The sequence below is a fragment of the Grammomys surdaster genome, unplaced genomic scaffold, assembly GCF_004785775.1.
Source record: "Grammomys surdaster isolate TR1022 unplaced genomic scaffold, NIH_TR_1.0 126153, whole genome shotgun sequence".
Lineage (NCBI taxonomy): Eukaryota > Metazoa > Chordata > Mammalia > Rodentia > Muridae > Grammomys > Grammomys surdaster.
Genome location: NW_021620961.1, coordinates 9,028,735 through 9,100,823, shown reverse-complemented (window position 1 = coordinate 9,100,823; position 72,089 = coordinate 9,028,735). Strand labels below are relative to the sequence as shown.

Genomic DNA, 72,089 nt, shown 5'->3' with positions numbered 1-72,089 from the left:
CTTCTGCTTTCAGAGCTTACAGTGATGAGGAATTTAATGGATCCTCCCTTGGCACAAAGTCAATTTAATGAAGCTCAAGAATACATGGAAATATATATATATTAGAATAGAAATGGTAAGTATTATGATTTTATCATCAGGAAGTAAAATGTGGTTTTCAATCTTTAAGAGTTTAATAAATTCAAATCTACCTTACACAGAGATTAGCTATCTCTGTGACAACAGTCTTAGCAGCAAAGAGCATAATGTGGTGAATATTTACTTCTTGTTCAATGGCTCTGGTGTAGATAAGTTAATAAAGCCAAAGTTTACTTTCCTCTTCTAGTTTCAAGACTGAGAACTGTCAAGAGGGGCTGGTAATTAGACACCAATTGATGTTCAATTTGCATTTAATTACTGCCATAAAGACCATGACCAAAAACAACTTCAAGAGGAAAGGGTTTAATGGTAACATTCAACTCATGGCCCATCCTGAAGGGAAATGAGGGCAGGAAACTGAAACAGGCCATAGAGGAATGCAGCTTTCTGCCTTTCTGGCTTGGCTTCCAAGCTCACATTTAGCTGCCTCTCTTATACCCCCAAGAAACCACCTCCAGTAGGCTAGTCAATCATCAAATATGAATGTACCCCACTGCCCATAAGCCAATTTTATCAGTTGAGATGCCTTCTTCCCAGATGACCCAAGTTTTTGTCAAGTTGAAAAAATAATATAAAATGAACATGGCCAGTGCATTTGTGAGGCATGTGCAATAGCCATTGGATAGCAGAATGAAACTATCAATCCAATTTCTCTATCCTTTTTTTCCAGTATTGATCTAAATTCTAGAACCTAAAGACAGATTATTGAACAAGACATTTATAACAGGTAGGATGCATCAACACATACTAACAAACAAGACAGACATAGGTAGCATTATTGTCTTTGATTTTCAGTTTATACAAAGTTTTGTTCTAGACCCACAATCACAAGGCTTCTTCAGTTATGCCAGGTCTACAATGCAAATTTTGCTAGCTACAAGTCCACAGGGTTATGATGTTACCTTGTCTCAATCTGGGACCACAAAGTCTTTCTTTACCTTGGGCCAGAATACTTACATCAAGTCAATCATTTCTCCTTCACAACCTGGTTAAGGAAGACATTTTTATCCTAAGGCCTTGATTTTCATAGCTGCTATCTTTTCAAATCCCTAGCTGAAAGATAACTGCTGTTCTTAACATCATTGCATCCCTAGGGCTTACTAAGAAATAAAGACAAGTGTCAACCATCAGTTTCTATGTTATCTTAGTTTGTGCACTATGGTTTTATTTTCTTCTTCTTCTTCTACATAACTGAGAAAATTAAAGAAAAATACAGCTTCATACTGATTTCTAAAATGTCTTAACTTTGATGTAGGCCTTACAACTCAAATTCCTGGAAAAATATTGGGTTTATAATTTGAAACATAGAAGAAACCAAAACAGAAGGATGCAGGCAATGCATGGAAGGCAATACTGCAGTTAAGTAGAACTGAAATATTAAACCACTTACCAGAACGCAAAGTCAGAGACAGGAAAATAACTGGAAGAAGGCACTTACCTACCAGAAGAATGAAGTCATTTCAAAGTTGAAAGCTGTACGGAAATAGAACACAGGGCTAGAAGCAAAGGGGCTAACTAGCCCCGGGATTACACTTAGGAAAAATCTGTCAGGAATGACAGAGAGGAGTACCTCTTACCTATCTTCTGCCTTGCCGTCTGTGACAGTGCATAACTCTAATCACATGAAAGGCTCAGAGACAAGATGGCTGCTATGAAACTAGCCTGTACTACAATGTGAGATCCTGTTGGAAAAGAAAATAAAACAAAAACATGGGTGATTTGTCTGCCTTGAATTAAAAACAACCTGAGCAACATCAGCTTCCTGGTGAACCCAACTGCAAATTAGACAACGCAATAAACATGCAAACTGTGAGAAGGATCTGGGCCTTACCTGAGCTCTGCCAGCAATTACTACCTTGCAACAGGAACAACTGGAGGCCCCTGTTGCCACGGAATGGTGGGTACTAGCCTTGGAATTTCCAAATTCAGGAAGCACAGGTTCAAGCTGCTTCTGGACCTGAGGTTGATCTCTGTGCTGCTGCCTCTACTGAGCTAAGGACAATCACTGATGAGGAAGTGACGAGAAACTTCTGAGAGTTCCTAGCAAGTCTAAGAGATCATGACAAGGACAAGTTACTGTTCACACTCTAAAAACACATCTCAGGAACGCAGTGTTCTGTGATGCTTGAAAGGCTGAAAACTAGAACGGCAATTCTTAGGTTGCCCTGTAGTTTCTGCTTGATTCGATTCCGAGGTAGAAAAGAGATGCATTCACAGGAGTGTACATTCACCGGGTAACTTGATTCGCTCAGTGTACTGAGCATGACTTTCTCCCAAGACATTTCAAAACCACAAGCTAAAGAGAAGATTGAGACCTTCCATCGATGGTTTATCCAATGTATCAATCATTTAGATTATCAGGGATATAAAGATAAAACTTTGCAAGAGAGCAAAGTACTTGCTCAACAACCGTGGATTGTCATGTCAGCATTTTATTTTATATTAACTACCTGGAAATTTCAAACACAAAACAAATAGGGAGCAACAGAAACCTGCTCAAGGTCCTTGGTTGTGAAAAAATTTCTGTTAAAAGGCTGCCCTCTTGTGACAATGTGTTATATTTTACTAGTAAAGATCTGTGATTCCTTCACAATCCGACTCGTAATACCTTAACACATAAAACCATAGGATAATTTAGAATTAAAGAATAAAATTCCTGGGGTCTTTTTGTGATACTTTTTCTTGATCAGCGTCTCATTTTCAGTAGATATTTTGAGAAACTTAATATTTAAATCTTGTTATTTAGGTAGTTTGATGTTTAGATATACAAATTGTACTGACTGGTTTTGTGTGTCAATTTGACACAAGCTGGAGTTATCACAGAGAAAGGAACATGCTTGAGGATAGGTCTTCATGAGATCCAGCTGTAAGGCATTTTCTCAATAAGTGATCAAGCGGGAAGGGCCCATTGTGGATAGTGCCATTCCTGGACTGGTGGTCCTGCCTTCTATAAGAAAGCAAGCTGAGAAAGCCATGGGAAGTAAGCCAGTAACATCCCTTCATGGCCTCTGCATCAGCTCCTGCTTCCTGACCTTCTTGAGTTCTTCTCCTGACTTTCTTTGGTGATGAACAACAATGTGAAAGTGTAATCTGAATAAACCCTTTCTTCTCTGGGGTGGTGGGCTATGAGAGGCACCTGGGTACTTGATCGAGCACAGGCCTCAAACCCTGTATACCTTAAAGGGACAGTAAGAGTTTGGCCTTGCTCCTGGACCCTGGTTCCTTTCACTTAGTGTCAGCAATCCACATCCCCTTCCAAAGAAAGGATTGTGGCCTTAGGTCACATAGCACAGGTAGAGGGTGTGACTACAGGCCACAGAGCCTCAAGATATATCCATATTAATGAGATACCTAAAGGCCAGAAGACATAGCCAATTAAACATTCCTTCCCAGACCCTCCTACTCACAAAAGATATTTAACCTCAGCCCCACCCTGAGGAAATGGGGTACAGCTTCATCTACTTTCTGCCATGACAATAAACCTTTAAAACTATGTACTTTCTCTTGTCTTTGGGGCCTGCCATGGAGAACCATAGAGGGGGCCTCAACCAAATGAGTCACTGCCCAATCTCCCGCAGAGGACCTTTCTACTTTCCAGCCATGGAGGCCTGCCAACTCAAGCAAGCTAGCCGAGCCAGCCATGACCCAGCCAAGCAAGTCACTATGACCAAGATTCTCATCTACTCTGCAGGGCGACACCAGAACTTTTTCCCCATGCCTCCTCTGCATCTTAGTGCTTCTTTGGTCTCCCAGCAGCTCCACAACTCATCCCAACAGGACCCAGACCCACCCACGAGCTACAGCCCCACAACTGGTGGAGGATGTTCGAGGCCTATGCTCGACCAAGTGGCTGCTTCTCCCAGCCCACCACCCCACAACCATGAACAAAGCGTTACGACACAGGCATATGTATCACATCTAAAGGCATGAATGAGAACCATGGGAAGTGACCAGAAGAAGGTTAACATCAGAGACTCTATTAAAATAGGTGAAGCAGAAAAGGACAAAGGAGTGGTCAGTAGCAGGTAGACAGATGGTCAAGCTCCCAAAGTACTATCCATGCTCAGTGGGACTACAATCTGCTATTAGATGTGTCCTTAATGACTGAAATATCAGCCCTAGTTGCTACAAGTGTTGGCTTCTGACTTTGGCAATGAATCTCACACCTGAGGAATGTCCCATCACATAAATCAACAGCTCTACATGGACAACATATCTCCATATCAACAGGGACATCATATAGTCAATATGGAGAAAAGAAAGCCATAGTATCCACACCTCAATTTGAGATGCATTTTGTGAACTCATTCAAATTCCCATGGGGAAGCTGGATATAGTAAAACCCTCAGATTCTAGCTGTTAATATGCTAAGACTGTGGATGTGGCATGCAAGTTTAAATACAAAAGTTAAAAAATACAAAAATGCTAGACTCCAAAATGAGATCCTACATCAAAACTAAAAATAATAAATATATATTGAATGAGTAAGTGGATGAATGAGAAATTTCCATTGCTTGGAATTATGTCATTCTGGTGATTTCAGGCAATGTATCGCTCTGTGTGGTCCTAGAGCCTTTCCTCCAATACAAGTGTGGGGAATGTCTCACTATGAATCCTTAGAGCCTGATTCTGGAAAGCCTGGTGGTAACATGTCTGTACCTATGACACAATCCAGAAATGGGCAATGGAACACAAACAGAGGGAAACTTTTATACTGGGAAGAGTGGATATGGCTTGAAATAGAAATCCAGAAGATATAAAGGGGCTTCCCTGGTGATACATGAGAGATGCACTAATATACATTTAAAGATAGCATATGGGACAGCTTAAAATTATTTAAATATTAACAGAATAGTAACATATTTTCTATTCAATCCTATGACATAGCAGTCATGGGTTTGGGACCCAGTTAATGGTACTAGAGATTAGTTTCATCTTGTGGAGCAGATCTTAAACACCACCAACAACAACAACAACAAAACAGTTGGATATTCCTATACTATCTATGCCACTATTGCACCAATGGACAAACTTTACCAAGCCAGTCATTGCTGCAGCTCACATTGTTCACATCTGGACAAGATAATGGAGCACTTCTCTCTCACAGTCACATAAACAGAACTAAATGGAGCCAAGATCAATGGCAATGGCCCATACTGTCTGAGAGTTTACAATACCCCGCCGACCAACAACTTTAATCCTGTACCTGGCACTGAGCGTTTTATTTAATAGCCTGTGGTATTTGGAAGAGACACTGTTCCCTATTATAAAATAACTTGATTTAACTCCTCTTTATATATGCACATGTAAATCTGGGTCTTCATGTGGGTCCCCCACAACAATTGGAATGGAGGCTATCTCTGTTTCTGTTGCCTGCCATTGAATCCCTTTCCCCTAGCTGGACTACCTGGTGGGGCAGAGAATGTGCAAATTCTTGCTGAGAGTTGATGTCCCAGGGTGAGCTGGTACCCAAGGAGGCTTCCCTCCTCTGAGGAGAAGAGAGGTCTGTAATGGGTGTAAGGATTTGTGCGGGTGGTGGTGGGAGGAGAGGAGGGCATGCTAGGACCAGGATGTAAAGTAAATAAATAAATTAATAAACAAGCAAAGATATAAAAATACTATCTACAGTAGTAGAATTTCAAATAGAAGTTTCAAAGGTTGTTATTGCTGAGTATCCCTCCACACACTCTTCTACCCAGATTTTTCATTCTTTAGTCCATTTAACCCCTGCTATACCATAATTCCTCTTTCCTCCTTCATACCAACCATATTATATCCAAATTCCCTTGAAATCTACCCTATGGCTATTAACTAGTTTTCTTACATTTTTGGACACTCCAGTTTAAGCACACATACCCAATATTTTAAATCTAGCATCCAAATACAATAAATAATATGTGGTATTTGTCTTTGTCCCCTTGTTTAGGTCTGGGATACCTCTCTTAAGATGATTATTTTATGATCCATCTATTTACCTATGAATTTCATAATTTCATTTTTATTTATTGCAGAATAATATTATATTGTGGGTATGTACCACATTTCATTGTCTACCCATCAATTCATAGACATTCTTATTGTTTCTATTTTCTGGCTATTCTAATAAAAGCAGCAATGAACATGAATGAGCAAGTTTACTATTGTAGTATATTTTGTCCCTTGGAAATGACTGAGAGTGATATAATTGGATCAGGCGGTAGAGCTATATTTTAGATTTTTAAAGAATCTCTACGCTGATTTCCATAGTTGCTGCTCAGTTTGAATGCTCACTAAAAGTAAAACAGTGCTTCTCTTTCTCCACATTTAAGCCAGCATTATTTGTATTCTTTTTGAATCCTGGTAATCCTGACTAGGAAAAGATATAATCTCAGTGTAATTTAAATTTGCACTTATTTGGTGCCTAAGGGTGACAACGTACTTAGAAAACAACTAGGGAAGCAATCCTGTACATTAAAGTCTTCAAAGGTAATTCTTGAATAAATCTAGTGAAGGAGGTAAAAGACAAGTGCAGTAAAAATGTCAAGAGGCTGAAGATAGAAATAGAAGGTGTTAGCAATAGAAAGATGTCTAAAGTTCATGAATTAGATGGATTGAAATTCTGAAAATAAACATCCTACCGAATTCAGTCTACATATTCAATACAATCCCCATCAGTATACCTTTGACATTCTTCATTGAAATTTAAATTACTGAGCTAAAGTAACAAAAGCAGCATGATACTCTCATAAATATAGACACAGTTATCAATGGAATGGTTTAAAGATGCAGACAATAGTTCCTGCAATCACCAAATTTCTGACAGAGTCCAGAAATAACTACCAGATAAAAAAGACAGAATCTTTTCCAAATTGTGCTGATCAAACTGGATAGCTACATGAAGAAAAGATAAATTAGAGCAGTATCTCTTATCCTGACCCAAACTCACCTTGTAATAACTATTAAAAATTCCTGGCCTGGGACTGCTTCCCTGTAATGGCCCATTCTGCTACTTTGTAACTGCCCGTTCTGCTGCTCAGGTCCACAGGTCAGGGTCTAGCAAGAGACAGAATGGGGATGGAGGGGCGAGAGATGCAAAAAATGGAGACAAGACAAAGTCTGATCAAGTCTCGTTTATTTAAAGGAAATCCTGGGTATTTATACCCTTTACCATGTGCCTTGCCCTCATGGACAAGCTCAGCTAAAGCCACTACGTCATGTGCCTAGCAGTACAGATACCACATGCACCTAACTAGCAGTGTGGAGACCATGAATGCCTAGCTGCTGGTGGCACTAAACAGCAAAACAAGATATGTAAGAAAAATAAGATGTTTATCAGAGTGTGCTCAGCTGTTGCATGCTGTTAAAAACAAGTCTCTTGTCAGGGTATATGGCTCGATATGACTGTAAAGATGATAGCTGCTTTCGGCTAAGAGTTGGCTCCCAACACTTCCCTGCCTTGATCATTGAGTTCCTGGATAAAACAAAACAAATAAACAAACAAAAAATAACAACAAAACCAACAGCCTTTATATTTACAATAATCCTTAATCAGCACAAGAGCTAGGCAACTGCCTAGCCTCCATGTTGTTAGAATCTATTTGCCTATCAGTAACTCCAAGTTAGTACTTACTGTTTCCTGTGAACTGCTCTTAGTTCCAATTGGGCAGCCCTCAGGGCTATGCTCTCCTCTCTCTTAATCCCTGACTACATCTCCCTTCTCTACTGCACCTTCCACTTTTATCCAACAGCAGCTTATTCTTCCTCTTTTTTCCTCATGGTCCTCTCTACCCAAATACCTTGAAACCTCAACCCCACCTATGTCTCTCTTCCGCCCAGATATTGGCTGTTGACATCTTTATATACCAATCACAATTAACTGAGGGTAGGGTCACTCAGCTAGCTTTTAAGTGCTGACTCTCTTTTCTCTGGGCCACCCAGTTTTGGGGGCCCAAATCAACATTAGAATACAAGCAGCCTCAGGACAACACATTGCATCACCCAGCAACTGGATTAAGAATGTCTTTCAAACAGGACCCCATTAAAATGAACACCATTTTTGTACTGAAGAGTTAGTCTCCAGATTTGGAAAAAAGAAAAAAAACCTGTAATATCTTCATAATAGTTACTGTATAGAATATATAAGGGAAGAGTTTGTTTTGTTTCTGAGATTTCTTTTTAGAATCTGGAATATTGTGATTAATTTTGTAAATGTCACTTTTATTTTCACAAATGAAGGGAAGAGACGAGAGCCATATCCAAGCTGTGGGAATACATGGCTTTGGCTGAGTCAAGAGTGTTTCTTTCTCTGATATAACTGTCCCTAGGCCTAGACCTGGAAGCTTCTAACCTCCTTGCTAGCTAGTCTTCCAAGCTGACTTATTAAATCTGGTTTCTCTCTACTTCTGAACAAATTGTTTTGCTTGGTGTCATGCTAACTTTGATGATATGTAAAATTTTCTGGCTAATTCTCATTCACTTGTTTGTTCTGTCTTCACCTGTATCTAGCTGGTTCTCTGTAACCTGTCCCTGTAATAAACACATACATCACACTATTTCCCTTCCCCCCCTCCCCTCTTAAGTAACCTTCATTTCCTATCTTTCCCATGCTCTTATGGCATGAGAGAACATATCCTATCCCTAACTCATTCTGTCAAATCTTTCTCTGATTTGTCACTTTATCTGCCTCCCAATTACACATCACTTTCAAACATGGTTATTCCCCTCTAATAACTAACCTTACCTTCCTTGTGACAGATTAAACGTGGGTACTAAAGGCATGTCTGTATTCCAGCCAGATCATATTACAATCCAGGGTGTTTCTACATTTTGGCTGGGTCATATAGACCTAGAGGTCTTTGGCTATGATCCCTTGCCAAAGCAGCCTTATTGCTAGATTTAACTTTTCTATATTTTTTATATAATAAAATAACTTCAAGGGCTGGAGAGATGGCTCAGCAGTTAAGAGCACTGACTGCTCTTCCAGAGGTCGTGAGTTCAAATCCCAGCAACCACATGGTGGCTCACAACCATCCGTAATGAGATTGGATGCCCTCTTCTGGTGTGTCTGAAGACAGCGACAGTGTACTCATAAATAAAATAAATAAATAAATCTTTAAAAAAAAATAACTTCAAAATCTATCTACTGGATTGTTTAATGAAAACAGATGTTGAGGCAAGATAACACCTATACACTCTACCATCTCAACCCTGATATAGCTTCTAAATAATTTTTCTTTAATGCTTTTCTTTATTGCATGTAAAAATTGAATATATACTTAATCGAACAAATATCAAGTGCTCCTTTTGGTGAAAGTTCTGGTAAGTAAATAACATTTTTACATATTTTTATATCCTTAACAAAACACTCTTGAAGCTAATGGCACGTTCTTCTGATAATGTGCAATGATTTTAGAAACTGTATAGCTGTGAACACTGTTTGCTTGCCAGCAATGTCTAATTTTCCTAAAGAGTTATTAATGGACGGCATTAAAATGCTCTCTAGTTTATCTGTTCAGATGTCAATGAATGTTTTAATACTCATATAGCTAGGAGAATATTTTTCAATTCATTTCTAATTAAACTTATTATATATTCTGTCCCGGTCAAAATCTTGTCATACCTAAGTCTTGTTTTGGAAAGAATTAAAACCTACAGAATATCAAATTATCTCTAAGAATGCTCTGATCTTCAAGCAGACATACCTGTAACAATTTGTTCCAGACAGTCTGATATTAATGATTGCTGCCCACACTCCCCGCCTCCCTACTTAAAAGAAACTTGAAAATGTTACTGCTTCTTTAATTTGACATAGGTCACTGAACAATTGAAATAATCCAGACATTCACTGAGATTCTAAAATAAAGATGTATATATTTCCAATTGCATTCTCAGGATGGAAGACAAGTATAAAGAGATTAATAAGGTCTATGCTATCACACAAATATGGAGCAGCATTTCTGGTTAACAGTGGAGACAGAGGCAAAGGTGGGAGGTGTGCCTGGGACAAATAAATTAACCATGGGAACAGCCAAGAAAAGTCCTAAGAGGAAAATGGTATGTGAGTGAGTCTGAGCTAAATACTATTTTCCTGTTGATAAGGATTAAGGAAAGAAACCTTGAAGTGTGTGCAATTTGGGACAATGAGTCTGGGTGAATGGTGGCTTAAATTTAATCTTCAAACACTTTCTGTAATCTTATGTCCCATTTAAACCACCTTTAGTTTGCATGCAAAAACAAACTTCCATGCCCCTAGGAGACAAAATTCTTCCCTGAGCCAAGAGCCTAGCATTCCAGAAATGTAAGCCGTGCTACAGAAATCCAAATTCCATTCACCAACACCATCTGTATTACCAGCTGTTCACCTTTCATTCTTTTCCATTTTTCATGTACCCTACAATAAATTTACAAGACAATAAAATATTAAAGAAAATTCTCTTTGTGTTTTGAAGTCCTACATCTCAAAACTACCCCTCAATATTTTTCATCCAAGTTATTTAATCCACCTGAGAAACAAGATTATATTTTTTGCTGAGGAGCTGTCTGGGAATGTTTAGCAATGTCTTCATCTGAAAAATCTAAAAACATACCCCAGAAGAAGAGCATGTGTTTCTGTGAGCTTGACAAGATGGTCGCATTCAGCAAATTCTGTGTCACTTGGCTCAATATTCCCCAGCCACATTACACATTTAGGGAGCCAAGATCCCTCTATTGATCTATGCTTCTGTGGAAGACTTGACTTCTCGATCACTTATTCATTCACAGATTTACAGAATGCTCACTAACTAACTACTCATTTCAGAGCAATCACATCATGACCCAAAAAGTCTTTCCAATATTTTTCTTCATTCAGTTTTTATTTCTTGATTCTTAATCCAGTCCCTGAGGATATTCAATGTGCATGCTTACAGAAAATTTGTAAAGGTACGTGAGATATTTCAAGTAAAGGTTTCAATACATAGATTGACTTAATAGTGCTCTAATATCATCTTAACTGTCAGCTGGATGAAGGATTATATGTTGAAGGTCCCAGCTGGTAGTGGTATTGTGAAGTTTTAGAAGTCTTTACTACTTGGAGCTTTTGATATATCAGCAAAAACTTCACAAAATCAGATGAATATTGCAAAGAGTAATGCATTCAGTTAGATAAAGAATTTTGGCAAGAAAATTAATCACTTGTCTGTTCCTGAGTCCAGTTTCCAAAACCTGTGTAAAAATGACAGAAATGGAGATGACAGGATGTCTCAGTCATTAAAAGTCTTGTTCTTACAGAGGAACTGAGTTGAGTTCCCAGTACTAATTTCTGAGAGGCTCAAAACTACCTATAACTCCAGCTCCCAGTGATCTGATGCCCTCTTCTTTACTCTGCAGGCAAGTACACTCACTTTTACACAGTCCTACACAGACACACATGCATACACAAAACTAAACTAAGTGAGTAAATACTCTTTTGAATAAAATGCCAGACATGGTTTTGTAAGTTAATAATGTCAATGCTGGGGAGGCAAAGATAGGACAATTATAAGGACATGCTGACTCACCTGCCTAGACTAACTGGGAAGACCCAGGCAATGAGAATTTCTACTTCAAAAGAGATGTACAGCCCTCATGACACTGACACTTGAGTTGGTTCTCTGGCTTCAACACACACAACTCTGTGTGTGCATGGACGTAGACATATGACCCAACATACATAGGCAAACACACATATGCATATAAAGTTTTAATTTTAAAATTAATTACATACAACTTCATGGAATGGTTTGAAAACAAGATACATGGGGTGGGTTACACTCCAGCCTTGCTGGTAAACTTACATGAATATTAAGTATACATACTGGAAACAGTAAGGGACAGATAGCCCTCACATACATAGAAGAACCTGTCTTCTTCATATGTCTTGCTTGACATACACAAGAAGACAGTCATCACTAAAACACTACCAAACAAAAAAAAACAGAAAAATAAAGAACATGAGCATTCACTATACTTGATATTTTGCTTTAGAAATTTATAAGACAAACTATAGAGGGGTTGAGACCTGTTGCATAGAAGTGCCTCAGTTAAACAGGTGGGCTGCAAAATGTCAAGGAAATGTAGAATGTATTTTTAATAATACTGTTAATTAATATAACTCCCTACATTACAAGTGCAGGTTGATGAAAGTACATTCACAAGATGACTGACATGAATCCAGACATCTCCCATTGAATTTGAGTTATATACTAATCTTCAGCATTTTTATGCTAGTTCTCCTTATCCATTATGTAACAAGTCTTGTTTCATGAGGTTTCATAAAATTTGATAGGTTATTAAGTTCCAAAAATAATAACGATCCGTGTGACTATTAGGTAGAATCATGTTTATTTTTGTCATCATGGGGACAGACACTATTCATAATTTTATTGAGTAAATTTCACAAACATTTCTTATACGACTGATGGAAAAAGTCAAATTAATCTACTCAAAAATCCTATCATCTTAGGATTTCATCTTAAGCAATGTAGGTCCATAAATTATTAATTTATTGAGCACAATAGCACAACACCCTTATTTGCAGTACATAACAAGTTCTTCATATTCACAAGGTTCACATGAACCCAACTTATTTCACTAAACAATATATTCTCAAAAAACATTTAAATGTATTTTCCATAATAGAGATGTACAGTAATATTGAATCTGCTCTACTGCAAATCACTAAACTTCCCATTTCCCTTAGGAACTGTGCTTTTAATATATTCATTTTATTAAGTTAAGTAGCAGATGTCAACATTCATTGCTAAAATTCAGCTAGGAAGCAGGTAAGGAGAAACAAACAGCTTTAGAATATAGTCAAAATGTGCTTTGTCATGTGCTTACTTTGTTTTTTAATTTTGATTCTCCAAAATGTATTAAAATAGATATACCTGAATTACAGACTGAATATAACGCATTCTAAAGCAGTGGCTTGTTACATTGATGCAATTGACAAATTTGTTAGTCCATAGTTTTAAACTGGATGAAAGAAGGCGTTCACCCCATCTGCGTGTTGCATGCATCTGGTTGAAATTCTATCTGTACTCTTTCTTTAAGTACAAAATTATACTTACATATTGGTGGTCTTTGAAAGAGAAAAAAAGGGGAAACAGTTATTAGTAAGGCACCAATTTTATTTCCTTTTAATGTATTAATGTAATATAAGAATAGTCTATTCTGTAACTAACTAGTTTTCCAAAAGAAGGGCATTATAACAATGCTGTACAACTGAATTCATTTGTCTCCTCTGTGTAGGGATATCATAGAGAACATACTTAAGAGAAGGAAAATTATTCCCATTTTCACTTCTATCTCTGCTACTCTACAAGATGTTCACATTATATAGAATAATTGTATAGGGCAATAAACAGTGCTATTGAAATTAGTAAGTAGTTATAATACTCTTTCCATCATGACTAACTCCAAGGAGAGAGAGAGTGACATATGAAACATATTTATCTACATGCATTACTTCAACCATTTTGCCATTCTTTAGAATGGAAATAACACCATGTATTATATTATACATTTTATGAGACTGCGTATACAGTATTTGAGATGACTAATATATCAAACAATTGTGGTTAATTAGGACTCTTGTCCAGATGCTTATTTTCCTGTTAATCTTTGAAGAAACTTGCAGACAGAAGCAAAAACCAAACATAAAAACCTGTAGGAGGAGCTAAGGTAGGAGGAATAAGGAGAGGAAGAGGAGGAATAGGGAGAGGAAGAGGAAGAATAGGGAGGGGAAGGGGAAAAGGAAGAGGAAGAGTTACTGAGAGCAGAGATGTAGGAACAATGGAGAGCCACACAGGTAAGGTGAGCAGTCATGGGTAATAACTTTTATTTAGATTAGTTAATTGGGAAACAACTCTCTTCTTGTGGGCATATTGTTATTGAGCAATATCAAACATATAAAGCCTTTGATTAATCTTTAAGCATTAAAGTCTCATTTTTCTACTGGGCCTGTGTGGATGGCAGGATGGTCTGGGCAATGTCTAGCCTTGCAGAGACAGCGTGGAAGATTTGTAGAGCCATCCCCCACACTGGTGTCTTGTGGGTGGCAGGGGTGGTGTTTCTGGCTGGCCGGTTCTAGCTGCACACACATGGCCTCCTGCCAAGAAACATGGAGGCTGAGCTAGGCAGAGCCGCCACAGCTTAGATAGTTGGTTTGAGTAGAAGCTGATTTTAAATCATTACCACAAGAAATTAAATTAAATAGCAAAAGTTTCATAAAAATCTATGAAAGGGAAAAAATTAACAAGTGATAGAAATAAACTAACCATCAATAGTAGCTATGTCAAAAGAAGTCAAGACAACCATACAGGTTATCTTACATTTATCAACCTCCTAGCTGGTGGAAATCCTATTGGGTGTTTTGTTGTTATTGCTTATTGTTTATTTGTTTGTCTTATTGCATAGCTCAGGTTGGTCTTGAGTTCACTTTAAACCTTCTGCTCTATCCTGTATATGTAGGAACCTCAGGCATAAATCATTACAGCTATCAATGTTATAAAACACTCAAAAGCAGATTTTGTTTAAAATCCTTGACTTTTATAAGAAATACATTTTATGTTTGCATATATAATATAAACATTGATCATCTTAAAAATTAACAGAGGATACTTCATGCATGAAGTAGTAAAAGACTGATTACAACGTTCATTTTCACATGGTGGCACTAGAATTATAGAATGACGCTATTCACATACTGGAAAAAGTTTCAGACATTGGCAGAAGCAGCTTCCATTATGTTATAGTGTGTGCTTCTGAGGACTGGATATGACTAGTAGTTAAAGGCACTTCTTGCTCTTGCAAAGGATTATGGGGGATTCATTTCCAGCAACCAAAAAGCAGCTATAGACAGTTCCAGGGGATTGGATTCCCTCTTCTGGAATATGGAGGCACTACATGCAAGGAGTGCAAGGTTGCTTACATAGGTAAAATACACATGCACATGAAATAAACACAATTTCTAAAATAAATTAAAGAAAAGTGGAGGGAAGATTTCTAGTCCCTCAAAAACTTATAGCAATTCTTATTCTATTCTGCTGTATTTATGCACGAATATGGCTTTCAATACTTGAATTTCCTGTGCCACATTTTTATACTCTTTTTTACATTAAAAATGTATCAAACCTACAAGTAAACAAGTTGCCTCAGCTGCTCAGTGCCTTTCCAGACTGCATGTCTAAGATGTATGAACAAAGCAAGGATATCTTCTTTCATTTTTTAAAATATAAAGAAGCTCACAAACTAATCACCATGGATTTAGATTATTGGCATGTATAATATGTTATATCAAATAACCCTCACTTCATAAGACATGTGAAAAATTATAAGACCAGTGTAAGCAGATGTGTATGCCTACAAACCTTAAATTTTGCCAGTACGTATGCAAGAGTTTAGTTTTCTTTCTCTTTACATCATGAAAAGCCATCTATTTTCACTGCCCTGACTTTCAGTGTTTTATCTTATACAATGAATATGTCCTGCTTTCTCATGAAAACACTATTTCAAAGAAAATGTTTACTTGTTACAAGTCCCAAGAGGAAAAATGTTTTTATATTTTTTATTTTAGCATACACATTAAATATTATAATTCTAATATTTTGCTTACTACATATTAATACAAGAGGAAAATATTTCATTGATATAACATACACTTTAATAATATTGGAAGTAATAAGATTCTAAGATAATATCTGAAATTAAATCCAATTTAGTTTTTACTGCAATCTATAAATAACAAAACAAATGATAAAAAATGCATTTTAAAAAAATCTTCCTGAGAGCTTTACATGATTTGTCAAATTTACTTTTCTAATACTCCTTTGCAAAACAACTTAGAGAAAAATTTTAAGCATCAATACAGAGACAGAAATATACCTTGTCTTAACTGCTAGAGAAGTGTAATTTCACAACATACAGGTCAATAGCTAGCTAAAGTGTGCTTTAAATATGTTTAAAGGGTAGAAGTAAATTAACCTAGGTTAAATACTTCTCCAAGTCTGCCTAGTATACCATGAAATCAGGCCTTCTAAAGAACATCTATCCAAAAATAATTTAATAGCTTCACAGAAATCAACCTAAAAGATATGTATAAAAATTCTCCAGTCATAAAATATATTTATAACCCTGCTAAAGTGCAGGCCACACCCAACAGAAGAACAAATTTGTACCTAGGCCAACAGAGAGGCTTCATCCCACAACTGATAGAAAATACAGAGATCCATAGCCAACTAGTAGGCAGTCATGGAAACATGAAAAGGAGAAAGAGGAAGAAGAACTATAGAAGGCAGAGAGGCTTGTAGCTCCAAGAGAGCACGAGCCCCCAGAATCAAATAAGCAGGACTCACGGGAGCTCACAGAGTCTCTAAAATGATAGCCAGGGAGCCTGCATGGGTCTGATTTGCATCATCTGCATATATGTTCTGGTTTTGTAGCATGCTGTTCTTTTGGGACTCCTAACAGTGGAGGGAAAGGACTGTCTCTTTCTATTTCATCTGCTCTTGGGATGCTCTACCTCCAACCGGGTTGTCTCATCTAGACTTGATATGAAAGTATTTGCCTAGTTTTATTGCAACCTGTTCTGTGTTCAGTTGACATCCCAGGGAGACCTGCTCTTTTCTGAAGAGAAATGGAAGAGGAGAGGATCTGAAGTACATGGGAGGTGAAAGGAAATAAGAATCCCCAAAGAATTTAGATAAATGATATAGAAACAAAAATAAATTCAAGATGTGGTTGAAACTTTAGATAGAATCTTACAAAAAAAGAAAAAGAACAAAATCTGCAGAGCCAGGACAATGGGATTCAAAGGCAAGAATTAATTTATCAAATTCCTTCATAGAAGAAAATATGATTTTTTTTACCTTTTATGCTTTAAAGTTATTATAGTACAATATTATATAATATTATAATATTATATAATTAATTTCTTACAGCAGGCCAAGATATGTGAACAAAATTATCAGGCATATTATAATCTAACTGTTCCAATTCAGAAAAAAATGATTATCCAAAGAAAATATACCAATAGACTTTTTAATACAATCAAGGCAACAGACACCATAGTGACTTGTAAAAGTACTGAAAGTAAAATTTGTTTCAGGGCAAAGAAAACATGAGGAATTTTTCAAAGATGTTATATTGTACTTCCTTAATAATGCAGCCACAATACAAAACACTGTTGTGAAAATCACTTTAGAAAGTAACTTAAATCAGGTGAGAACATGCCCCTATCAGCAAAAGCATCTAAAGAAGGAGCTGAGAATATCGATTTGGTAAAGTTCTTCCCATGCAAACAGAACAGAAGTTAGAAGCCCCATCACCCATGTAATCCAGGACTCGGGTGGGGCAAGGAGAGATTCCAATTCCTTAGAACTTGCTGTTATCTCCTATGAAACAGAATCCATTGGCTCAGATTCAGTGGAATGCTAGGTTCCAAAAAAATCAAAGTTGAGTAAAGAAAATTGCTGACTATAATCTCTAGCCATTACAATACACGTGCCTTCACATATGTACGTATGCCAGAACAAACACATGAATTCATACTTGAAGTTATATTTACACACACACACACACACACACACACAAATAGAAAACGAAAAGCCAGAGCAACAATTAACCTACACTACCATTAATCTCATTTAGCTAAATGTATAAATGCCCAAATGCAGGAGTACAAATGATCTCATCATTGCCATTTGAAAAATGCCAATTAACAACAAGCTATATTTTCATAGCTGTTGAAAAAACTAAAACCAAGCAGCCATCAAGTAGCAGTCACAAAATAAAACCAAAAAGAAACCTAGTTGTGGTGGTTTGAATGAGCTGTCTCCCATAAGCCTCAGGCATTTCAATACTTGGTCCTCAGTTGGTGGTAGTTCAGAAAGGATTAGGAGGTGTGGCTCTTGGGAGAAGGAGTGAGACTGGAATTGGCTTCCTATTTCAGAAGCATCCCTCCATCTGCAGGATGTTCTCTGCTTCCTGTTTGTGAATTAGGCTATCCATTCTCAGTGATATAGACAGCAGCCACATGTAAAATGCCACATTTACAATGACCTATAATCCTGTGTTTATAATATCTGGAAAAGTATGAGCCAGTCAGAGCAGGTAGGGGTTGGAAGTGGAGCTGAAAACCAAAGGTCAGTTATCACTAATAAACTCTAGTGAAGAAAATAGTCTAAATTTTTTTCTGGTTGTAACTGAAATCCTACACATACTAAAAGCCATACAAATACATACCACTAAGAAATATTTAGTATTAATCTTTAAAACAGGAGGGTAGTCAGTTTTCTGGAAATCATCCATGTTTCTTAGTTCCTCTAGTCTACCATCTTATTTACTAGGAGTTGCTGGGAGGAGATTCTGTGTGGTTTCTAACAAACTGTATCTGGAGATATAATTGCTTATCAAGGCTGTGCAAATTATGGTGGGTCATAAGGCGTCACATCCTTAGTAACTCACATAAGCCCCAGTTTGGCAGTCTGAATTCTCATAAGACTATGTATTTTCCGTATGGCCGTATCTAAAGAGAAAAGGCTACTGCATAGTTACATCGATTCTCTAGTTAATGAAACAAAATATACTTTCATCCAAATACCTGTTAGCATTGCTATCACTAGTCAGAAGATATTAAGAGCCTCACTAGATATATAGAGAGTGTACTTTAGATTTTTATTTTCAGAGTCAAAGGAATGGCATGTAAGTTTTATAAATCTAGTAAATTATCACAACTCACCCACAGTTTATGTTTTAGGGAACAAAATCTCATACCTATGTGTTTTATGCACTGCTGTTCATACTAAAGACTGTATCTTATTTTTTTCTTAAGCTATGAATGAGTACTATAAAGAATGTATCTGCATAAACATCAGCTGATAAAACAGTTATGCAAAAACAAAAATATTAATAATTATGTCTTGGTTGAAACATTACATATGAATCAAAATCAACAATTTATAAATTAAACTTCACGAAACTGACAAATTTCTGTAAGGCAAGGACACTATCAAAGGGACAAAATGGTAGTCTACAGAATGGGAAAAAAATGTTCTCAAATCCATATTTGACAGAGGACTGATATCCAAAATATATAAAGAACTCAGGAAACTAGATGGCAACAAACCAAATAACACAATTTTAAAAATGAGGTACTTTCTGTTTTGCACCACTCTTTTAAAATTTTTTATTAAGGGTATATATATTATCATAATGAAATTACAAAATGATTTACATTTAACTTTCTCCACACTCCTCTGTGAATATAAAACTCATCTAAATGTATGTTCTCAGCTTCAGGAAATACCTCAGTCAGTAACAAGATGAGGACCTGAATTGGATCTCTAGCACTCACATAAAAAGAATGGCACAATGGCGTTCTCATAAATTTAACAGATTACTGCAGCCCATTGTTATGAGGCCAGGGAGAGACCCTCATCTTCAATAAAATGTCAATGGTGCTTGAAGAATGATATCTAAAATATTAGCACACACACATGTACATTCCTGAATGCACTCATACACACATACAGATATCACTATATCACTACTTTTTTTTTTTTACTTTCTTCAACGACTTATCTTCTGTACTGCACTTTTATTTATAAAAGATAATTGGGAATTCAAATTATACACCAATTGATATATAGAAAAAAGATAGATAGATAGATAGATAGATAGATAGATAGATAGATAGATAGATAAAAGGTGGGTGAAAATAGAAATAGTACAACAAATTAAGAGATTACAACCAATTCACAAACTATTTCTGTGGTGATGTGAATATGAGGTGGGATATGTATGAGATATGCATGTATGCATGTATGTATGATGTGTGGTGCATCTACCTATGCCTGCACATGCGAAGGCCAGAACACAAAGTTGACATATTTCACTATCATTTTCTACCTTATTTCTTTGAAATAGGATACCTTACTAAAGTTGGAGGTTTCTGTATGGTCTAGGCTGGCTGGCAAGCAAGCCTTGGTGATTCCCCTTGTCTCTTCCTGCAGCACTGGCATTACAGTTCCAGACCAATGCCTGACCTTTTCAATGGTAGTAGGAATCCTACCCAGACTCTTGTGATTAACCCTAACACAAAAAGTCTGTTTTCTCTACTTCTCTTCCATTTCTCTGTCTTAATCTTCATTGAAGCTGCTGAGATTTACAGCTTGCTGATTCTTTTATTTTTTCGTAAACTCTAGTAACATTATTTTTGAGCTTACAAACAAAAATGAACAAAAGAAAATATTGACAAACCTTCAAGGGATATGTGGTGTAAATTCCCCACCCTTGTAATACCTTGTGAAATTATGTGTGTTTGTGTGTTTTCTCTCTTGCTTAGACAATGTGATTCAAAACAATCCTTAGTATCACTCAAGACAAAATAAATACATTGTATACCATTTTATAATATTTATAATATATTTTTAACATTCTAGGATTCGTTAATAATAAAATTAACCAACGCTTGAATCCATAAATTCTTACCCAAAACTTACAGAGAACTTTTAATATTAAGACAAAAATATTGTAATTAAAATTTCCATTTCCTACCTTTCTGGATGTGTGAGTGATTTTAACATGAGGCTCTGTATTCTGTACTTGCACGTGGAACAGTAAGGATTTGTAGATGGAAAATATGTCATGCAAATATGTGAAATGTTCACAATATCATTTACAAACTGAGCAAGAATCTTGACTTCTTGAAGATAAGCAAATGACTGGCTCTTCCTACATAGAAAAAAATTATATGTTCAACATGTAAATAAATTAAATATATTTTTAAACCAATATAATAATAATGAAGCAGAACACAAAGGAAAATTTTATAGGGAGGAGGTCAGACAAAACTGAGTAGAACAACAGTAAGAATCAATGCATTCCCATATAGACACGTGGAGTGTACACTTGTGTCTAAGACTGTTTTATCTGTACTTGACTTTATAGATCCTTCTTCAAACATCACAGTTCCTTCAATTGACAAAGAGTACAAGTGAAAAACAACCCTCTCTAACATTCTTTAGAATAATTTTCCTTAAAGAAATTGTCAACAAAACACTGAGATTTAAAATGAAAAGTAAGCCGGGAAGTGGTGGCACACATCTTTAATCTCAGCACATGGAAGGCAGAGGCAGGTGGATTTCAGAGTTCGAGCCCAGCCTGGTCTACAGAGTAAGTTCCAGGACAGCCAGGGCTATACAGAGAAACTGTCTCAGAAAAAACAAATGAAAAGTAAGATTTTGTAAGCATAATTTCATGACCACCCTCAAGGTATAAGGACGGTATCCATGCTTCAGGCATATGCTTGGACTTCATTTAGCCAGAAACTTCCTTTTTCAACTTTTATAAGAATGACCATTTTACAAGAATCTGACATGGGCCAAAAACAAGGAAATGGGGTGCTTGGCAGGAATATGACATTGGCCAAGGACAAGGAAGTAGGCTTCAGGGAGGAATCTGATGTTAGGCTAGAACAAAGAAGTAATTTCAGGCAAGAATCTAAATCTTAGGCTAGAATAAAAAAGTGATCTCAGACAGGAACCTAAATATTAGGCTAGAACAAAGAAGTAATTTCAGACAGGAATCTAAATTTTAGGGTAGAACCAGGAAGTAGGCTTCAGATGTGAAAATGACCTAGGGCTAGGACAGGGAAGATACTTTGGTCATCCTGATAAGCCCTTAAAAACAGTGATCAGGGGAGTGTTCATGTAATTGGGTTTAATGCCTTGCTTTTCCTTTGACTATTTGTGTTTATTGCCTTGCTTGTTCCTTGACTATTTGCATCTATTGTATTGCTAGAACTGACCTTAATGCATGCATGTAATCAAAATGGTATAAAAGCATAAAGGAGGAGGAGGGATGGGATAAGGTGTTCTAGGGAGGGGAAATGGGGAAAGGGGATGACATCTGTATTGTGAATAAATAAAATACTTAATAAAAAAATAAAAATGGGAAAAAAGAATGGCCATTTTAAATATAAAAAAAACCCAAAAACTAGAAACAGAAACAAAAAATACAAATTGCTTTCTAGAATTCACCCATCTATTAATCATGTGCTATAAAAAAAAGACTTGTAAATTCTGTTTATTACTCCTTCCCAATTTCTTCATCTCTGTGTACCAGAAATATGAGTCCATAAGATAATTCCCAGCATTATGATCTTGGCCAAATCCAAACAAAACAAAGTCCTCTGTACTGCCATCTCTCAGTGGATAAAATTAAGGATATAAAAGAGGTAGGCCAGAAGAACCACAGGATTTGGGTCAGAAGAAAGGAAAAAAGAAGAAAACAATGAGAAGGAGAAAGGGAAGGAAGGAGAAAAAAGAAAATATGGGGAAATCTTCACTGAAATATGTACCTGTTTTGCAGGACAAAGTGCTGAAGCAGAGGTAAGAGTCCGTTTAGAACAGAGGGTAGCACTTGGAACACAGTATTTCCTGCCAACCTTGACCATTCCTTGCTCTACTATCGCTTAAATTCTTCATATAAGTTAGGCTTTCCAAAGGATGACGCCATTCCCTCCAAACTACATCTCTCTGTTCTTGTTCTGACAGGGTTACTCAATTTTCCCTCCAGGATATAGCTTCATTAAACATATCGCAATGTGTTTGAAAGAGCGTATGCACATATCTCAGAGTTACTGCAACACACCCAGTTAGGAATGTCACTACAAATTCCCACCTTCCTCATGGGTTCCAAATGCCTGGACTTGTATTTCCTCAATATCAACGTGTTCTCTCCTCTCTCCTCTTCTCTCTTCTATTTCTCCTTCCCCCAACGCAGTTCCCAATTTGTCCTCCCCACCCACACACACCCTCTTTGTCCTCCTCCATCTCTCTATCCTCTTTTCCTCAATTGAGATCAGATTTTCTCAGTGTAAACAATTATTAAAACTGGAGGAATGATGGATATCGTAATTTTTGTTTCATTATTAATTTAAAGTCTATCTGGTGCACTAGTCTGAAATATTTAAAGACAGATCTAATATATTTTTTAAAAACCTCCAATGCTTAGCATGTTTTCTCTCAAAACATTTAGTGAATTATTAAATTGGATACATTCTGTAGATACTCAACTCAACTCAACAGGGTTTTTATTTCAACATTTTTGAGGGTTCACTGTTCAAATTTTGAAATTATTCTAGATCTAGATTGGTTTGCATTAATCAACTACACACTTCAGATGAATCATAAAACCACATCACACATAGATTTAGAAGCCTCCAAACCTCTAGAATATCTCTTGTTCTTTTTTTTATTCCAACAAATTTGTCTAATTCCTTTTGTCTATCACTGAAATGCCATCTCTGAAGACTCTCAAATTTCCTATAATCTCACTGTCACTCATCTGAGTGACTACTCAAATCTGAATATCTAATGCTCATGTCCCCTTAGACGCCTACTTAGAAGCCTACAGTGAGGTGTGGTGATACAGCCCAATGGATAAGAGGCTACCACACCTGACAACCTGAGTTTCATTCCTTGAGTACAGATGGTAGAAGCAGAGACTCAATACCCAAGAATTGTCCTTGGACTCTGACATATATGCAAGTACCATTTGTACTCTCCCTTCTAACACACACACACACATATAAACACACACACACACGCACACACGCACGCACCACACATTACATTTGATATGGAAAAAAATGATCATACCACAACAATATGTTTGAAAATTATGAGCCAGTATATTTGCAGTGGAGTCCTAATTTACAAAGATAAAAAAAAAAAGAAGGAAAGAAACAAAGAAAAAAACAAAAAAAAACACAAAGGAAAGAGAAAAGGAAAAGAAACAAAAGAAAAAAGAAAAAATGTAGTGTTCACAGATCACGTATAAGAGAATGAGGGGTGAGACTGACAGAAAGAGGAGGAATCCTTAAATAGTCATAGGTGATCCTACTTTTCTCTATATAATATTGCACATTTTGGACAAAGAACAAATGTTCCTATTTGGGTTCTTGAAGGGGACATGCGATGACTTTTAAGATTCTTTGATTCTTCTCTTACTTGGACAAAGTTTCAAATGCCAAATAACTCTAATAGAAAAACAATGGCCACACTTCAGTAAACATATTATAAAGAATCTGTTCCCATAGTTTTATCCCTTTATATCCTGAATCCACTATAAACAAAATACATCATTGTTTCACAGTGTTTAACTGTTTGCAAAATAACTCAGAACAAATTTCTTTACACATTGAAAAAAATTGAAGCAACTGTGTCGACAGTGTAGTCTGTGCGCTCTTAATGACTTTAAAAAGCAACTTCTCCCAGTTTGCTTATGAGATTGCCTTACTTTCAGGGGCACTGACTCCTTTGCTGTCTTCTCACAGCCTATTGTGTGGTAATCTATCCTGAAGCTCATTACATTCAATTATGCATTACTTCCACCAGTGTTTTGGTTCCTTCTGAACAATACCGCTATTTCAGGTTGAATGCCCTGAAGTACTTTAAAAATCTAAATATATTTAGTCATAAGTAATGTATTAGAATTAATTTAAAAGGTAACAGTATATTTCTAGTAAAAATAAATGATAAAATGTATATATGTATAAATATACAAAAACTTTATCCAATTTAAGAGATAAATATTAAGAAACTATTTACTGAATAATATTTTGTATTAGAACACATAACATATCAGAAGCTTGGGTGAAAGGAATTTAAAGTTCTCTTAATGAAATGTGGACCCTGACAGATGTAATGAGTTTGGATCAAAATTCTTCTATGATGTGTTTTGTATCTTCTTTAAGAGACTGAAAAAAGGTGAAAGAGAGGAGAAAAAATTATTTCACACTTCCATTTTCATGACACCGTTAATCTGTGATTCTTATGAATTTAAAAATATATTTATATAATACAATATGAAAATACTCATGTAATTTTTTCACTGCTCTGATGTTGACCCAGGATTTTGTTCCTGACAATGCTCACAGCATCCATGATGGAAGCTCTTAGTTTCATGTCACCTTGAAGATTTCCAGTACTTTGCCAATGTGTACTATTTTCTTGTGATCTTCACGAATATCAAAGTTTGACATATTTTTTTCTATGCTACAAAGTACATCTACTATGGTTATGTATAATATTTTATGCCATTGCAGATTTTTAAATTAAATGTTTGTAGAACTACAATATTAAGAAGGTTACCATTGTTCTACAATTAAACTTTCATCTAGTCGTGGATGCTTTTCTTTCTCTTAATTGACAACTGACTCAATCTGTAGGTTATACTATATTTAGACACAAGGTACAATATATTGGCCATAGAATATATCCTATTGGCCAGTTTTTGGTATTGTAGCTAAGATGTGACAACAGTAAAGTTTGGACGTAGCAACTGTATCTCCTGCAACTCAGAGGTCAGCAATAACAGGTCAAAGTTGAAGCCAGTTTATTGCCTGTTATTTGCCAAATAAAATTTAGTTTACTCAGTCACCAGACATAAAAACAGTTTCACTATTAAATGACTTTGTAATAGTTTAAACCAGCACATTGGAAACTACAATTTCAAAATATACATTCACCTTTATATCATTCTTTTGTTTAAGAGAAATTTTATTTCGTATTTTAAGAATCTAAGCAATAAATAGATCATCAGCAAATTTGAGCTGAGATTGTGCTTAAAGGTTATGTAACTTTAGAAATGTATATGTTGAATTATACATATGTAAAAAGTCAATTGGCATTGAAGAAAAGGTGTATTCAACATGTCTTTGGGAGTTTTGGGATTCAGGGATCTCTGAATGTTAAATTTGTGTCACATTATCATTAATTGATGGCACAAGATTTTTATTTATGACACCATGAAAATGATACTGTTCGAAAGCTCAAAAACGTAAGCAAGCAAGATGTTAAGAAGGAACACTAGAATTAAGAGTCAAAGACATGCCCACAAAATGGCTTTACCTATTCCTCTAACATTTGTGGCCATGAGCTGGAAACCATGTGCTATCTATCTGTTTCGTGTTTAATTTTGTCCTATAGCATGAGAAGGTAGAACATGATATATAAAATGTTACTAATATTTTAGCCTCTTCATTTAGAAATTTTATTACAAATTATCTACTAAGCCATTCACAAATATGCAAATTAGCAAATGGTTGATCTGTCAAAGAAATAAATAATAAATAGTACTTACTCATACAGCCTTGGGTATTCCAATACTCCAAGGTCATTTAATAAACTAAAGGAGATTGTGCCATTTCTCATAGTTTCACTCAAAGTGACTATACTGAGAGCAAAATAATAGGCTACAAAATAAAAACATATAATGTTATTCATACTATATATTTCAAACTTTGTTTTACTACACATGCAAATAGACACACAAGCACTCATGATATATGCATATTTTATATGCAAATAAAAATATTCAGATAAAAATAATTTTACCAATGGATAATTTATCCTCTTTCTCCCAGTTCACCCTCTGACTGTTCTACATCGCATACCCTCCTCCCCTCCCCTGCCTCCATGAGGATGTCCCCACCACCTTACTCCCACCCCCCCAGACCTTTCCACACCCTGTGGCCTCCTGTCTCTTGAGAGTTAAGTGCAACTTCTCTGAATGAACCCAGATCCAGCAGTCCTCTGCTATATATGTGTTGGGGGCCTCAAGAGGAACGCTCTTCCATTGCTGGTGGGATTGCAAACTGATACAACCACTCTGAAAATCAATCTGGAGGTTCCTCAAAAAATATGGAAATAAATCTACCTGAGGACCACTCTTGGGAATAGACCCCAAAGATTCCCCACCAGGCCACAAGGGAGCTGTTCCACTATGTTCATAGTGGCCTTGTTTGTGATAGCCAGGAGCTGGAAACAACCTAGATGTCCCATGACAGAAGAATGGATACAGAAAATGTGGTCATTTATATAGTTGGAATACTATTCAGCTATTAAGAATGAGGACATCTTGAGTTTTGAAGGCAAATGGATGGAACTAGAAAACATCATCCTAAGTGAGGTTACTCAGACTCAAAACATGCATGGTATGTACTCACTAATAAGTGGATATTAGTCCCCCCCCCCCAAAAAAAGGACAGAATATCCTAAACACAGTCCACAAAACTCATAATGGTTAACAAGCCAAAGGGCACAAATGAGAATGCCTCAATACCACTTGGGAAGGAGAAGAAAACAATCACAGGAGGGGGGAGGAGGGAGGGACCTAGATGGGAAAGCGGACAGGGAAGGGAAGAGGAAAACATGATCAGGTATTGGGTGGGGAAAATGGACTGAAGCCCTGAGGGCCAGAAGAAAGAATCAAAACAGGCACCCTCAACCTAGGGAGGTAGGAGGTTGGGGGGACCCTTCAGAATATACCAGAGACCTGGGAGGTGAGAGACTCTCAGGACTCAAAGGGAGGGACCCTAGATGAAATACCCTACAGTGGAGAAAGGGAGCCCACCTCCAGCAGAAAGGCAGGACATCAAGTGAGGGAGGGGGTTGCCATCTCACAGTCAAAGTTCTGACCCATAATTGTTCCTGTTTGAAAGAACAGTAGGGACAAAAAGTGAAAAACAGCCTTAGGAAAAGAAGGTTCAGTGACAGGCCCAAAGTGAGATCCAGCTCAAGGGGAGGCCCCAAGGCCTGACACTATTACTGAGGCTATGGATTGCTCACAAAAAGGGATCTATCATGACTGCCCTCCAAAAGACCCAACAATCAGCAGAAAGAGTCAGATGCAGATATTTACACCCAACCAATGGACAGAAGCTGCTGACCCCTGTGGTTGAATTAGGGAAAGGCTGAAAGAAGCTGAGGAGGAGAGTGATCCTGTAGAAGGACCAGCAGTCCCAATTAATCTGGATACCCAAGATCTCTCAGACACTGGACCCCCAACCAGGTAGCATACACAAAATACTATTCTTAATTCTTTGAGAATTTCAAAAACTTTATCCTGATTATATTTATCCTCATTCCCAAATTTCCATACACACCACCCCCAGTCTTACTTTCTAAACCAATGAACTTTGAGTTTTCCAAAACACCTCACCGAGTACAGATTATGTTTCCCAACTGTTCTTGGAAATGGGACCTGCCCTGAAGGGTGGTCAACATACTAGGACTCACATTTTTATAGAAAATTAAAAAAAAAATGAATCAGGTTTTTGAAGAACAAGAACCTGCCAGAAAATTTTGATAATTTGACTAAATCAATGCTAAATTATAACCTTTCTGAAAGCATAAAATCAAATAGAAACATTATATGAGCCAATTAAACAATGTTATGTTTTTAAGGAACATATTTAAGTATTTATTATAAGGTCTCCCAATTACCTGATAATAGATACAGGTAAATGTGCTTAACAACTTTAATTGTCGATGGCTTTGGATGCTGAGGAATGACAGTGAACTTAAATAACTGTATATAGTGTAAGTTCATTGGAGCTGTTTTACCTCAGCTAGATATGCTAATATATAATAAAAAAGCTGATATTGTACACATGCACATGCACACACACATGCATTTTTAAAACATAAGGCATAGTGCTTTGATGCATAAAAATAATTAATAAATAATTAAAAATATAAAAAAAATATTTGCCCAAATGATTCAGTACTGAAAAGTCATCAGTAGGATAAGTTTAACAATAAAGAATAAAGAAATAAAAAATTTAACAATGAAAAGAAGAGTGAAGTAAAGAAATATATGTATAAAGCTGAAAATAGGAAATAGAAGAGAATATTCAACATTAGGAAAAAGAAAAAAGGTGTAGAAGAGAAGGAGGAAGAAGGAAAGAGCATTGAACACATGGAGATGTGAATGCAAGAAGTACATACATGGACAGAAGTATATATGTGTGCAGAAGTACATATATGGGCAGAAGTACATATGTGTGCAGAAGTACATATATGGACAGAAGTACATATAAGTGCAGGAAGTACATGTGAGTGCAGGAAATACATGTGAGTGAAGGAACTAGATGTGAGTGCAGGAACTACATGTGTATGCAGAAGTATATATGAGTGCAGAAAGTACATGTGAGCACCAGAAGTACATGTGAGTGCAGGTAGTACATGTGACTACAGATGTACATACGTGTGCAGAAGTACATGAGTGCAGAAAGTACATGTGAGTGCAGGAAGTACCTGTCAGTGCAGGAAGTGCATATGACTGCAGGAAATACATATGAATCCAGTAAATATATGTGAGTGCAGGTAGTACATGTGAGTGAAGGAACTACATATGAGTGCAGGAACTACATGTAAGTGCAGGAACTACATGTGAGTGCAGGAACTACATGTATATGCAGAAGTACATATGAGTGCAGAAAGTACATGTGAGCACCAGAAGTACATGTGAGTACCGGAAATACATGTGAACGCCAGAAGTATGTGTGAGTACAGGAAGCATATCCAAGCAGTGCTTGAAGACAAATGAAACTAGTGTGGTTGATTCAAACAATGGATGTTGACTCCATTGTCTTTCTCCTCTTCTCTTTCATGATTGCCATTGTCTTGTTTCTTATACTTATTATAATACTTATCTAACCACTGTATTTAGAAGTAAGTAACGGGATTCTCCAATTTGCAGGTTTAAAAACAGTGAAAAAGTCATACCTAACAATTACTTATAACCATGCTTGCCATTATTCTCAGATAACATATGTTTGTCTATAATGGCTCATTTAAAAAAATAATGCAAACAACTTACTACAGAATGGATTTTGGCCACTAGTATCCAAAAATGCAATGGTCCTAAGAGGCCATTCGTCTGTTTTTTTCTTCAACTCTTCTTTCCATAGTTTAGCTTGATTACCTAAGATTTGAGAAAGAACACAGGAATTGAATTTCTATCAAAGAGCACACAAACTCTTCAAATCACTAAAGTTCTTAAACAGCATGCATGAACAAATATAGATTAAAAGGTGCCTTAAAAATATGCAAGATACTTTACATTAATTTTAAAAGTAACTCTTATATTCAAGATTCACAAAACCATTCTACTTATTAGAACTTGACATAATATGAATGACTAGGATTCACTTTTATCAGTTTTTACATCATATTATAAATTCGGAAGTTTATTCACAATTTTTTAGTAAATTCATTATAAATGGGTTACGTAAAATTTTAACACGCAATTTAGCTCTGAAAATAAAGCCCCAAATTATCATCTCTATACTATATATGTAGTATATATCACACAGACACACACACAGACACACACACAGACACACAGACACACACACAGACACACACACACACACACACATATATATATATATGTATATATATATGGTATGTGTACCATGATATACATAAATAATATAAATCTTATGTACTGAATATATTTCTTATATATACACATATCTACAAAGTATTAAATTAATAATATATTAAATATATCCAGATACCTCTTCTGACTACCTCAAAATTGTTATATTTAATATGGTCGCCATAGTACTTAACTGATATTTTAGAATTTTTTAACTTTACTTCAACCTTACATTCTTAAACAATCTCTATAGTTATTTTGAAGCACAGATAGAAAAAAATACTACTAGTAAAGCAATCCTCTGTAGATGTAAAGTAAATAAATAACCTAATTAGGTCACATGGACAGAAGAAATCTAATGAATGGAAATATGGATTGGCCAAATTCTGGATAGACCATGTTTTATGTAGAGATGCCCCCATGTGTGGTTAGCGAGGTTAAATAAAGCAGGGTGCCCTGGGTTCAGTCTTCCTAATTAACTCCTGCTACTCCTAGAGCACCTTTGACTTTGCAAGCATTTCTGGAATACTTTTCCATGGTACTAACCAGGTATGATGAGATCTGGAGTTCTCTTTGAAAAATTACTGAACAGTCTCTGGAATTGTTTTAAGTCATTTTTAAAAACTTTTTACTTGAACACCTTTTATTTACTTATTTATTCCTTCACAATTTCATCTATATAGATAATATGAATTTGGTGGTTTGGATGAAAAGGGGCCTCATAGAGTCATAGGGAGGGGAAATATTAGGAGCTGTGGCCTTGTTGGAGGGATTGTGTTCCTGGGAGAGGGATTTGAAGTTTCAGATGCTCACACCAGGCCCAGTGTCACTCTCTACTGCTTGCTGATCCAGATGGAGAACTCTCAGCTACTTCTCCAGCATCATGTCTGCCTGCATGTCGCCATGCTCTGCTCCATGACAATACGCTAGATCTCTAAACAGTAAGCAAGCCCCTACTTAAATGCTTTTTTTTTGGGGGGGGGGAGAGTTACTGTGGTCCTGGTGTCTCCTCACAGCAACCAAATTCCAACTAAGGCAACATATATACTGCACTTTATACCCCTCATTATCCTTGCCTCCTTCTTCATTCCATCTTTTTGTGGGTTATTTATTTTCTCTCTATTTTTTTATTGTCAGATTTTCATTTTCAAAAGCTGCCAACATAACTGCCCTTGATAAGTTTTACTGACATGGAAGGCATGAACTACACAGAATTCTTGACTACTTGCTGAGAACAAATATAAAGCTAGCTAGCTATGAGGTACACCTCTTCACTTGTACCTAAGACTTCCTACTAAAAGAAATAAAGATAAAAGCAAAGCTTCCAGTGAACATTCTGCCTCTAAACATAGGAAGAGAGGAGGGCAAATGCCTTAGACAAAAATTGATAGGGAATGTATACACTGGATCTACCATTACCTTGTTGATAAATTTTCCCCAAACCATAATATACTAGCAATTTTTTTTAATAAAAAGCACACTTTAGCATCCAGCCTAAAATACTACACTGATGGTATTACTCATCTTCAAAAGGTATTACTCATCTTCAAAATATTATATTTATTATAATAAATGCAACAACTTCTCTCACCAAGTCTTGGGCAGGAGTCTTTGTAAAGTTCCCCACAGTCCATACACAAACCATTCTTGTAATCATTGTAGGAACGACAAGGAAATGAAACAAAGTTGCAGTTGGTTTCAAAAGCTGCGAGGAACAAGTAAACTGCTCGCTGATGGTCACATTTAAAATAATTCATTCCTTAGGTGTGAAAAAAACATGCAAAAGTAAAGGTAAATACATTAAACCAAGGGCAAGTGAAATAAAGAAAAACTGACCGTTAATTATACCAAATTCTATTTCTTATGTATACAAAGCATTGAAAATGCAGTTATAGTTCAACCTATCAAAAAAGTCCCATCAAAATTTTAAATTGAGCATGACTTTTTTATGAAATCAATGAAACATCTTCATAAAGTAATCCAAAGAAAAGTAACTGTTTCAATTTAACAGGCTATACTAACACACTGCAACAATGTTTACTGTTATAATATTTCTCCCTTCTAATTGTATATGGCTAAAATATTGATGCAATGTCAAATATGTCTATGGAGGAAAGTGGAGTTAAAATTCACTTATGTCAAATTGTGGAGCAGAGACTGAAGGAAAGGCCTTCCAGAGACTGCCCCACCTGGGGATCCATCCCATATACAAAGGCCAAACCCAGACACTATTGCAGATGCCAAGAAGTGCATGGTGACAGGAGCATGATATAGCTGTCTCCTGAGAGGCTCTTCCAGTGTCTGATAAATACAGAGGCTGATAGTCATAATCAACCTTTGGACTGAGCACCAGGTCCCCAATGAAGGAGTCAGAGAAAGGACTGAAGGGGCTGTAGGGGTTTGCAACCCCATAGGAAGAACAACAATACCAACCAGACCCCAGAGGTCCCAGGGACTAAACCACCACCAAAGAGTACACATAGAGGGATCTATGGCTCCAGCTGCATATGTAGCAGAGGATGGCCTTGTTGGGCATCAATGGGAGGAGAGGTCTTTGGTCTTGTGAAGGCTTGATGCCCCAGTGTATGGGGAATGCCAGGGAGGGGAGGTAAGAGTGAATGGATGGGAGGGGGAGCACCCTCATAGAAGCAGAGGGGGAGAAGATGGGATAGGGGATTTGCAGAGGGGAAACCCGGAAAGGGGATAACTTTTGAAATGTTAATAAATGAAATATCCAATAAAAAATACTTATGTCACCTCCCTTTCCAAATTTTTTTATATTTTCTTTCTTTGGTTCACTCTTCTTTAGTCACAGTGGCATTTGCTCATGTGCTTAACAGCCATAATGCTTTAGGGAGCCCCATTCCACACTCAGAAAGCATGCATAATCCCATGCGTGGGACAGAGAAGTGACCAGAGTTGTCAAATCTGTGTATATGTGGAAATAATTGATCATAAGTGCAAACTCAACTTTTAGGATATTATAGGATACTTTAGCTATAGACATTTTTTATATGATTGAAAATTGTTCTTCATTGTTACAATAATGTACTAAAATTTTTGAAACCACACAAAACAGGTTTCATCCATGACCAGTTGTATATACTAGTAACCTTTGCATATTAAGTGGTATCAATTTAAATTATTTCTTTTTTTTTCATGTGAAAATTTATTTGGAACTTTAATGGGTAAACCGAAAAAAAAAATCACATGAAAGGATATCTTAAATTAGGTGTGATTGTTTTGTGATAAGTGGTTTGAAGATGCAATATCCTCAATACATAATGATTTTTTTTTAGATTTTTTTATTGGATGTTTTATTTACATTTCATATGTTGTCACTTACCCCATCCCCCGCTCACCTAGGAACCCCCTATCCCCTCACCCCTCCTCCTTCTTCTCTGCGGATGTAACCCCTACCTACCCCCTCACTCCCACCTCCCCACCCTCAAATTCCCACCCCCTGGCGCGTCCAGCCTTCATGAGTTCAAGGATCTCTTTTTCCACCTGTGCCCAGCAGGGCCCTACACTCTTATATATTCAGCTGAAGCCCTGGATCCCTCCCTAAGTGCTCCCAGGCTGGTGGTTTAGACCCTGGGAGCTGTGGTTGGTTGGTATTGTTGCTCTGCTCATGGGGCCAGAATCCCTTTCAGCTCCAATGGCCTTCACTCTAACTCCTCCATTGGGAACCCCATTATCAGTTCAATGGCTAGTTATGAGCATCTGCCTCTGAATATGTCAGACTCTTGAAGACCTCTGAGGAGACATCCATATCAGGCTCTTATCAGCATGCACTTCCTGACTTCCACATCAGCATCTACCTTTGGTGACTGCACATGGGATGGATACTCAGGTGGAATGGTCTTCAGACGGCCCCTCCTTCAGTTTCTGTCCCTCACTTTGTCTCCATATTTGCTCCCTTGAGTATTTTGTTGCTCCTTCTAAGAAGGACCGAATCACCCCCACTTGGTCTTCCTTCTTCATGAGCTTCATGTGGCCTGTGAGTTGCATCTTGAGCATTTCAAGGTTCTGGGCAAATATCCAATAATCAGTGAGTGAATACCATGTGTGTTCTTTTGTGATTGGCTTACTTTACTCATGATGATAATTTCTAGTTCCATCCATTTACCTAGGAAACTCTCAAATTCATTGTTTTTAATAGCTGAGTAATAATCCATTGTGTAAATATACCACATTTTTTGAATCCATTCCTCAGTTGAAGGACATCTGGGTTCTTTCCATCTCCTGGCTATTATCAATAAGGCTGCTATGAACATAGTTGAGCATATGTCCTTGTTATATGTTCAAGCATCTTCTGGGTATATGCCTAGGAGTGGTATAGCTGGATCCTCGGGTAATGCTATGTCCAATTTTCTGAGGAACTGCCAGATTGATTTCCAAAGTGGTTGCACCATCTTGCAGACCCACTAACAATGGAGGAGTGTTCCTCTTTCTCCACACCCTCGCCAGCATCTACTATCACCTGAGTTTTTAATCTTAACCATTCTGACTGGTGTGAGATGGAATCACAGGGTTGTTTTGATTTGCATTTCCCTGACAACTAAGGATACTGAACATTTCTTTAGGTGCTTCTCGGCCATTCGAGTTTCCTCCGTTGAAAATTCTTTAAGCTCTATACCCCATTTTTAATAGGGTTATTTGGTTCTCTGCAGTCTAATTTCTTGAGTTCTTTGTATATATTGGATATTATCAGATGTAGGATTGGTAAAGATCTTTTCCCAATTTGTTGGTTGTCGTTTTGTCCTATTGACAGTGTCCTTTGCCTTACAGAAACTTTGCAATTTTATGAAGTCCCATTTGTCAATTCTTGATCTTAGAGCATATGCCATTGGTATTCTGTTCAGGAACTTTTCCCCTGTGCCCAAGTACTTGATGCTCTTCCCCACATTCACTTCTATTAGTTTCAGTGTATCTGGCTTTATGTGGAGGTCCTTTATCCACTTAGACTTGAGCTTTGTACAAGGAGATAAGAATGGATCAATTTTCATTCTTCTATATGTTGTCCTCCATTTGAACCAGCACCATGTGTTGAAAATGCTGTCCTTTTTCCACTGGACAGTTTTAGCTCCTTTGTCAAAGATCAAGTGACCATAGGTGTGTGAGTTCATTTCTGGGTCTTCAACTCTATTCCATTGATCTTCCTGCCTGTCTCTGTACCAATACCAAGTAGTTTTTATCACTATTGCTCTGTAGTACAGCTTGAGGTCAGGGATAGTGATTCCTCCAGAAGTTCTTGTATTGTTGAGAATAGTTTTCGCAATCCTGAGTTTTTTGTTATTCCATATGAATTTGAGAATTTCCTTTTCTAACTCTGTGAAGAATTCAGTTGGGATTTTAATGGGAATTGCATTGAATCTGTAGATTGCTTTTGGCAAGATGGCCATTATTTTTATATTAATCCTGTCAATCCATGAGCATGGGAGATCTTTCCATTTTCTGAGATCTTCTTCGATTTCGTTCTTCAGGGACTTGAAGTTCTTGTCGTACAGGTCTTTCACTTGCTTGGTTAGATTCACACCAAGGTATTTTATATTATTTGCAATAATTGTGAAGGGTGTCATTTCCCTAATTTCTTTTTCGGTCTGTTTATCTATCATGTAGAGGAAGGCTATTGATTTTTTGAGTTCATTTTATAACCATCAACTTTGCAGAAGTTGTTTATCAGGTTTAGGAGTTCTCTGGTGGAAGTTTTGGGGTCACTTAAGTATACTATCATATCATCTGCAAATAATGATATTTTGACTTCTTCCTTTCCTATTTGTATTCCTTTGACTTCTTTTTGTTGTCTAATTGCTCTGGCTAGGACTTCCAGTACTATATTGAATAGGTAGGGGGAGAGTGGGCAGCCTTGTCTAGTCCCTGATTTTAGTGGGATTGCTTCAAGTTTCTCTCCATTTAGTTTGATGTTGGCTACTGGTTTGTTGTAAACTGCTTTTACTATGTGTAGGTAGGGGCCTTGAATTCCTGATCTTTCCAAGACTTTTACCATGAAGGGATGTTGAATTTTGTCAAATGCTTTCTCAGCATCTAGTGGTATGATCATGTGGTTTTTTTCTTTGAGTTTGTTTATATAGTGGATTACATTGATGGATTTCCGAATATTGAACCATCCCTGCATTCCTGGGATAAAACCTACTTGATCATGATGGATGATTGTTTTGGTGTGTTCTTGGATTCGGTTTGCTAGAATTTTATTGAGTATTTTTGCATCGATGTTCATAAGGGAGATTGGTCTGAACTTCTCTTTCTTTGTCAGGTCTTTGTGGGGTTTGAGTATGAGTGTAATTGTAGCTTCATAGAATGAATTGGGTAGTGTTCCTTCTGTTTCTATTTTGTAGAATAGTTTGAAGAGAATTGGTACTAGGTCTTCCTTGAAGGTCTGATAGAATTCAGCACTAAAACCATCTGGTCCTGGGCTTTTTTTAGTGGAGAGACTTTTAATGACTGTTGCTATTTCCTTAGGGGTTATGGGACTATTTAGATGGTTTATCTGCTCCTGATTTAACTTTGGTACCTGGTATCTGTCTAGGAAGTTGTCCATTTCATCCAGGTTTTCTAGTTTTGTTCAGTATAGGCCTTTGTAGTAGGATCTGATGATTTTTTGAATTTCTTCAGTTTCTGTTGTTATGTCTCCCTTTTCAGTTCTGATTTTATTAATTTGGATACTGTCTCTGTGCCCTCTGGTTAATCTGGCTAAGGGTTTATCTATCTTGTTGATTTTCTCAAAGAACCAGCTCCTGGCCTTGTTGATATTTTGTATTGTTCTTTCTGTTTCTATTTGGTTGATTTCAGCTCTGAGTTTGATTATTTCCTGCCTTCTACTCCTCTTGGGTGTATTTGCTTCTTTTTTTTTCTAGAGCTTTTAGTTGTGCAGTCAAGTTGTTAGTGTGTGCTCTCTCCGGTTTCTTTTTGTAGGCACTTTGAGCTATGAGTTTTCGTCTTAGCACTGCCTTCATGAAGTCCCACAAGTTTTGGTATGATGTGTCCTCATTTTCATTGAGTTTTAAAAAGTCTTTAATTTCTTTCTTTATTTCTTCCTTGAGCAAGTCATCATTGAGTTGAGATTTGTTCAGTTTCCATGTGCACGTGGGTTTTCCATTGGTTTTGTCATTATTAAAGACCAGTCTTAGTCCGTGGTGATCTGATAAGATGCAAGGGATTATTTCAATTTTTTTGTATCTGTAAAGGCCTGTTTTGTGACCAATTATATGGTCTATTTTGGAGAAGGTACCATGAGGTGCTGAGAAAAATGTATATTTTTTTGTTTTAGGATGAAATGTTCTATAGATGTCTGTTAAGTCCATTTGGTTCATAACTTCTGTTAATGTCAAAGTGTCTCGGTTTAGTTTCTGTTTCCATGATCTGTCCATTGCTGAGAGTGGGGTGTTGAAATCCCTCACTATTATTGTGTGAAGTGTAATGTGTGTTTTGAGCTTTAGTAAAGTTTCTTTTATGTATGTAGGTACCCTTGCATTTGGAGCATAGATGTTCAGAATTGAGAATTCACCTTGGTAGATTTTTCCTTTGATGAGTATAAAGTGTCCTTCCTTATCTTTTTTTATTAATTTTGGATGAAAGTCGATTTTATTTGATATTAGAATGGCTACTCCAGCTTGTTTCCTGGGACCATTGGCTTGGAAAATTGTTTTCCACCCTTTTATTCTGAGGTAGTGTCTGTCTTTGTCACTGAGGTGCGTTTCTTGTATGCAGCAAAATTCTGGGTCTTGTTTGTGTATCCAGTCTGATAGTCTGCGTCTTTTTATTGGGGAATTGAGACCATTGATGTTAAGAGATATTAAGGAAAAATGATTGTGGCTTCCTGTTATTTTTTTTACTAGAGGTAGAATTATGTTTGTGTAGTTACCTTCTTTTGGGGTTGTTGGAAGATTACTTCCTTGCTTTTTCTAGGTTGTAGTTTCCCTCCTTGTGTTGGTGTTTTCCATCAATTATCCTTTGAAGTGCTGGGTTTGTGGGAAGATATTGTGCAAATTTGGTTTTGTCATGGAATAGTTTGGTTTCACCATCTATAGTGATTGAGAGTATTGCTGGTTATAGTAATCTGGGCTGGCAATTGTGTTCTCTTAGGGTCTGTATGATATCAGTCCAGGCTCTTCTGGCTTTTATAGTCTCTGGTGAGAAGTCTGGTGTAATTCTTATAGGTCTGCCTTTATATGTTACTTGACCTTTTTCCCTTACTGCTTTTAGTATTTTTTCTTTGTTTTGTGCATCTGATGTTTTGATTATTATGTGACAGGAGGTATTTCTTTTCTGGTCTAGTCTATTTGGTGTTCTGTAGGCTTCTTGTATGTTTATGGGCATCTTGTTCTTTAGGTTAGGGAAGTTTTCCTCAATAATTTTGTTGAAGATATTTACTGGCCCTTTAAGTTGGGAGTCTTCATTCTCATCTATACCTATTATCCTTAGGTTTGGTCTTCTCATTGTGTCCTGGATTTCCTGGATGTTTTGAGTTAGGAGTATTTTGCATTTTGCATTTTCTTTAACAACTGTGTCCATATTTTCCACCATATCTTCTGCATTTGAGATTCTCTCTTCTGTCTCTTGTATTTGGTTGGTAATGTTTGCATCTATGACTCCTGATTTCTTTCTTAGGTTTTCTATCTCCATGGTTGTCTCCCTTTGAGCTTTCTTTATTGTTTCTATTTCCATTTTCAGATCCTGAATGTTTTTGTTTAATTCCTTCTTTGTGTTTTCTTGCATTTCTTTAAGGGATTTCTGTGATTCCTCTTTAAGGGCTTCTAACTGTTTACTTGTACTCTCCTGTATTTCTTTAAGGGAGTTACTTATGTCCTTCTTATAATCCCCTATCATCATCATGAGAAGTGATTTTAATTCTGAATCCTGCTTTTCAGGTGTGATGGGGTGTCCAGGGCTTGCTATATTGGGATAACTGGGTACTGATGATGCCAAGAAACTTTGGTTTCTGTTGCTTATGTTCTTGCGCTTGCCTTTCGCCATCTGGTTAACTCTAGTGTTATCTGTCCTCACTGTGTAAGACTGGAGTCTGCATTTCCAGTTATCTTGCTTGTGGCAGAGCTCCTCAGAGTCCAGATGTCTCTGTGGTCTTATGATCCTAATCTCATGGGCGGAAGAACTCCTGGGACTCAGGCCACCTCTTAGATCTGGAAATCCTTCTGCTCTGGGTGCAGTGGTTCCTCTAGGATGGCTCAGGATATGATGTCTCCCAAGTGCAAACCACCTTGGTATCTGCTGCTCTGAGTGCAGTGGCTCCTTGGCTGCTCTGAGTGCAGTGGCTCCTCTAGGATGGCTCAGGTTTCAGTATCTCCACATGAGCAGACCAACTCTGTGTCTGCCCCAGCCCAAAGGACCAGGCAGGGGTGGAAGGGAAGTGGAATTCTAGAGGGGCGGGGTTTGGGTAGCTGGTGTGTCCTGAATGTCCTCGGCTCCCAGATGTATCTCTGAGGCTTAGGGAGTGAGATGGAATTCTTACAGGCTGCTCTGAGTGCAGTGGCTCCTCTAGGATGGCTGAGGATTCAGTATCTCCACAGGAGCAAACCAACTCTGTGTCTGCCCCAGCCTTTAAATTATTTCTTGCCAATAACTTCCCTAAGTCAATATTGCCCATGGATTAACAAGCCAAAAGGTAATTTAACTTATCATATCATTTTGAATTCTCAAAAACTGTTATCAGAATATATTGTATAAAAAATATAGTTTCAATAAAATAAAAAAAGAATGAAAATACTTTTAATATACCTGAAAAAAGTGATGTAGGACAACCTGGCTGTTTTTTTCCTCCATTTGGATAAAAGTCAATGTGTCCTGATGGCTCTTGAATACCCAAACCTAGGAAGAAAACACTCATGAAATCACAGAGCTTTTAAAATGCTTTGAGCAATTCCATAACATCTGCTAAAATCCATTACACTCATTCTTCAGAAGTTTGAAATAAAGATAAATGTTGTTCTATCTTTGTTAGTTTCTTCTGTCTCTAGCAACCATTCCCTCCATCTCTTCTTCTCCCCACTCCCTCCTTCTTTCCCCATCACTTTTTCCCTTTTCAGACATATACACATATGAAATATATATCCATATATCCATACTCATATAAACAACAGCTCAAAATACCCTAGAACTCACTATGTAACTGAAGCCTGGCCCCAAACTCAGAATAATTCTCTTTATTCTACCTTCTAAGTTCTAAGATTATGTATATGAGTTACAATAAATGGATGCTCTTTTTAAAATTAGCAGTTTTCTGGTACCTCCTTTTCAAATAGATTCTCATAAAAATTATGTGTCAATAATTTTGTACATTTATTATTCACCTGTTTACTACAAGCCAATCCTAATATTTTGAGGTAGAAGGGGAGGAAATCTTTGTAGTGGAAATGTTGTGTGATAGAGAAAATATAAGAAAAACTGAAAGAATGATTTGTTAGATAGTAATCAATGTATGTAGTGGAGAAAAAAATCAAAATAAAAGACACCTGACAGCAAGGATAGTCCTTGAATACTTTTTAAAGTAGAAGTTAAGACTGGACACCTTCTTATGTAGCTTGGCTGAGAATTTCTCACTCTGCAGTTTGACAACTTAAATGGATGTGTGTAGACTTGGAGGCAGTGAGTCAATGGTATATGTGGGAACAGACTAGAGTCCACAAAGAAACTGGCTAAGATACAATGGGCAAGGATCTGCACAAGACAGGATACTACAAGTTTGCATACAGCTGTCAGGGTAGTCTGATGCTTTTCTCACTCTTTGGATGATGATGCCTTGGGCTTGCTGATGCTAGCTTTACTCAGTAGCAAAATCTACAAAGCTAACTGCCCTCACTGGTTAGAACTTGTGCTAAGGTGGCATGAACCATGTGACAATGATTTATGTGCTTATAGTTGCTTGTAGATTTCCAGGACTCTGGACAAGATTCAAATTCTGAATCTATTACCAATATTTCAATCTATAACCAAGGGGAGCATGAAAGGTATATCAAGGCACTTCTGGTCTGGGCCCGAACACAGAGCAGGTCTCAGGTAGCAGCTCTGTACTCAACTTCACAAAACCCAGAGGAAGAGGTCCTCCCACTAGCTTTAACTCGGGCAGCATCTCAGGTAAGGAAACAGCAACACTTGCCTCAAACAGGGGGTAACTGGGACCCACTGGGACCCAGGAATTCACTCCTGGCCCGGAGCTAGGGTTCCTTCTGATCTGGGCCCGAGCACTCAGCCGATCCCGGGAGTCAGCTCTGTACCCAATCTCATAGAACCCAGAGGAAGTGGGGCTCCGAAGAGCTCTAACCCAAGCAATAGAGCAGTATCTTAGGCAAGAAGGCAGCAACACTTGCCCCAAACAGGGGGTAACTGAGACCCACTGGAACCCAGGAATTCACTCCTGGCCCAGAGCATGGGTTCCTTCTGGTCTGGGCCCGAGCACTCAGCAGATCCTGGGAGTCAGCTCTGCATCCAATCTCAAAGAACCCAGAGGAAGCGGGGCTCCCAGGAGGTCTAACCTGAGCAGTATCCTAGGCAAGGAGGCTGCAACACCTGCCCCAAACAGGGAGTAACTGAGACCCACTGGGACCCAGGAATTCACTCCTGGCCTGGAGCACGGGTTCCTTCCAGTCTCCACCTGAGCACCGAGCAATCTTGAGCCTCAGCTCTAATCCCAGCAGCAAAACCCATCACAAGCAGTTCTCACACAACCTAGATAATAGGAAAGACAGGCTCCTGTTAGAGACAGCCCAGATAGCACAAAGGAGATCCAGATGTCGAAAGGCAAGCGCAAGAACACAAGCACCAGCAACCCAAGGCTCTTGCCATCATCAGAACCTAGTTCTCCCACATTAGAAAGTCCTGAACTCTGCATATCACCAGGAAAGCAAGAACCAGATCTAAAATCACTTCTAATGATGATGATAGAGGACTTTAAGAAGGACATAACACTCTCAAAAAATTTGAGAACACGGGTAAACAGGTAGAAGCCCTTAAAGAGGAAACACAAAAATCCCTTAAAGAATTACAAGAAAAAACAAACAAACAGGTGAAAGAATTGAACAAAACCATCCAGGACATAAAAATGGAACTAGAAAAAATAAAGAAATCACAAAGGGAGACTACCCTGGAGATAGAAAACCTAAGAAAGAAATCAGGAGTCATAGACACAAGCATCACCAACAGAATACAAGCTATAGAAGAATCTCAGGTGCAGAAGATACCATAGAAAATATTGACACAACTATCAAAGAAAACACAAAATGCAAAAAGTTATTAACACAAAACATCCAGGAAATCCAGGCCAGAATGAGAAGACCAAACCTAAGGATAATAGGTATAGAAGAGAGTGAAGATTCCCAACTTAAAGGGACAATAAATATCTTCAACAAAATTATACAAGAAAATTTTCCTAACCTAAGGAATGAGAATAACCATAATCCCATAATCATAGAAGAAGCCTACAGAACACCAAATAGACTAGATCAGAAAAGAAATACCTCCCGTCTCATAATAGTCAAAACACAAAACGCACAAAACAAAGAAAGAATTTTAAAAGCAGTAAGGGAAAAAGGCCAACTAACATATAAAGGCAAACCTATCAGAATTACGCCTGACTTCTCACCAGATACTATAAAGGCCAGAAGATCCTGAACAGATGTCATACAGACCCTAAGAGAACATAAATGCCAGCCCAGGTTACTATATCCAGCAAAACTCTCAATTACCATAGATGGAGAAAGCAAGATCTTCCACGACAAAACCAAATTTATACAGTATTTTTCCACAAACCCAGCTCTAGAAAGGATAATAGCAGGAAAGCTCCAATACAAAGAGGGCAACTACACCCTAGAAAGAGCAAAAAAAATAATCCTCTTCCAACAAACCCAAAAGAAGACAACCACACAAACAATGCCTCCACTAAAGCAAAAATGACAGGAAGCAACAACACCTTCTCCTTAGTATCTCTTAACATCAATGGACTCAATTTCCCCCCCCAAAAAAGGCATAGGCTAACGGACTGGATACACAAACAGGATCCAGCTTTTTGCTGCATACAGGACACCCACCTCCGCCACAAGACAGACACTACCTTAGAGTAAAAGGTTGGAAAACAATTTTTCAAGCAAATGGCCCTAAGAAACAAGCTGGGGTAGCCATTCTAATATCGAATAAAGTCGACTTTCAACTTAAAGCTATCAAAAAGGATAAGGAAGGTCATTTCATACGTGTCAATGGAAAAGTCATCCAACATGAACTCTCAATTCTGAATATCTAAGCGCCAAATGTAAGAGCACCCACCTTCATAAAAGAAATCTTACTAAAGCTCAAAGCACACATTGCACCTCACACAATAATAGTGGGAGACTTCGACACCCTACTCTCAGCAATGGATAGATCATGGAAACAGAAACTAAATAGAGATACAGTGAAGCTACCAGAAGTTATGAACCAAATGAACCTAACAGATATCCATAGAACTTTCCATCCTAAAGCAAAAAAATATACTTTTTCTCAGCACCTCATGGTACCTTCTCCAAATTAGACCAAATAATTAGGCACAAAACAGGCCTCAACAGATTCAAAAAAATTGAAATAATCCCTTGCATCCTATCAGATCACCATGGTCTAAGGCTGGTCTTCAAAAATGACAAAGACAATGGAAAGCCCACATTCACATGGAAACTGAACAACACCCTACTCGTTGATAATCTGGTCAGGGAAGAAATAAAGAAAGAAATTAAAGACTTTTTAGAATTTAATGAAAATGATGACACATCGTACCAAAACCTATGGGATGCAATGAAAGCAGTGCTAAGAGGAAAATTCATAGCTCTAAGTGCATACAAAAAGAAACTGGAGGGAGCTTACACTAGCAGCTTGACAATGCACCTGCAAGCCCTAGAACAAAAACAAGCTAATACACCCAAGAGGAGTAGAAGGCAGGAAATAATCAAACTCAGGGCTGAAGTCAACCAAATAGAAACAAAAAGAACTACACAAAGAATTAATAAAACAAGGAGCTGGTTCTTTGAGAAAACAACAAGATAGATAAACGGTTAGCCAGACTAATCAGAGGACAGAGAGACAGTATCCAAATTAATAAAATCAGAACTGAAAAGGATGACATAACAATAGAAACTGAGGAAATTCAAAAAATCATCAGATCCTACTACAAAAGCCTATACTCAACAAAACTGGAAAATCTGGATGAAATGGACAATTTTCTAGACAAATACAAGTTACCAATGTTAAATCAGGAGCAGATAAACCACCTAAACAGCCCCATAACCCAAAAAGAAATAGAAGCAGTCATTAAAAGTCTCCCCACTAAAAAAAGTCCGGGACCAGACAGTTTTAGTGCAGAATTCTATCAGACCTTTAAGGAAGACCTAATACCAATTCTCTTCAAAGTATTCCACAGAATAGAAACAGAAGGAACACTATCCAATGCGTTCTCTGAAGCCACAATTACGCTCATACCTAAACCACACAAAGACCCAACAAAGAAAGAGAACTTCAGACCAATCTCCCTTATGAACATTGATGCAAAAATACTCAATAAAATTCTAGTTAATCGAAGCCAAGAACACATCAAAACAATTACCCATCATGATCAAGTAGGCTTTATCCCAGGAATGCAGGGTTGGTTTAATATACGGAAATCCATCAACGTGATCCACTATATAAACAAACTCAAAGAAAAAAACCACATGATCATATCACTAGATGCTGAGAAAGCATTTGACAAAATTCAACACCCCTTCATGGTAAAAGTCTTGGAAGATAAGGAATTCAAGGTCCATACCTAAACATAGTAAAAGCAATATACAGCAAACCAGTAGCCAATATCAAACTAAATGTAAACTTGAAGCAATCCCACTAAAATCAGGGACTAGGTAAGGCTGCCCACTCTTCCCCTACCTATTCAATATAGTACTGGAAGTCCTAGCCAGAGCAATTAGGCAACACAAGGAGGTCAAAGGGATACAAATTGAAAAGGAAGTAGTCAAAATCTCACTATTTGCAGATGATATGATTGTATACTTAAGTGATCCCAAAGCTTCCACCAGAGAACTCCTAAACCTGATAAACAACTTTAGCAAAGTGGCTGGATATAAAATTAACTCAAGCAAATCAGTAGCCTTCCTCTACTCAAAAGATAAACTGGCTGAGAAAGAAATTATGGAAATGACACCCTTCACAATAGTCACAGATAATACAAAATACCTTGGTGTGAATCTAACCAAGCAAGTAAAAGACCTGTATGACAAGAACTTCAAGCCCCTGAAGAAAGAAATCGAAACAGACCTCAGAAGATCGAAAGATCTCCCATGTTCATGGATTGGAAGGATTAATATAGTAAAAATGGCTATCTTGCCAAAAGCAATCTACAGATTTAATGCAATCCCCATCAAAATTCCTACTCAATTCTTCACAGAGAGAGAAAGAGCAGTCTTAAAATTCATTTGGAATAACAAAAAACCCAGGATAGCAAAAACTACTCTCAGCAATAAAAGAACTTCTGGAGGAATCACCATCCCTGATTTCAAGCTGTACTACAAAACAATAGTGATAAAAACTGCATGGTGTTAGAACAGAGACAGGCAGGAGGATCAATGGAATAGAATAGAAGACTCAGAAATGAACCCTCATACCTGTGATCATTTGATCTTTGACAAAGGAGCTAAAACCATCCATTGGAAAAAAAGACAGCATTTTCAACAAATGGTGCTGGTCCAACTTGAGGTCAGCATGTAGAAGACTGCAAATTGATCCATTCTTATCTCCTTGTAGAAAAACTCAACTCCAAGTGGATCAAAGAGCTCCACATAATACCAGCTACACTGAAACTAATGGAAGAGAAACTGGGGAAAAGCCTCGAACACATAGGCGCTGGAGAAAAGCTCCTGAACAGAACACCAATGGCCTGTGCTCTAAGAACAAGAATTGACAAATGGGACCTCATAAAACTACAAAGCTTCTGTAAAGCAAAGGACACAGTCAATAGGACAAAGTGGCAACCAACAGATTGGGAAAAGATCTTCTCCAACCCTATATGTGATAAAGGGCTAATATCCAAAGTATACAAAGAACTGAAGAAATTAGACTCTAGACAATCAAAGAACCCTATTAAAAAATGGTGCACAGAGCTGAACAAAGAATTCTTAACTGAGGAAGCACGAATGATTGAGAAGCACCTAAAGAAGAGTTCAGCATCCCTAGTCATCAGGGAAATGCAAATGAAAACAACCCTGAGATTCCACCTCACACCAGTAGGAATAGCTAAGATCAAAAACACAGGTGACAGCAGATGTTGGCGAAGATGTGGAGAAAGAGGAACACTCCTCCACTGTTGGTGGGATTGTAAACTGGTACAACCACTATGGAAAGCAGTCTGGCGTTATCTCAGAAAACTGAACATAGTGTTACCTGAGGACCCAGCTATACCACTCCTGGGCATATACCCAAAAGATGTTTCAACATGCAACAGGAACACATGCTCTACTATGTTCATAGCAGCCTTATTTATAATAGCCAGAAGTTGGAAAGAACCCAGATGTCCTTCAACAGAAGAATGGATGCAGAAAATGTGGTACATTTATACAATGGAGTACTACTCAGCTATTAAAAACAATGAGTTCATGAAATTCTCAGGCAAATGGATGGAGCTGGAAAATATCATCCTGAGTGAGGTGACCCAGTCTCAAAAGAACATACATGGTATGCACTCACTGATAAGTGGATATTAGTCCAAAAGCTCACAATACCTAAGACATAACGCATAGATCACATGAAACTCAAGAAGAAGGAAGACCAAAGTGTGAGTGCTTTGGTCCTTTCTAGGAGTATCAAAAGTTTCAACCAGAGCTCCCAAAGTCTAAACCTCCAGCCTGAGAGCACAAAGGAAGGGACTCATGTCTCCACCTATATAGGTAACTGAGGGTAGCATTGTCAGACATCAGTGAAAGTGGAAGGCCATGGTCCCCGAAAGTTTGGATTCCCTAGTGTGGGGAATCCAAGAGCAGGGAGATGGGACTGGGAGGTTGTTTGGAGCACACCCTCAAAAAATAGGAGGAGCGGGTATGGGATAAGGGATTTTGGGGGAAATGGGAGAAGAGATAACATTGAAAGGTAAATATGTAAAATATCTAGTAAAAAAAAAACAGATAAAGGGTCTGAAAAAAAAGAGAGTTTACTTAATTCATATTATTTTCAAAAGTTTCTAGGAGATGCTAACTGGCTAAGATATTATTTTAAGCTCTCCACAAAAGAATTTAAGTCTCTGTTTAATATTCTCAAGAGAGATGTAAATCCTAATTCCTCTCAACAATTAGTTGACAAAATTGAAGTAATCTCACAAAAAGTAGAAGCTATTACTAATCGATATATTATATAGTCTGATTAGTTGTCGGCTGTGCCATAACAGTCCTTTGACAAAAAAGATTATTAATATAGATTTATATTTCTTTAAATAATCTCCGCATGACTCTCTTAGTGTGGAAGGAGCGACTGTTGGTGCTTCTGTCCTGATTTTACAAGAACCCTGAAAAATTGGCTTTAAAAACAAAAGAGGGGGAATGGTACCCCCCCAAAAGGAGTCCCGCTGAAATACTCTTCATCATGCCTTGTTCACTTTTAACGCTCTAAAACTGAAAGCTCACGACAAATCTGCTGCTGACTGCCTCTGGCATCACCGAGATCAATAAAAACTATGCCACAGAAAAGGGGAAGGACCCTCTTATCCTTAAAGGGAATGGCCCAGACCCAGTTCCCTTATGGGGCTGAGGATTGATATGCCTGTTTGATACCACAGAAGGCACAGCTAATTGGCTACCAAAAAGATTAATGAAATAAATAGATACCCCCACAAAGCCAGGCCCAACCATAAATAAAATGAATAACAATTTACATCCAGGGAAGAGAAATCTCCCTGAGAATTCCCTTCTTTTTTCTTTCCAGGTAAAAATGAATCACCCATGATGTCTGCTGTTAGAATTTGTAATCCTGCCTGGCAGTGGTGGCCCACGCCTTTAATCCCAGCACTTGGGAAGCAGAGGCAGGCGGATTACTGAGTTTGAGAGTTCGAGGCTAGCCTGGTCTACAGAGGGAGTACCACGACAGCCAGGGCTACACAGAGAAACCCTGTCTTGAAAAAACAAAACCAAAAAAAAAAAAGTTCTAATCCAGATGCTGGCCTCGAAACTACTCAGACGTTCGAAGGGCCAATGACAAGAACATCAAACAGCTAGAGACTGACATCACTAATATGGAGAAATCCCTTGTTTTGCTGTCTGAAGATACCTCCAAAAATCGCAAAGATCCTTATTGGACTTGATTTACTCCATTATAATAGAAAAGGCTGTATACAGCACTTGACTGTGTACTGTCCTTAAAGAGGAATATTTCCTTTACATAGACAAGACAGAAATGGTTAAAGAGAGCATGAAAAAAGTCAGAGAAGACCCTGAGAAAAGTCAGAGAGAGAAAGAGAAAGATGAGTACTGGTAAAAGAATTGGTTTTCAACTTCTCAATGGTTGTCAACCCTACCTCCTCTCATCTTGGGACCATTATTTGGGTTCTTTTTGCTTATTTCTTCTGGCCCCTGGGCCTTAAATAGGCTGACTAACTCTGTGAAACAACAGATAAATAATTTGGTAGCAAAACCTATTCAGATACATTATCATAAGTTAGCTATGGTGGACCACGAGACTCAAGATGAGGTTGTTACTTTATCCAGGGTGTTCCCAAAACCCATCTCCACCCAACCTAAAAGAGGGGACTTCTGCCCCTAGACCAAGCAGAGAGGGACCACCCAGAACCCCCCTCTGACAGGCGACCTGAATTCTTGCTTAGGCTGCAAGGCTAAGCATTGCAAGGGAATATCAATAAAAGTTAAAAATATCTCTCTGGGTTCCCTGAGGGACAAGCCTGACTGCATAGGGGTTGATGTCAAAAGTATCCCCTCTTCAGGAAAAAGACATCAGGATGGATATGGCCCTCATGCCTCACTGGACAACAACAGGGGGACTGGAGCCATTACAAGGTCCCCATCAAATACTGGAGGTCAGGCCTCTATCCCCGCCTTGGCAAGTTTAGAATTGCCACAGCCCTTCTATTCTTAGAGAAGGAAGGAGATGTCAGGGGCAGCCCTGCTTACACACTGAAGGCCTAAAATCAGCCATAGGCCTAAAATCAGCAATAGGCCTGTCATACGTGTATACTAACACCAAGTCTTGGGTCTCAGTGGAAAAACATTGAAACAGATGGCTATAAGCTAATGTAAACAGGCAGCTTTTGTGGAAATTTACCAGCCTGAGTAGTTATAGACCTTGTAAATAGGTAGCCTTGACAGACAATACCAACTTAGATAAGGACAAGTGAATCATAGGCAGAGTCATAGTGACCTATCCCCTGAACCCTCACCCAACCGATACCCTGTTCTGAAAGATATCTGTATTCCCCCTGAACACCCATGCTCCAGTGCCATCCCCTTCCCCACATCCTGCCTTTTTGTGTTTATAACCCCTGTGTTAATGAGTATAAATTACAATTTGAAAAAATAAATAAATAAATTATATATATTAAAAAAATGAAAGGTATATCAATCTCAGAATACTTGGGACTATACTTACATGTGAAATCTCATTGTCAGGTAAGATTGAAATACTTTAGCTGAAGATAAAGGAAATTCATGTTACTGAATTCTTGGGATTAATATTAGTGTCTAGGTATGAATCAAGATTCAGCAACTTGATTTAGGTAGAGCATACAACAGAACCCAGTAATATGTCACAATATCATAAAGAGTCATAAGATGCTGGGTATACATAGCATGAGGAGCAGATGAAAGAAGTTTCAATGTAAAAAGATGAAAGACAATTTAAATCATTTCATTACAAGTCTAAGACTCCATAGAAACAAGTGTGCCATCAATGAAGCAATGGGGAATCCCTCATTTAGCATTATAATCTACTCAGTTGAATGTAAGCAAACAATGCCACAATTTTAAATAAGACCCTAGAATAGTGGTTCTCAGCCTATGTGTCACCATCCCTATGAGGGCCAAATGATCTTTACACAAGGGTCACCTAAGACCATCAGAAAACATAGATATTTACATTACAATTCATAACAGTAGCAAAATTGCAGTTATGAAATAGTAATGAAAATAATTTTTTGACTATGGGTCACTGCAACATGAGAAACTGTATTAAAGAGTCCCAGCATTAGGAAGGTTGATAGCCATTGCCCTGGAAGAAAGTCAGCTGTTTGGAGCAATCTCTGAAACCTCTGCATGTTTCAGTTCAACATGATAGCTAAAATGCAAGAAGCACCAGTAGAGACAGATCTCCCACCTGCCAATGAGTAAGGATAAAATCAACAGGGCTACTCAGCCACCAAGATAAAACAGCAGATATTTATTGTGAATTCATAAATGATTCTTGAGGCAAGTCTGCCATATGTACATGTCTGTACATATATATATAAACATAATTTTATAGATTTTTTATTGTTTTTAATGATTTGTATATGGGTGTGGGTGTCTGTACAGGCCAGAACTATTTGATACTCCTTGGATCTTGAGTTATGGGCAGTTGTGAGTCACCTGGTATCAGTGATGAGAATCAAACTCTGTATCTCTGCCAAGGGCAGTGTGTGATCTGAACCACAAAGCCCTCCTAGCAGCACCATGCAAACATTATTTTAAGTCTAGATTATGAAAACAATAAAAGAGGGGATACTTGTCTGCATTTGGGTCATCTTGCTTAGCATAGTGATTCCAAGTTTTACCCATTTTCCTGAAAATGTTGGGATTTTATCTTTCTTTATGGCTATATAAGTTTTCATATGCGTTTTTCTATTCTTGTGCATCTATAATGGGACACACGGGATCCAGGGACACAAGAACCCCAGGCCAGCCAGTGGCATGGGTTCCTTCTGGTCTGAGCTGGTGCCCTGAGCAGACCTCAGATGCTAGCTCTGCAACCAGTCCCACAACACCAAGAGGAAGCTCCCAGGTGCTCTAACAGAGGATCATAGGATCACAGGTGCCCTAACACGCTCAGGACCACAGGATCTCAGGAGCTTGGTCACACCAGGATTTCAGGATCCCAGAAGCAGTTTGACTCCCAGGAGCTCTGACACACCCAGGATTTCAGGATCCCAGAAGCAGCTTGACTCCCAGGAGCTCTGACACACCCAGGATCTCAGGATCGCAGAGATCGTTGGACTCTGAGGAGTTCTGACACAACCAGGATCAGAGGAGGTACAGGCTCCAATCAGAGACACTGAGGGCAGGTAGCACAAGAGATAACCAGATGGTGAGAGGCAAGCAAAAGAACATAAGCAACAGAAACCAAGGTTAGTTGACATCGTCAGAACCCAGTTCTCTCACCATAGCAAGTCCTGGATACCCTATCACACCAGAAAAGCAAGATTTGGATTTAAAATCACTTCTCATGATGATGATAGAGGACTTCAAGAAGGGCATAAATAACGCCATTAATGATATATAGGAAAACATAGGTAAACAGGTAGAAGCCCTTAAGAAGGAAACACAAAGTCCCTTAAAAAATTACAGGAAAACACAAACAGGTAAAGGAATTGAACACCCTCATAGAAGCAGGAGGTTGGGGGATGGAATAGGGGGCTTATGGGGGGAGGAACGACAAAAGGGGTTAACATTTGAAATGTAAATAAAGAAAATATCCAATTAAAAAAGAAGAAGAAAAAAGAAATAAAAAAAGAAAGAAACCTAAATAGCAGCATTGAACATGGCAAAGAAGTATTATAAAGTCAGAATGAAGAATTAAACCCCAAATATTTTATCCACAACTCTTCTTCATCTTACAGGCTCTTCCTTTGGGATCTACATTTCACATTTTGCTTTTAAATACAAATCTCACAGATACTTATAATTTTACCTCTGGAATCTGAGTGGATGACATCCACAAACTTTGCATCTGTGTAATCTAATCTGCTATTCGATGGCTTTCCAGAAAATTTTGGACCAGCTGGGTCAAGACCTGAAGTGCAAAACATAAACTGTCAATTGAGTCGTATTTTACTAGCTTGCTCTACTTTACGCTTGTCTGATTTTCAATTATAAACCTAAGCACTTGCAATGTTAGTTTAAACCTGTCCCAACATATCCGAAGTTAAATTAAATTTGACACATAGCAAGTACTTTCATTATGTGAATATTTACCAGCACCCTTCAATCACAGGAAAGATGTTTCAACAAAATATTGATGATATTTTAGCAAATTTATCTAAGGAGTAGACAGAGTAAGCTGTGTAACTGTGTATTTATAATGGGAACTATGACCTCTTGTGGTGGAGGAAAAGCCTTAATAAATGTCTTCTGGACCTTCAATTCTTTGCCTTACCAGCCTCATCTGATATTTGTCTATAGGTAAAAAATGCTCCTCAGTTATCAATAGTGGTCATGTAACAAAATTTCTATTTTCTTAACATTCATACCTTCCAAGAATTTCTTACATATCCTTAAGGAAAAATGTTTCAAATCCCATGAAATATGAATGTTATTCTGTAGAATGAATTCTAAAATAAAATCCCAAGATTGTGACTTTCTGAAGCATAGCAAGGGGGTGGGAATAAAATTCAGTTCATTGAGGAAGAGACCATTTTCCCAGACCCATATGGCAGAAGGGAAAAAAATGACTCCAGAATGTTGTCCTTTAACTTATTGATTTAAGTTTTATATAAATAAGATATTTTATCTATTGTTCACCTTAAATCCTTCTATTGTCCCTATTTTATTTAGCTTGTTTGACTGAGTGGCCCACCTAACTCTTTCTCTAAAGTTTTCTGAGGTAAGAAACCTATGGCAGTAAAACAATAGATAAGCAAGTATATGCACCTATATAAGTGATTTCACCTCTCCTGTCCCTCTTTTATGGAACTTTATTATGACAATCTTATCCCTGACAAGTCATTGGAATTACCATAATAATTCTATTTATATAGATATGAATAATTGCTTAATAAACCTAACATAGACATGATGTATCACATAAATGATGAAAATTTATGTGAGCAACATGGGGTTGCTGCCTTTAGCTATAATTAAGATTACCTTGTAAATCTGAGTGAACTTGAGAATAAGAATGCTTTAGAATAGCAACTCCAGATTTGTCTAGTACTCAAATGAATGCTTAAAACAATGAAAATACCATAGTGCTTATGAATATGAACTATAGAGATAAAATTTTTAGCTAATGAATAAATGCTATTTGAACTGAATAGAATAGATTTTGCCATGTAATCTTTGGTAGTTAGATAAAGCTACAAAACTCAGTACTTGCTTTTCATGATCATCATAATCACTAAGAAAGTATTCACAATCTACAATTACAAAGCTGTATTTTAATATAGTTTGTATCTGTGCCTGTTACATCTTAAATAGAGTAAACTCTAATGGGAAATGTATCAAAAAGATAATTTTAGAAAAGAAAAAGATTGTTTTACCTGTAATTCTTCCAAGTTGACCGTGAAATATCTTTCCTACAAAGCCACTAATATGAGCCCCTAAGCTCATGCCTATGAAATGAAAATTGTCAAGTGATGCCCCATGGATCTATAAATGAAAAATATAATGCAATAACTTTAATTTTGGATAATCAGGCATAATGCCTAGTATACTGACATTCTGAAATCCATTATTGATTTTGGCTTCTTATATTTCTGAAACATAAGGAAGTGGACTTACAACTGTGAACGACACAGATTTGTTCAGCTTACACCAAAAAGTAGCTGATCTTTCTCTATTCATTTCCAGTGATACCATTAAACTTTCTTGAAATTTTAAAGTAAATTTAAATTTAATAAAAATTTAAAGTTTTAGTCACCCATAATATATAATGAGATATGCAAAAATAATATTTAATTACTGAGACATATAATGACCAAATAGTAATAACGAGCATGATTGGGTGCTTATTTTGTGCCAAGTTCCTTAACATGTGCTTTATGCTCTATATTTAATATTCATGTTTGCCATGTGAGTTATTCAGATCCATCCTATTATTTAAAAATAAGCCTATGCTAAAATTAAGTATTAACTAAAAACACGCCATTAAATATCCATTTTACGAAGAAAACAGAAGCCAAAGACATATATAAAGCTACATATGAAAAAGATGTATTCTAAGTCACTGAGGTCTACATTTTGTGCCTCTGAAAATTAATATGCTGTAACTCTAAGCCTTAATGGTATGGCCTCTACAGGGAGTAGGGCATAAAGAAAGTAATGGATGACATCACAAAGTTGGGGCATTCAAGAATGGGGCTAAGGTCCTGACAGAGGAAACCTAAAGAAGCTCATTTGAATCTTCCATGATATGAGAATGCTGTGAAACTATGAACCAGGAACTGGTCCTCACCACACCCAGACTCCACCATGTCCTTGTAGAACTGTGAGACAGGAATTTGTTTGTATATAAGGTCAGTTTAAAGTGATTGTTACCCAGTGGCTCAAATGGACTAAGACACAAACCTGGAGCTGTTTGATTACAAAATATATGCTAACCTTCTTCTTTCTTCCCTTCAGAGTATATCAAACCCCCTAGCAGAACTGGTAAAAGTATAAAAGTCACTTTTAATTTTGAAATGCTAAGATGAAGTATATGGATCTAAGGTAGGTTCTGAGACCACAGGTTAGGTAGTACAGCAAAACCAAATGAAAGACAAGATATGGACATCTGGTTGACCTCAGTTAGACAGTTTTGAGAGCTCTCTTAGTGTATGTTTTCAGCAGACTCCCAAGGGAGCTATTAGTGATGATCCAGATTACACAGTGACGTTTGAAGCTCATAAAATGATGATCATTTTTCACCACTATTGCAGAGCAAGACAGGGACTGTCCCAGAAAAAAAAATTATGTTCTTCAAATTCCTCAAAGTAATGTTTCAAAAAAGGAAGGAGTAGCTCTCCAAACCACAAAGCTATGGCTACTTTTCTCCCACCTCCTGTAAATCCTTTGCAAGCAAAATGCTATGATTTATTCCTAAAATTCTCTATTTAACTCACACTTTTCACAGTATGAAGTGCCTGCTTTCTCAACTTCTGTCTTGGGTTACAATGTTTTTAAAGTTGGAGATTTAAAAAAAATTAAAACATTATTTTATTCACTTGTTAGTATATGTCATGTGTTGATTGAGTAGATACACATTTGCATATATAGTTCTATATGTTTCTACATCAATTTAATATTCATGCAATATACAATAAATTTTATTATTTTTAGTATATAAACAAAGAAATTTGGCAGAGATGTGAAGTGGCTGTTCACAGTGAAGTTGATGACAGGCGACAGGCTTGAGCTTTGATCTCCTTCTAGTCTGAATCCTAGTGTGGATGCTTTGATGTTATGCCTGTTCAACTTAGCATAAGTTTGGAAGTTCATTTCAACTAAACTTCAGAGTTTAAAACCAAGAATGCCCCAAGAAATAGAATGTGACCTGTCTTTCTCTGAAATACTTACTGTTACCACCAATTCTCAGAAAAGATATGAGCGACTATAAAATGTTTACTATGCCATAAAGGTTGGCCTAGTAAACAATAACTATTTAAAAATAAAAGACCTATAAGAAGCCTTGAATTTAATATATCCATGCCAAACCTGAGCAGACCTGATGGAAACTGAAATCTATATTCAGAGATGTCAGAATAAACTACTTCCTAGGCTCTTTTCCTCTCATATTTACCAACGACACACATATTAGCCAGATCTCTCTCAGAAACGATAACATATATATATATATATATATATATATAAACATTACAGTAATGTCCACTCCCCAAATAAGATCACTAATTCAGTCTGAATTCAGAGTTTGAAAGAGCTTTAAATTTTTTAATGGTTTAAAATAAAAGGTTTCTCATATTTAAAAATACATGAAAATGAAATATGGAATTATTATTTAGAGTAGACAAAATATGGCTTAAAATTACTATGTCTAAGTTAAAGTTCCAAATGATTATGGAAAAAGTATTAATTTCATGGTATCACATAACAAAGCATATTTTACATATCATGTGTCTACCTTAGACTTTTTCAACTTACCAAAAGATGTTCAATGGTCCCTCTCAAACTCTCTGCAACTCTTCTGGTATTTCTAACTGCTCTACTGTAAATGAAAGTTGAAGCGCCCTGGTTCCAGTCTACGACAATGAGATTCACATCTTCCTCTTTCAAAAAGGTCGTAGTAAACTTACGCAGCCACACTGGGGTCGAACCAAGCGGCCTGTACCCATGAATAATCCAGACAGTTTTCTTCGAGGAGTTGAAATGGGTATTAAGTGAGTTATTGGACTCGAAGAGAGGTTCTGCACAATTGACATTGTTCCTTGAGTACATCAGCAGTTCTATCTTTACTTTGGGATAAAATAAATCTTTCAATGAATTCATTGCATTTAACTTTGAGAATTCAAGACATGTTCTATTATTCTCTGTAAAGATAAAAATGTCAATCTGAATATTAGGATAATACTGCAGTTTTGTTGGTATAAGGTTATACAACTGAATAGAAGAATTCTGTTTCATTTGCACATTAACATGATTGACTGAGCAACTTAATGTTAAAGCTGTCTGTGGATCAGGCAAAAAGACTTCCTGAACTAGAAGTAATAAAAAATAATAATGACAAATATGAACAAATGTGATAGATTAAAAGTTACAAATATTCTTTTAAAATAAAATAAAATGCCTCTGGCATAAATTATTGTTATTACTAATCAAGTTGGAAGGATCACAGGAAAGTTAGATACACTGTGAATTTTCACAAAAGCTTTACAGAAGTGTACTTACATACATAAAACAAATTATCTCACCATTAACCATATTAAAACAAACAAAAATAATACAGTACCAGTTTGCTCGTAAACTTACTGTAGTATAAAATTCCTTCTATGGCATTCAATGCAAGCACTTGAAAAGTGTGAGGCAGAAATTACTCCCGTTCAAGGTTAGCCTCGACAAATTAGCAAGATCATGAGAAGACAAATAATAGGAGGAGAGGAAAAGAAGACAGGGAAAGAGACAAGAAATCATTCCAATAAGATTGGTAGTGTAGATATACAAAATAGATATGTGCTGAGAGGATAGAATGGTAAAATGTGGGGCCTGAAATTCGCATGACTGGGGGCGCAAGACCAGAGCAAGAGTGAGTTTGAGATGTATCCAAATCCTGAAAATCTCGTCCTAAGATGGCAGGACATAGAAGGGTGCCCTACTTGCTCTGGGTCTGCAAGCTCAGTTGCAAATCGTCTCTATGACCCCCACCTCTGCTGGCCTTGAGATAGTTAAGTAGCCTTGTGCTCAAATTACAGGTTTAATATCCCTTCTACCTGCCTACAAGGCCATGTCCAGCAAGCACCTGAAATTCCTTTACATGTAAATGAAACATTCCCATCACCTGTGTACCAATAAAGTACAAACACCCTACCGACTCCCCAAGGTTTATATAGCCCTTTTCACCCCCAGTCAAAGAAAGCTATTTCATTGAAAATCTCTCTGAGAAGGCTTTTTCTGGCCACTCTGAGCCAAGATCCTGGGAACCAATCATCCTGCCCCACAGGTAAGCTTCATTTCTTCCATTCTGAGCAGGTATGCAATGGTGCCTGGATACCCCGAGGGCAAAAGCAGAACCAGGCCAGCAATAAAATACTGTTTGGAAGTTTTATATGTATGTGTGCAGTGTGTATATATTAGACAAAATTATTAAACTTATTTTACATTTGAATTAAAATAAGCAATGATCTTAGTACTGAGGATATTAATGACAAGTTTTTGTATAATGGCATAAAGTATAAAATACCTTTATCTATATGTTATCATCTATCATCTGCCTATTTAGTCATCTATTCATATACCTGTCCTAGAAGAATGAAGGCCAGAAAGTGGAATAATTAAAAATATTCAATAGCCAGTGGTCATTGTAGGCAGTAAAATCATGGCCCCTCTATATTTAGATGTTTGTAGTTTTCCAGAATTGTAAATTATTGATTAAACATGAGCATAAATATTTTTATAAGCGCACTGCTTTGTGCTACTTCTAGAGCATTAATTTAGCAATAGTATTTAGGAAATAAAATTTTCAGTACTTGTCAAATATTTATAAAAACATTAGTAAATATCTCAGTGATTTAAAATCTAAAAATTGATCACAGGGAAATAAAAGACAAGGACTAACAAATATTATTTTAACATTGTACTTAGCATACAATACTTATGATAATTCTAACTTTGAAAGTATGGATGCATTATTGCTGCACTTACTTAGAAGAAAGAAACTAGCTATGCAGCTGTAACATCTGCACAATATTCCCAGGTTAACAATGGGTATGTAACTAAAAGAGTTTTGATCCTGTATGTGTAGTAAGTATCAGAGCAAAAGAAGACAGTAAGGAATAAACACCTACATCCAAATAGTCATCAGAAACATGTCCTATTTACTACGAGTCGTAGCATGAATTGCTGATTTTCTATGGTGTTGTCATTCGGAATAGAAGAAAACAATGTCATTTTAAAAGAAAGAGAAAGAAGCTATTGAGGCAAATTTTAGAAGTTATAAAAAAAAACAGAATCAGATCAAAAACAGGACAATTAAAACTCCAATTAAGGAAAATATACAACTGCATAATAAACATTAGAATTATAAAATCATATAAGTTATGAAATCTCTCCTTGCAGGAATACATGGAAGAAGGCAGAATTAGGATTATGAAGAGGAGAGATAATGTGGAGACAAACGATGAATATTAAAACTTGTTGCTTTTTGGTGGGGGGGTTTTCACTTGTTGAATGAAGAGAAGAGGGCTGCTTCATCAGCTAAGGACATCGTTGGATGGCATTGCTTGTAAACTCAACAAACTCACCACAATGTAGAGAACAATCATTCAATCAGACTCACCGGGATTTTTAGAAACTCCATTGATTTTTGATGAAAAATCTAAATACCCTAAAATGGTGAAGACAGAATATTCTGACTACAAACAGAGTACTGGTAACTTCAGTTTTTCACCTTTTGAAACAATTCATCAAAGAGATTAAAGTGTAGAGAGTGAGACCTTCAACAGAAATACATGAAGACTAATAGTCTTTTTGTATCCTGGATGATCCTGGATTTTACTAGGTGATGTGACAATGGGATAGTGAATGTTCCCAAGCCAATCACAGGCAATGGGTTTTCCAATCTCACTTAGTGGTGATTAATGTGGCCATGTAAGTCTGAGACAGATATGTTCTTGTACTCTTGAACAATACTACACACAGACAACCTTGTGAATACTACTCATCTCACTGCACAGAATCACTCACCTTCCCCCTCCCCCTCCCCCCCTCTCTCTCTCTTCCTTTTCATATAAAATAGCTCAGTCGTGGTGAAAGGAAGATGCTTACATGGAATTCTTTTCCCCATCAATTTTAAGTCATTCCACATTTTTCACAGAAATGAACTGATGTATTATCACTTTTACCTAAGATGTTTATCTTAAAATCCCCTAAACGCCATCAAGGGACTACAGTCCAATTTACTGTTTGCTCCTTTACAGTCATGTGGCATTCTTCACTATCATCAATCCCTTCTTCACTGGGCATGTACTTCACATAGTCCCCCTTGATCGTGCTTTGAGTTCTTTTGAGATGTTACAGGAATTCTGAGAATATCAAGACAACTCAAGGATATAGAATTATCAGTGACTGAAACACATTGTCAGTAAGATATGTGATTCATCTTTTAGGGCACACTTCTGTCCAAACTTTCATAATATACATGCTCTTGAAATTGTTTACTGTCAACAATTATGAGAGTGGCATCTAATTTATCGGATGCTTTCTCAAATGAATATCTTTAGCCATCATGATAACTATTGATACGTCGGGCCGTGAAAGGATAGCTTGGTTCCTGGTTGGGCACAGGCCTGGAACCCTGGACCCTAGTGGGACAACAGCAGGTGTTCGCCACACCCCCCAAGCCCCAGGCTCCTGACACGCCTCTGTTGACCCACAATTTTCGGTCACGTAGGGCAATACAGCCCCTCCCTAAGAGGTTTGTGTCACCCAGCCAGGTAGAGGGTGTGACTACAGGCCTCAGTCTCAAGAGATTTACATAATAATGAGATACCAGAAGGCCAGAGGGCGTAGCCAATTAAGCATTCTTAAAAAATACTACTCACAAATGTTTATGTTACACTTATTCCTATGGTGATGTGTGTATTTGTGCACATGCACAAGTGTGATACCCATCAATCTCTAGGTGCATACTCCTATGTGTGTATGCACCCACGAGAAGACCATATAGAAACAGCAGATATCTGCTTCTATCACTCTCAACTTGACTTCCTTGAGACAGGATACCTCACTGACACAAAAGCTAGATTTTAACTAAATTGATGGTCTAGGGAACCCTAAAAGGCCCACTTGTCTCTGGCCCTTATTGCTGGTGTTATTGACACTCACAGATATGCCCATCTTTTTTCATGAGTACGGGGGATTCAAACTCAGGTCCTCTTGCTTTCATAATGAAGCCTGATGATATTCTTAAGTAAAAATGTTAGATTCATAGAGACATGATTCGTAGAAATTCATTTGAAGTGGTTGTGGAAACAGATACCGATTTAACTTAAGATGTTAAAAAGCTAAATAACACAGAAAATTAACCGCAAAATTCATCTGTATACTGTTGCACATCAACTCTTACTAATAAAAAGAATGTATATGAGGAATATATAAAATTAGACACATCTTCAACTGAAGGTATTATAAAATTTTCATTCTTATCTTCAAGAATACAAATACTTTTAATCACTGAGGGCATGGGTTAGAGGAAGAAAAGTGTTATCATATAAGGCTAGGTAATGTGGTTCTCCAACTCCCAAAGCTAAATATGTCATAGTTCCTTGTAAACTATTGTCTAAGGAGGCCCCAAAGAATCCCAGAATAACACAGGGTGCTGATATTGTCTTGGTTGTCCAACAGACCTACTTGGTAAGATGCTGTTGTAAAAGACAACATAGCCTGTGGGTGGAAGATACAGAGAAATAAAGCTAGTTCTGTGGAAATTTTCTCACTACCTGTTCCCTTTCATGGTGCCAGGCAATGCTATGCATCTGCTTGGGAAGGAAAGGCATCAACATTCTTTACTCCACTGTGAACCCTAGGAACACCAATACCAATCCACCAGGAAAAATGTACTCACTTTGTGCAATAGTGGCACAGCTGTTATGGAGGTAAATACCTGCTCTCTCTGAATGAATTTGGAGTCCAGTCCAGATGAAGAAACTCATGCCTGGTAATATAAACCCATCCAAAACTCCATGAGGGAGAAGACCTTAGGCCCAAGAGGAGGCTTACTACCACTGTTTGGCTAAATTGACAAGCTGCCTTCTAAATACGTGCATTTATATCTAAAATGTAATGATACTTCTTCTTTTTGTTCTTTTATTGGGTATTTTCTTTATTTACATTTCAAATGTTATCCCCTTTCCAGGTCTTTCCTCTGGAACCCCCTATCCAGTCCTTCTCCTCCTGTCTCTCTACCACCCATTCCCTCCTTCCCATCTGGCTTTCCACTACTCTGGGGCATCGAATACCCTCAGGCCAAAGGGCCACTCTTCCCACTTATATCCAACCAGGCCATCCTCTGCCTCATATGCAGCCGGAGCCATGGGTCCCTCTATGTGTATTCTGGTTGGTGGTTCAGTTTCCAGGAACTCCAGAGAATGGGGGGTCTGGCCATTTGACATTGTTGCTTCCCCCATGGAACTGCAAATCTCCTCAGCTCCTTCAGTCCCTTCTACAACTCCTCCATCGGGGACCCAGCACTCAGTCCAATAATTGACTGCAAGCCAACTCATTTTTTTCAGGCTCTAACTGTCTCTCAAGAGACAGCCATATCAGGTTCCTGTCAGCAAGTACTTCCCAGCATCCACAATAGTGTCCAGGTGTGGCGACCATATATGGGATGGATTTCCATGTGGGGCAGTCTCTGGATGGCCTTTCCTTCAGTCTCTGCTCCACACTTTATCTCCATATTTCCTCCTGTGAGTATCTTGTTCCTCCTTCTAAGAAGCACTGAAGCATCCACACTTTGGTATTCCCTCTTGAGCTTCATATGTTCTGTGAATTATATCTTGGGTATTTTGAACTTTTGAGCTAATATTCACTCATCAGTAAGTGAATACTATGTGTGTTCTTTTGTGACTGGGTTACCTCACACAGGATGATAGTAGAAGAGAAACTGGGGAATAGCCTCGAACACAGGGCCACAGGAGAAAATTTCCTGAACAGAACACCATGGCTTCTTCTCTAACATCAAGAATTTACAAATGGGACCTCATAAAATTGCAAAGCTTCTGTAAGGCAAAGGACACTGTCAATAGGACAAAACAGCAACCAACAGATTGGGAAAATATCTTTACCAATTCTACCAATCCTACATCCAATATATACAAAGAACTCAAGAAGTTAGACTCCAGAAAAACAAATAACCCTAGTAAAAAATGAGGAACAGAGCTAAACAGAGAATTCTCAACCAAGGAAACATCCTTAGTCATTAGGGAAATGCAAATCAAAAGAACCCTGAGGTTCCACCTCACACCAGTCAGAATGGCTAAGATAAAAAATGCAGATGACAGCAGATGCTGGCAAAGATATGGAGAAAGAGGAACACTCGTAAATTGTTGGTGGGATTATAAGCTGGTACAACCACTCTGGAAATCAGTCTGGCGGTTCCTCAGAAAATTGGACATAGTACTACCTGAGGACACAGCTATACCACTCCTGGGCATATACCCAGAATATGCTCCAACATATAATAAGGATACTCATTCCACTATGTTCATAGCAGCCTTATTTATAGTAGCCAGAGGCTGGAAACAACCCACATGTCCCTCAATAGAGGAATGGACACAGAAAATGTGGTACATTTACACAATGGAGTATTACTCAGCTATTAATAACAATGACTTCACAAAATTCACAGGCTAATAATACTTCTAACCTCAATCAAAAAAAGTCTTCTCTTTACAATAAGTAGTGACAAATACAGGGATGCATGGTTGTTCACAGTACTTAGAAAAGTGATGCTTGGTCCTAAGCAGGGCATTTATGTTATCTCCTTACTGTTCAAGAAATATGAAGGGAAAGCAGGTGGAAAAAAATTAAAACCAGAAGACAGGGATAAGAACTGTGAATATTGTCTTTTGTGCATCTCATATTCAATATAATCATGGTATATCCATAGATGATTCAGCCTGCACTGAGCCTGTACTAGACTGGGCCCAACAAGGGTTAGAGGATCATACTATTCCCTACTGAATAATTCCTGGATAGTGGAAGGCATATTCTTCACTTCTATACACACTGATGAGATCACCAGGCTCTGTGGGATAGCTACAAACATATAATCAAAGAAAAAAATGATTTTTTGCTTTATCTAATATAATAGGAGTGTTTCTTAAACAATATTAGCAAGAATATTAATGCACAGCAGTATGTGCACCAGAAAAAAACATATTTAAAAATCATGCATGAATGTCTGAGCACATAAAGACTGTACAAACTGCAAAAAATTAAAGACATTTAGTAGAAGTCTGGTATAATGACCCAGAATACCAAGAAATGACATCCAATATCATTGGCCATCTAAAATACGTTAATTGATATCAAACCAATATGCCATTATACACATATTAAAAGTATTAATGGGAAGGGAAAGTATTACAATCTGTAAGTCTAGCATATTGAGGACATAAAGCTACTGTGGAAGAAATTGGAAAAATGATATGGTGCTTTGGAAACAGGTTAATAAATTCTTATAGTGAAAATATATTCCTTATTAAACCATAACAGTTTATATCTAGATGTTAACCATTGACAACTAAGAATATATCCTCAGAGAAGCACGTACAAGTTCATAAAGTGTGCTTTCCATAAATGTCTTACTCTTGAAGGAACCTTTATGCCAATCAGGAAACACATGAACAGTTGAGTTCTCATTGTCTATTTCTGCATAGACAAACTTGGTCAATTGTAAACATATTTCAAGTAGAAGATATAGAAAAATTTAGAAAAATGGAAAACAATCATTTACATGAAATTCTAGAAAAGGGATATTTAATCTAGAATATCAGATAATAGGCCTGGGTTACATGGAATCAGAAGAAGGAAATAAATTAATTGCAAATTGTATAAGACAATTGGGGTATAGGAAATCTTTTACATCCTAATTGATATTATTTTGGGTATCTTTTAAAATATGGTACATGTAATTTTCAACATGTGTCAATGTGTTCAGTTAAATCTGTACATTTTGCTGCATATACATATACACTGATTAAGTAAATTTTCAAAGGATACAGGATAGTAATCATCTAAGAATTTGTAAAGGATACAAAAATAAAGCTGTATGTATTTATGTATATTTATTTATTTATTTTAGACATGAGTCTCAGTTATTTCCCCAGGATGGTCAGGAAATCCTAGTCTTAATGGTTATTCAACCTCCTAAATGCTGGAATTACAGGTATATACCACTATATTAGCTCCCAGTCATCTTAAAACTCAAATAGCTAATCCTAATATCAAATATAAACTGACATGCACACACAGTAACTACATAAAATGTAGATCATTCATTACTCAGCCAAAAACCTAAAATCGAACTTTTTAGATAATCTGCTCACAAAAATATCATAAAACAAGACCAAGAGAACATAATTTTAATTAATACTCTCTCACATATGAAAATAGAAGTATGCTTATTAAAATGATGAAACCCTAGTGGTAATTATTCTAGTAAAAGTAAGAAAGGATAAAGTTATCTGCCACAGTATGAATTGTTTTTAACAATCGTGAGTATGAGTCATTATTTTTTAAAGTGTGTGACATTTAGTTCTAGTTTAAAAATATGAGGATAGAAACTGAAAAATTAAGTGCATTTTGGATAACTGACATAAGAAATAATTGGTTTGCCTTATATAAGCAATGGAAATTATGAACTATAATTTTTAAAAAGCCAGAAGCAAATAAATCAATATTTCAATTAATATATTGATAAATTACATTTATATTTTCCAGTTCTCCATTATTTTCTCTTGGAAGTTTTTTTCTCTACTAATTAATTTTGGGGATTTTGGGTTTGAATTTCATGGGGGAGGTGGCTTTTGTTGTTACATTTGGTGTTCTGTTCATTTGACTAGACAACCATGAAAGTTCTTTAGGGCTTAATTGGCCTATGCCTAGGAAGAGACCTCATGCAGAACTTGTGACACAATCAGATATTTCAGGAGTGTGAGTAACAGGCTAAGGAGGTTTATTCTTTCACGAGCTCAAGTTAAAAGGAACACATGGGGTAATAACTTATCAAGTACTTGGATTAAGTGACAGGAGATCATAAATTAGTTTAATCTAGTTTAAAGGGGTGTTCGAGACTAAAGTCTATTGGGTCTTTTAAATATAGAAGAAGGCTGAATAGGAGAAAAAAGACATAGAGAAAGAATTATAGATTGGAGGAAAAGAGAGGAGATTAAAAATATATACTCACATAAAATAAATACTGAGAGACAAAAGTATTCTACATAAGAATAGAGAAGATTTGATTAAACTCTAACATATACTTTGGTCCAAATATAGAATTAACTCTACTACAATTCATTTATGTATAGTTCAATTCTACATTATGGTTTTAGAACTATGAGGAGAAGAAATTTGTACAAAAGACAAATGAATGTCATGTCAGAGTGAAGATAGTGAGGACTTCTTAAAATAATAATAGGACTTCTTCTTATTTTTGTGTTACACATAACAAAGTCAAACCCATGAGAATGAACACCTATGATACATTAAAAGAAATAATGGGGTATGACAATCCAATACATCTATGTTGTGTAAAGATCAAAGGGGAAACCATGTATGAGGATTCTCATTTACCACTTATGGTATCCATTGGTGATGAGAAGCTAGCCTGTCTTTTGTTTTATCTGGTCGTACACAGTACATTTTGTTAGGTAATATTGACATAATATGCAATAGATAACAGAGTTCATTCTTCCTGTTTTACTGTGCTCTTGTATCTTTTGGAAGATCCCCTTAACCCTGGTCCATTATCCCTCTATGCTTTATGCAACTATGACTCCATTGTTATCCTCTTCAAGACAAATTTTGCTTGTGCATTTCACTTAGCAGATATTTCTCTCAACACTGAATTGAAGGAGAAGACAGAAATGGTCTCTATCTACCAGTAGTAGAATCTTTTACTTCAAACTCATTCTTACATTTGACAGCTGCTGAGAACAGATCATCTGCGTTGTGCCATTCAGAGATGTAGAAGCTAAAACATGCAGGATGCTCATAGCAGCCAAGGAAGACACCTGAACAATGCACACACATCCTAGAAATTACCAAGTCATCTTCCTCTGATAGTACCTCAACCTCTACTTTTAAATAATCTGTAAGAGAATTTTTTTTTCATTTTAAACAAATTTCTATCTGAACTGTATAGCTTAGGACAAGGTTTACAATTTTAGAAAAAAAATGACTCTAATTCTCTACATTTCAATTTTCTCACCTCCGAGATGTAAAAAGGAGAGGTGAATTAACCTGTCTTAAGTATGTCTATCAGAGAAGAAAAACATAGGAATTGACAAACCATTTCATGAAAGCCAAATATGATCAGTAGCCAAAGAATAACTTTCATATTTCTAAATGAGTGAAAAAATAGAAATGTCAATACTTTGTGATATTTGAAAATTAAAATTAATCTAATAGTATTCCCGAATAAAGCTTTGTTAACAGACCCACAACGCTCTGTTTTCACTGAATCTAAAACTGCATTCACTGCCAGATAGCAGAACTAAAAACACACAACATTGATTCACAAATTTTCAACTACTGATTATCTAGCCTTTTAAAGAAATATTTTCCTCTTCTTGCCTCAAGAATAACAGCAATAACAAAACTGAAACTTTAGCAACTAGCAAATGCAATAGAATATATATGCATATAATTTGAATAAGCATGTAAATAAATAACTTTATACAGTCTGTTTAGCTACCTTTCTGCTTGCTTTGTATTCTATAAATACTTTTTAAACATTTTACTAATTTTATTTTAATTTTGCTGTCTTGTTGTAGTCATCATCAGAAACGAGCTAAACTTTCAACAGAAATAAAATATATGTACCAATTATAACTCCATTTTTCCTGTTGAAAACGTACAAAATTTGATAACCCTAGTCAAAATCATAACCAAAATCTCTGAAAGCCTGGACCAGAAGTGTGTAAACTATGCTATCAAAATAACTATGGACTATCATATCAGAATAGACGTAAGTCTGGTAGCGTTGAATTCACGATCCTCTAGCTTTTCAGTCAAGATGCTAATACCATGTATCACAAACCTAAAAAAGAATCTCAATGAGTAAAATATACAATATAAACTATGCACTATTGCCTAGATTATCTATTTAAATATGAAGCTCAAACACCTCCAAAACCTAGGAATATTTCAAATAGCCAAGTGAAAATAAAAACAAAAATATTAAAAGCAAAAATATTAATTTCTACTTGGTATACTGTGGTTTTTCAAGTGCATATACACAGATTTATAAAAGACATATAAGACATAAAAAATAACCATTCACAAAATTCCACCAGAGAGCTATTCATCTTGACTTGTGAATCTGCTACTGCTTTTATTTACATAAGTTAGAATGGTTTGCTCAATCATAGCCAACAACTCATTCTCCTTCACGCTAGAACAAAAAATTCACCCATAAAGCAGAAAGTCACATTACTAACATTAGTAAGCTTTATTACCATTATTAAGCAGCGGAAGAACTGCAGTTCTAGCTAACTACCATTAGACACTTTGGGAATTTTATTACGTGAAACAAGAAAAAGAGAAGACCTCCTGCATTGATAATTGTCTTGCTTTGCAACTGATAAGTTACCTACTCAATAATTTTCTTCAAATGTCAGACTTTTCAGACAAGTGAAATGGAAGCAAGTTATATAGTGAGTCATAATTTTCAGACACTGAACTAATTCCTTATTCCTTAAATACTTTTTTCTTGAATGTTTCTACTTATTCTCTGTTTGCATATTTGTTTTCTAGCTGTTAATCTTCTGACAAATAAATACATCATAAAGTTCCTATTTAGCAAACACGCACATACAGCCATATATGAGCACACACATACATTTATAATAGCAATATTGTCTGGTATAAATATCATAATCATAGCAAGTTTTTCATACTATGATGACATAAGGTAATACAAGCCATATTAATTAATTTACAGACATTTTAATGATAAGTTATTAATAAACATCTTACCAAATCTTGCCCAGCATATCAAACACAGAAAAATGTATATTCTCATTTGGAATCATAAACTGTAAAACACTCGGATTCACCAAAAAGTTCTATAATTCATTAAGGTTCTTGTGTGATAGAATTGTCTCCGTCCAGCAAGCTTTCCCATAAAAATGACTCTTGCTCCTCCCCCGGCTGGAAAAGGTGAGGGAGTCTGTCATCTCCCACTGGTATGTGGTAAGAGAACATGTCTAAGAGAAAGACTCTGTAATAACTCACAAATGTTCAGCTACACAAATAGGAATGGGAAACCAAATTGTAGATGTCTTCATTGCTTAACCTCAGAATTTTAGAAGTGGCATAGGAGGATATGCTTGTGGAAAGCATAGGAGAAAAAAATATGTTACTAGAAATCCCAGAAATGGAAAGAGTCAGGTTAAGTTGTGTTTTATGATCATTTTAATTATAAACTGAGTTCTTCACAGCCCTAAAATCAATAACAAAATCCACACCCATGAAGCTGCCTAGATTTTTATGCATGTGTCATTATGCAATCAAAATACAGTGGCTATTTTAGATCTCTCAGACACTGAGCCACCAACCAGGCAGCCTACACAAGCTGGTACGAGGCCCCCAAGACACATACAGCAGAAGACTGCCTGATCTGGCCTCAGTGAGAGAAGAAACTAACCCTGGAGACACTTGAGGCCCAGGGAAGGGGGGAGGCAGTGGGGAGTGGGTGGGGACATCCTCTTCCAGACAGAGTAGGAGTAATGGGATAAGGAAGTGCAGTCGGGGGGCGGACCTGGAGGGGGATAACATCTAATTTTTAAATAAAAGTTATATTCTAGCTTGGAGCTAGAATATGAAAAGAAAAAATATTTTTAGTTTTAATATAAAACCAGCAAAAAGCATTACTAGCTTTCTCTTTAATGCTTATTTAATTTTTCTCCTATTTTCTTTCCCAGTAAGAATGTTAAGAAATCAAGGAAAAGCAATAATTGTTCATACACAGAGCACAAGTTCAAATCAAAATTTGCTTTTAGAAAATACATATCTTGGAAATGTTTCAATGATACAGTAAATCTGAATTTTTTTTTACTACAATGGTCAGCAAACACTAATCTGAAGTCTGAAGAGTTGGAGGCCAGACAGTGACAAGTCACTGTTAAAAACATAAGATTTCAAGAATGTTAACCTCTGAGTCAGCAGTTAGACATGCTAAGGACATTGTTATAGAACTGGAAGCTCCTTCCATGCCATAATAAAATCACAAATGTACAGAAAAAATGGGGACAAAACAATTCATCGCAACATCATTACCCCGGCCCCAAATGTCTACAATTTGTCTAATTGTATATACTGTGAAGATTATAATGCATATGTATCATTACTTGTAGTTATAGAAAACGTCCATTACCAAGCTCTTCCATTCATTAATTCATTCATATGTAAATTCATTTGTACAATTTTTACTAAGCAACTCCTGATATCTCTAGACTTTGTTTTGGGAATACACCTTAGAGATGCTCATTTTTTTCAGAGATATAATTTCAACAGGTATTTATTATAGTGTCATAAATGTGTCAGGGTCTGCCTTGGATGCTTATATTTAATTATGCAACACTAGTTCAAAATAAAGAGGGCTTGAAAAGTATAACTAAGGAATTATGTTACTACCCATGGGAGGCAGCCAGTGATTCTAGATTGGACGGTAGAGAAAATCCCAGCAGAATACACTTTCTGGATGAGCCACTGAAGTGAAATTAGAAATCTGCATATCTAGCTAAATAACTAGCAGTCTGTTTGTCAACTCTAGGTTTGGATATACACACAAAACCAAATTCATACACATGTGTATTTTTACACTTTGGTATGTTCATGCAAGAAGTATAAAACATTCTGATAAAACAGCCTAATTCTTTATTGAGTATTGCATATGATCCTGTTGAAGCTTTCTATGGGACTAATGGGCTAGTAAATGATGAAAGCAAAAACACTTCTTTTTTGCATTTCCTAGAGTCATGTGCCCAATATGAATTAGAAAATACAATGCACTTAAATAAAAAAGAGTTATCTGTTGAGATGAAATTCTAAGTAAATATCCAAGCATACGAGTTTCAAAATGGTGAATAAAAAATCTAAAAAATAAACACCATAAATGTATATAAAGCCAAGAGAGCAGAGCATAGTGTTAAGGCACTAAAGCAATTCACAAATACGTATCAAGAATAGAATATATTTCATATATATATATGAAATGTGATATATATATATATATATTTCAACTTTTAATTATTTGGAAACACAAAGTTTTACAACATTTGCAGTTATATGTAAGCACTGAATATGTATAAATGCTACAGAGAAAAGATCTTGATTAGGCTTAGATTTTTGAAATATAAGTACAAAATATGTAAAAGACATACACAAAATAGAAAGTTCCAAGTGTCCACTCATTTTAACAACATGCATTTTTGCTGTCTATCTTGTACTTACTTCGTTTGCTTCTTACTACACTATATTTGGATGGTGAAGCAAAGAGAGACAATATTCATAGACTTGAGAAGTAATAACCAAAGGTAACCAAAAGTAACTACTAAAGCTACTGACACCTGCATGATCTAGAGAAACATGTTTCTTCCACTATCCAGATTTCTATATTGGCATTTGTTCCCAGAGCTAAAAACAATTCCTGACTTTAAAAGCAATTCAAAAATAAATATCGGATAAAATAGCTCTACTTGGTTTAATCTGTTTCTAAAAAAAAAAAAAAAAAAAAATCACACACTCTGAATACCATAGTCAAGCTGTTTGCCCAACTCACACAACTAAGTATGTCAGAGGTAAAAGATAAATGAGAATTTTTTCTAAAATGTATATTTTATTAAAATATTCTCACACCATTTATTTTGATGATGTTTTCTCCTCCCCACTTCCTCTCAGATCTTTTCCACCTCCCTGTCCATCTGACTCTATTTCTCAAAAACAAAAAAAACAAACAAACCTATAAACCTATAAACCTATAAAACAAAAAAAATACAAAATAAATAAATAAATAAACAAACAAAAAGACAAAAAAATGCCAAAAACATAACAGAAAGAACTCCATGAAGGAAGTTTGTTTTGTTTTGGAGAATCACCTTTGTGTGTAGGGCTGCCCTGGAGTGTGGTTGATATACCCAGTGATGATCCACTGGAGAAAAATGAATTTCCCTTTGCTAGCAGTTCTTAAGTGTGAATGCTTTCTTGTTTGGGTATGGGACCATGCCAACTTCCCCCTCTCATTGCTGGGCCCTATTTAGTTTGGGCCTGTGCAGGTCCTTTGCATGCTGCTACAGTTTCTGTGATTTCATACGTGTGTAAACCCTACGGTATATGGAT

The 72,089-nt window shown here is 36.9% G+C and overlaps 1 protein-coding gene across 1 annotated transcript; it reads right to left on the bottom strand.

Moving 5' to 3' along the window:
• Positions 1 to 12,594: 12,594 nt before the first annotated feature.
• On the bottom strand, positions 12,595 to 68,881 carry Lipi (lipase I). The gene is made up of 11 exons (XM_028757235.1): positions 68,727 to 68,881; positions 59,302 to 59,349; positions 56,454 to 56,839; positions 53,858 to 53,966; positions 52,291 to 52,392; positions 40,126 to 40,215; positions 31,961 to 32,128; positions 29,806 to 29,910; positions 26,284 to 26,395; positions 20,692 to 20,868; positions 12,595 to 13,216 (listed from the first exon to the last, which is right to left on the bottom strand). Exons 1-11 carry the CDS (start codon positions 68,770 to 68,772, stop codon positions 13,129 to 13,131), a joined length of 1,431 nt encoding a protein of 476 aa, XP_028613068.1. The 5' UTR covers positions 68,773 to 68,881; the 3' UTR covers positions 12,595 to 13,128.
• Between the last annotated feature and the right edge of the window lie 3,208 nt (positions 68,882 to 72,089).

Bases quoted from the DNA above. Each gene is read 5' to 3' on its own strand.
- Lipi (XM_028757235.1), bottom strand. From the start codon at position 68,772: ATGAGAATATACATTTTTCTGTGTTTGATATGCTGGGCAAGATTTG. The intron at 53,967-56,453 runs GTAAGTTGAAAA...TTTCATTTATAG, and splicing joins GGACCATTGAACATCTTTTG to ATCCATGGGGCATCACTTGA. The intron at 26,396-29,805 runs GTAAGTTGTTTG...TTTATTTTGTAG, and splicing joins TGGCCAAAATCCATTCTGTA to CCTATTATTTTGCTCTCAGT.